The 71486-nt window shown below is 41.9% G+C and overlaps 3 protein-coding genes across 3 annotated transcripts in view; 2 read left to right on the top strand and 1 right to left on the bottom strand.

The window, feature by feature from the left end:
- The window catches only part of Rint1 (RAD50 interactor 1), a 38466-nt gene extending 15503 nt beyond the window's left edge, over positions 1-22963 (bottom strand). Inside the window, exons 1-10 of the mRNA XM_075955941.1 lie at positions 22762-22963; positions 22305-22350; positions 18236-18420; positions 10870-11111; positions 7058-7231; positions 6820-6969; positions 5323-5479; positions 2722-2832; positions 2405-2630; positions 1503-1640 (exon numbers count right to left, since the gene is read on the bottom strand). Coding sequence (XP_075812056.1) covers positions 1503-1640; positions 2405-2630; positions 2722-2832; positions 5323-5479; positions 6820-6969; positions 7058-7231; positions 10870-11111; positions 18236-18420; positions 22305-22350; positions 22762-22803 — 1471 coding nt within the window. The 5' untranslated portion in view covers positions 22804-22963. The remainder of the gene's footprint in view (positions 1-1502; positions 1641-2404; positions 2631-2721; positions 2833-5322; positions 5480-6819; positions 6970-7057; positions 7232-10869; positions 11112-18235; positions 18421-22304; positions 22351-22761) is intronic.
- Positions 22964-27650: 4687 nt separating this feature from the next.
- Positions 27651-69723, top strand: Pus7 (pseudouridine synthase 7). The gene is made up of 16 exons (XM_075955981.1): positions 27651-27841; positions 31681-32107; positions 34188-34272; positions 34385-34486; positions 38069-38213; positions 42609-42720; positions 44491-44568; positions 53609-53737; positions 54995-55120; positions 59326-59387; positions 60129-60289; positions 61238-61364; positions 62261-62362; positions 66841-66970; positions 68033-68124; positions 68528-69723. Exons 2-16 carry the CDS (start codon positions 31713-31715, stop codon positions 68662-68664), a joined length of 1983 nt encoding a protein of 660 aa, XP_075812096.1. The 5' UTR covers positions 27651-27841; positions 31681-31712; the 3' UTR covers positions 68665-69723.
- LOC142839726 (small ribosomal subunit protein eS28) lies at positions 49991-50332 on the top strand. The gene has a single exon (XM_075955999.1). It carries the CDS (start codon positions 50017-50019, stop codon positions 50224-50226), a length of 210 nt encoding a protein of 69 aa, XP_075812114.1. The 5' UTR covers positions 49991-50016; the 3' UTR covers positions 50227-50332.
- Positions 69724-71486: the final 1763 nt, after the last annotated feature.

Here is a 71486-nt window from a genome sequence, read left to right as displayed (position 1 = left end):
ATACATATGTGCAGGCACACATCTCAAACACATAAAGCTAAAGAATTTGAGTAAAATAAAAGGACTCAGAGAGCTGCTCACCAGTTAAGAGTACTTGCTTACAGAGGATACAAGTTTGGTTCTCAGCCCCTCCATGGCAGCTCTCAACCATCTCTAACTCCAATTTCAGGGGACCCAACATTTCCTTCTGGCCTCTATAGGCACTAAACACACACATGGTACATATACGTTCATGCAGGTATATACTCATACACATCAAGTCTTTAAAATAATAGTAATAAAATGAAATCTGAAGACTTGTAAAAAGAATGACAATGAATTTTTTAAATTTTTTTTGTTGGTTTCTTGTTTTTCGAGACAGGATTTCTCTGTGTTGCCCCTTACTGTCCTAGAACTCACTCTGTAGACCAGACTGACTTAGAACTCATAAATTATCTGCCTGCCTCTGCCTCGTGAGTCCTGGGATTAAAGGCAAGAACCATCACTGCCCAGCCTTATTCAAGACTTTTTCCCTTCATATGTATACCAGTGTTTACATCCTAAGTTATTGATGCTGTTGTTGTTATCATTATTTTGAGATAGCATCTCAAATGGCCTGATTATTGCTACTATTAATATTATTATTAACATTTACTGTTATTTCATTATTTTGAGACAGAATCTCAGTATACATCTGCGGTAACCTGGAATTCATAAACCAGAATGGTCTCAAAGTCACAAATCCTCTAGACTGTTCTTCCATAATGCTGGGATAAAAAGTGAATGCTACCACACCTGGCTCAGTCCTAAATTATTATAAAACCAAACATGAGACTACTATCGTAGATTTTTACTAGAATAGAAAAAACATGAAGTTACTATACCGTGATCCCTTATTTACCAAACCACAACAACGACAAAAAAAAAAAAAATTCCGCGTGAAACGTACTACTTGGTTTATTTGGTTTTGGTTTTTGGAGACAGGTTTCTCTGTGTAGCCCTGGCTATCCTGGAACTTATTCTATAGATCAGGCTGGCCTTGAACTCAGAGATCCCCCTGCCTCTGCCTCCCAAGTGCTAGGATTGAAGGCATGCACCACTACCTCCTGGTAAAATGTACTACTTTAAAGATTTAGCACTTTTATGTTTATGAATGTGTGCCTGCATGTATACATATGCACCACACACACCTGGTGTCTGAGGAGGTTACAGCAGGTTACAAACTGGGAGCTTACCAAGAGCAGCAAGATCCTTATCTGCTGAGCTACCTCTCAAGCCCCAAACCTACTACAGTTAGTTTTGTTGTTTGTTTGCTCCTTGGTTTGTTTTGTTTTTGTTTGATGGTCATATATATATCTCCCAGGCTGACCTCAAACTTGCTTTGTAGCTGGGACTGGCCTTGAACTCTTGGTCTTCTTGCCCTGACTCTACTTCCCAAGATGGGATTACAAGTGTGTGTCCCCACACACAGCTTAAAAATTTAATTTTAAACTAATATTATACATTAAAAGACCAGTAATTACCAGTTATAACCAAAAGTAAAGTCATAAAAACTTCTGCACAGTCTGGAACCTTCATTTCATCCACATCAGTGATGTCTTTATATTGAGATACCCAAGCAGCCTCTGATGAAAGCATCGAGTCCATTTTTTGAAGAGCAACTAACAGGAAGAAAGAAAGATCATGTCACGGAGTTATAGTCATCCTTAAATTATCAACTTATACTTTTTAGCAATTATTTTTTTCATACAAAATAAATTTGCAATCTCTAACTAATTGCACTATACTTAAAATGTTCTACTTTAGAGTTAAATAAAATACCTTATTCTCCCTCCTCTCAAATCCTCAAAATAGTTACGCTGTCTAGATGTGGTACATCCAAAAACAATCAACAAAAGGTAGAAATAGTATAGAAACAGTATATGCCAAAAATTTATAAAACAGCAATATCCTCTACTGACTCAGTATTTTAACAGGCAGACTGCAATTCCAAAGGAAAAAAAGAAAAAAGAAAAAAAAAACCCTGAGGATTCATGGAAAGAAAAGAAGATTGTCTTTGAAGGTAATTCAATAGATCCTGCCCAAGAAAACAGGCTCCTATAATTCCTGCTCAGAGCTGAAAGAGAAAGAAAAAAACAAAAAAACAAAAAAAAACAAAAAATTTACACACCAAAAACAGACAGATTGCCAGACAGTGGTGGTACATGGTGGTATATGCCTTTAATCCTAACACGTAGGAGGCAAAGGCATATAGATCTCAATGAGTTTGAGGCCAACTTGGTCTACATAGAGAGTCGTAGGCCAGCCAAAGTTGTATAGTGAGACCCTGCCTAAAAATAAAAAAAGGAAGCAAACAAACAAACAAACAAAAAAAAAAAAACAACTGAGACAGCTCTCCCAAAGCAATGGCCACATGAGCACTCACATTTTCTCTCCACAGTCAACCATCTCTGAAAACAGGTTTCCTCTGACAGAATATGCATACAACTGGCAAAAGTGCTAGGATAGCCATGAACACTGTGCAGCTCCCTCTCAAACAACAACACCTCATCCACCAAATGGCAGAAGAGATTGTCATCATAGAGCAGGCAAGGTATATCGGAAGCCAGCTTCTCAAGGACGAGCATCACAAGGCCCCGGGAAAACTCGAGCTGAAAGAAACAGACAGGTATGAGGGATCATGTCCGTCAGATACGTGAACAACTCTAATGAAGCTGAAATGCAAAGGCCTTAGCCTCTTACCCTGGCATTTACTACAGAGCCTGCTTTATCCAATATTGGCTGAATCTTCTCATCCAGAAAGTGAGCATGGTTTCCAATCCATATGAGTACCTGAGTCAAGTACCATTCAGGCTAAGGGAAAAGAAATGGTTTCTATTCTTTATTTACTCTTTAGTTATAAAAATTCTAATTAAGTGCATTTAATTGTAAACAGACAAAAATTAGTTTAAAAAAATCCTATACATAAGACAGTAATTCTTACCCTGCACTTCAAACTCACAAAAGACTTCATAATCAAATGTTTCCCAATATACTCTCAACAAATTCCAATAATGTGGCTTAAATAAGTAAACTCACAAATTTAAAATACCACACTGGAGCCACATATAGCTTGGTAGTATAACATACACTTAGATGTAAAAAGCCTTGGTTTCAACCCCCAATGCCACAAAAAAGAGGAGGAGGGCATAATGACAACAATAATGAAGAAAAGACAGTCAAACACACTTAGAAACCAGCATACGCCCAGCGCACACAAAGCCCTAGTTTCTACAACAAAACAAACAACAGCTCTGTGAGTGAAGGGGCCTGCGAGCAAACCTAGCAACCTGACATGGTAGAGGGCAAGAGCCAACTCGCATAGGCCGCTCCTCTGACCTACACAGGAGAAAGAAATAAAGTGCTGGTTTATTTTACATCCCTCCAAACCTAGCATGATGAGGTACTACAAACAACTAATATCTTTGAAACTGTTGAAATAGCATTTCAAAAAAAGTTTTTGGGAGCCGGGCAGTGGTGGCGCACGCCTTTAATCCCAGCACTTGGGAGGCTGGGGCAGGCGGATCTCTGTGAGTTCGAGACCAGCCTGGTCTACAAGAGCTAGTTCCAGGACAGGCTCCAAAGCCACAGAGAAACCCTGTATTGAAAAACCAAAAAAAAAAAAAAAAAAATTAAGAAAAAAAGTTTTTGGGGGATAGGATCTCATACAGCTTATGCTAAACTCAAACTCTGAGGATGATGAACTTCTGATCTTCTGCTCTACCTCCCTCATTTGAGGATTTCATGTGGTTTATGTGGTGCAGGGGAGCAAACCTAGGTCTTCATGTGAGCTAGGCAAGCATGCTAAATACTTAGAATGAGCTACATCCCCAGATAAGTTTTAAACATGATGTTCTTCAGCTTTCTCTTTTCAAAACATAAAGGGGGAAAGTCAGGTGGTCTACATTAAATATATCTAAGCCTTAAAATGTACCAAGAATTTAAAATTTATATTACATTTTTCCTCTGTGTAGACATGCACATTTGCACGTGTGTGTATGGGGGTACACAGAGACACAGTGTACAGTGGCACTCAGAAGACAACCTTAGTAGTCAGTTCTCTCTTGCCACAGTGTGGGTCCTGGGGATCAAACTCCTGCTGCCAGGCTTGGAGGTATGTATGGCTTCACCCACTAGGCCACCTCACCAGCCCCACATAAAGCACTTTAAATTGTCTTTAGAAAGGATTCTGCAAACATCTCAAGTTTTTCTAGACAAGAACTCAAAAACATACTAAGTTGGGGGTATAACTCAGGGATAGAACACTTGTCTAGCATGTGCAAGGCCCTGAGTTCAGTCCCCAGCACTGAGGAAAAAAAATGCTGTTAATGCCTATGGTGTTCTAAAAGTTGGGCATACAAATAAGGGCAGCATCTAATCTCGAGGATTGTCTCATTTTAGGTCTAGTGACAGTGCACTAACTTCATTAGGATCACACTTTTAAACTAAGCCAACACAACTCAAAATTTTCTTACACCAAATTATATTATTGCCTTTCTACATGTTCGGTTTATGTTATGCCTCATTTACTACTGAGTACTAAATTATTCTGCTATTCCAACAACACTCTATCCAAAAAGAAAACCCATAAAGTACAAACATTAAGTTCATTCATATGACATGTAAATACCTGGAACCCTGCCCCATGCGCTGTATTGGCTGCAGCAAACATCAAGAATAAACAAGACAGTGCCCTTATCCTTGTAAATTATAATTACAGAAAAGCATCAACAGGTGGTCCTGTTCAAAATCAAAAATCTGATGTGGTCCCTCAGTTCAAAAGCTGCTAACAATTTCCTTTAAATTATTCCATCCCTTACTGCCAGGATGCCTCTTCTGCAGCTATGAGTCACTTTGGCACTGGCCTGTCTATTCATCAGCCAATGCACTATCTTGTGGAACTCACAGTTATTTACTCTATGCATCTACAGGAGCGGTCTGTACAGTAAAGTGTGGCATAGATCTGGTTGTAAAGTCTGCTTGCCCAAATGTAAATGTGAGAAATTGGTCAATGTCCCAAAGAGAGCAGCAATTCTGACAACGTGTGAAGGCTACAAAGGGCAGTCATGAGGCAGGTATTTAGCCTTTTAGGGAAAACAGAAACATGTATAGAGACCAGTTTTTAACTTAAACACCCTGGCACAGGTAACATTTAATGAAAACACGGCAAAGGGATATCGTGACACATACATGTAATCCCAGTACTCAGGAGGCAGATGCAAAGGGAGCTCAGTTTGGGGCCAGTCTGGGGTTCTTCTTGGACCATCTCAAAAAGAAAAGAAAAAAGGAAATAGAGAAGCGCACCTTGCTGATGACGTTCGTCTGCCGGCTTCCTCTGAAGTGGTACCTGAATCTCTTCTGAAGGGGAGTCAGCATGATCTGGATGGGCAGGATCACAGAAGGGCATGGAGGAAGAGAATATTTTTCTGGGAGTTGTTTTGGCTCAGTTAATAATTCATCTCTGACACAGTCAAGTCAAGGAAAAAGAATCAAAATCACATTTATACACCTAAGTGTACACACATACATACACACAAAAAAAGTTTCCATCAAATATATTAATACTTAGCAAAAGGTTTAATACAAGTAATGAAAAATCTAACTTTATATTGAATTTAAACCTAAAAAGGTTTATGGGACTGGAGACATGACCCCATGGTTAAGAACACTTGCTGCAGCCAGGCAGTGATGGTGCATGCCTTTAATCCCAGCACTCGGGAAGAAGTGGCAGAAGGATCTCTGTGAGTTCAAGGACAGCCTGATCTACAGAGCTAGTTCCAGGACAGGCTCCAAAGCTACAGAGAAACCTTGTCTCGGAAAACCAAAGGGGGGGTGGGGGAAGGAGAACACTTGTTGCTCTTGCAGAGAATCCAGGCTGGATTCCCAGCACCCACATCATTACTCACAAACATCCTTAACCATAGCATCAGGGCATCTGATGTACTTTTCTGACTTCAACAGGCACAAGGCATGCACATGATACACAGATATTGGCAAAACATTTATACTCACAAAATAAAAAATAAATGAAAATATAAAAGGTTTTTAGAATCAATCAATGGTAAGAAAATCAACTTACACAATCATTTGATTAATACTTTCTAAGGTTTTTTTGTTTCCTATTGCTTATTTGTTTTATTGTTCTAAAAGACCTGTAATGCCAACATTGACCAGTTACTGTGGTGGTTTGAATAAGAATGGCCAACACAGGCTCAAATATTTAAATGTTTGGTCATTAGGAAGGGATACAATTTGACAGGGATTAGGTGTATGGCCTTATTGGAATAGCTGTAGCCTTGGAGGAAGTGTGTCACTAGAGGTGGGCTTTGGGGGTTTCAATCGCTCAGGATAGGCCCAGTGTCTCCCTCTTCCTGCTGTCTAAGCTCCTTCTCCAGCACCATGTTTCCCGCCATGACAACAATGGACTATACCTCTGAAACTAAGTCAGACCCAACTAAAGGGTCTTTATAAGAGTTCCTGTGGCCATGGTGTCTCTTCATGGCAAAAGAACACTGGCTAAGACAGTTGTTGATCTCAGAATTCTTTTTTTACAGCCCTCCCACTCCCAGAAAATTCATTTTTCAAAGAGAATATATATTCTCCAACAAGCACATCAAGTCTAACCCAGGACCCTCGATTTGGCTTATGGACACTTTGAAAACTTTCCCCTGGTACTGGAGATAATTCCACTGCCTCCTTCATACTCTACCACTCTGCCATTTGCCCAGAATGATTTAATCATTAGCCACAAATCTACTACAGGAAGAAGTTTTATCAAGTTTTCCACTCCAACAAAGATACGAGGCTTGAAGTTTCAACAGTTGACAAAACAGGGTCTCCAGGGTACCATACAGCTCAGGCGCACCAGCAGGCCGGCTTATGCCAACAGTCTGAGACTGGGTGTGTGTGATGAACGGCCAATGAAGCTGTGCTAAAATTTCCTCAAAATCACTGTAACAGAAAAGAAACATTATTTCATATGATGCCATTAAATTACCAAATATCCATCAGAAAACAATCACCACAAGATATTTCCTGCCTGGTAAGCTTGTCCTTGAGAATTTTATGCCAGAATTTGACTGTCGCTCTCACGAAACTAAGAAGATGAGTACAAGATGACTCCTGAAGCTTGATGTCAACTTCTGTCATGGTCACCAGGATAGAGGCTGCCTCTGGCACATTATTGGTCATCAGGTATTGCTGAATGTTATCACTGTAAGACAAAGCAGAACATGTGTTAATGAGAGCTTTTAGTGGAATGAGCTAGTTTGTGTGTGTACACCTGTGTGGATGTGTGTGTGTGTGTGTACCTGTCTTTGTGTGTGTGTACACACCTGTGTGAATGTGTGTGTGTGGACCTGTCTGTGTGTGTCTGTGTGTATGTATGTGTGTGGATGTCTGCATGTATATGTGTGCATGTGTGTGTACCTGTCTTTGTGTGTATGTGTTTACACCTGTGTGTGTGTGTGCAGACCTGTCTGTGTGTGTGTATGTGTGTACGTGTGTGTATGTGTGTGTGCAGACCTGTCTGTGTGTGTGTATGTGTGTATACACCTGTGTGGAGACCCCAAGGTGAATGGCAGGTGTCTTTCTCAACCATTCTCCACCTTATCTTTGAGACATGGTCTCTTCATTGAACCTGAATTTCACCAACTCATCTGGAGTCTAGAGTCTGCATTGTCTGTCTGGCCAGCTCCAGGAGTCCTTCTTTCTGTCCCCCACAGCTAGCTTTCTCATGCAGGAGCTGGAGACTGAACTCAGGATATTTATGCTTACACAGAAAGCACTTCACTGATTAAACATCACCCAAATCCCTTGGAACAATTTTAATCTCTAAAAAACTTTCTCAGTCAAGCAGTGGTGGCGCACACCTTTAATCCCAGCTCTTGGGAGGCAGAGGCAGGAAGATCTCTGTAAATTCAAGGCTAGCCTGGTCCACAGAGAGAGTTCCAGGACAACCAGGGCTACACAGAGAAACTCTGTCTCGGAGGGGAAAAAAAAGGAAAAAAGAAAAAAAAACTTTCTCTGTCATCTAAGGAAGAATGAAGCATGGCCGTGAGCTAGCTACTTACTTTATAAGACACTCGCATCTGAAGGAACCCGAGTTCCTTCCTTTACATCCTCTTTATAAGACACTCACATCTGAAGGAACCCGAGTTCCTTCCTTTACATCCTCTTAAAAGCAGCCTGTTCTTCAGATGTCATCTACCTGTCCCTCCCACTCCTCCTGAGAGGACAGATGGGTCACATTTCATGGATAATGTAATTAGCACTGGGACACTGAAGTAAAGTATCCTTCAGTTTTTATATACTTTGCACCATAGTTACCATTTCTACATCCAAAAAAGAAGGTATTCCAAGCTAAGAGCTCATTAAATTAAAATAAAGACCATCATGCTAAAGAAATGTACAAATGTAGCCAGGCACAGCGACACAGCATGTAATCCTTGCACCGTACACTGAGGAAATAGAGGCAGGAGGTTCAGGAATTTATAAGTCATAAGACCTGCCTAGACCTCCAATTAAAAAATGAGGCAGGCACAAGAGTGCACACCTTTAATCTTAGCACCCAGTATGTGGATATCGGTAGATTGTTATAGAATATTAGTTGAAAATGTGTTAATTTGCTTAATGATGCAAAGATGTGCTGCATTCTTTTATGTTGTATTTGTTTAACTCTGTAAAGCTGTGTTACTTTGCCTGTCTAAAACATCAGATTGGTCTAATAAAGAGCTGAACAGCCAATAGGTAGACAGGAAAAAGGATGGGGCATGGCTGGCAGGCAGAGAGAATAAATAAGAGGAGAAATCTGGGAAGAAAAGATCAAGGAATAAAAGAAGAGAGAAGACACCAGGGGCCAGCCACCCAGTTACTCAGCAAGCCACGGAGTAAGAAGTAAAGAAAGGTATATAGGATAGAGAAAGATAAAAGCCCAGAGGCAAGCCGGGCGGTGGTGGCGCACGCCTTTAATCCCAGCACTCGGGAGGCAGAGGCAGGCGGATCTCTGTGAGTTCGAGACCAGCCTGGTCTACAAGAGCTAGTTCCAGGACAGGCTCCAAAAAACCACATAGAAACCCTGCCTCGAAAAATCAAAAAAAAAAAAAAAAAAAAAAAAAAAAAAAAAAAAAAAAGCCCAGAGGCAGACAGGATAATTTTTTAAAAGTTGGATAGAAACAAAGCAACCTAAGGCCATAAGAAAGAATAAGCCTCCATGTGTATTTATTTGGGAGCTGGGTAGCAGGCCCCCAAAACAGAAAAGAAAAAAAAAAAAACCTCAATGACTAGAGCAAATCTCTGTGAGTTTGATGCCAGAAGCCTGGTCTACATAGTAAGTTCCAAGAAGTCAGGATTACATAGTAAGGCTCTGTCTTAAAAATAAAAAGCATCAGGTGGTGGTGGTGCACGCCTTTCAAGCCAGCACTCGAGAAGCAGAGGTAGATAGATCTCTATGAGTTGGAGGCCAACCTAGTCTACAGGCACAAAAGCTACACAGAGAAACCTGTCTCAAAAAAACAATAATAATAATAAAAATAAAATAAACGAAGACAACCAATGTACAATTTGGAAGGGGTGGAGACCATACCGTGAAGCAGAATAATCTCCCCATTTAGGCAGAAACGTTGCTCTGACCAGATAGAATCAACCTGTGGTGTTCACAAAACAGATGTGAACTTTATTTCTCTTTTTATCAAAATAACTTTCTTATTTTTCCCTATTCATAGGTATTTCACTCTATTATTCATCTAATAATAGTGCATTGTTTGGGGGTGGGTATCTGTCTGTTTGTTTTTAGGAAAGGTCTGGCCATGAAGCCCTAAGCTGCTATTGAAGTGAACTTGCTATCCTCTGTCTTGGCCTCCCCAAAACTAAAATGTCATGTTTGAACCATCACATTGGCCAAATTATGTAGTTATTTTTGCTTGCTGTTGTTTTGGAAATCAGGTCTCAGTAAGTATCCTGGGTTTTCTGGAAGTCACTATGTAAACAAAGCTGACCCAAAACACGCAGCAATCTCCCTGCTTCTCATGTTGGGGATTATATGTTAGGCTCACAGTTCTTTTTTAAGCATTTATTTATGTATTCATTCGCTCATTCATTTATTCATTCCTTTACTTATTATTTTGGTTTTTCAAGACAGGATTGATTGATTGATTGATTGACTGATTGATAGATAGTATTGGTTTTTCAAGACAGGATTTGTGTAGCCCTGGCTGTCCTGAAACTCACACTATGGATCAGGCTGGCCTCGAATTTACAGAGATCTGCCTGCCTCTGCCTCCTAGGTATTGGAATTAAAGGTATAAAATACCACCACACAGCCAATTATTTATTTATTCATATTTTATGTTTACAAGTGCTTTGCCTGCATGTATATTATGTGCACCATATGCATACAGTAATAAGAAAAGAAAGAAAAGAAATAGTAGTTTTGATCATGTGTTCAAAACACAATTGCTTGAGCCTTAAATTTTTTTTTTTAACTTTTTAATTTTTTTAGTTTTTCAAGGCAGGGTTTCTCTGTGTAGTCTTGGCTGTCCTAGAACTCTGTAGACCAGACAGGAACTCACAGAGATCCACCTGCCTCACCTCCCAAGCACAGGGATTAAAGGCATGCGTAGCCTTAAATTTTTTTAACTTATTTAGAGTACTTTCTTTCAAACACAATTTAAGCTCCCTGAAAAGTTTATGTTCATTCACAACAGAGCAGACTACTCATTACCATAATGCCATTTTCCTAACAACTAGTAAAAATTATAATCTTTAATTAACTCGATTATTTAACAGCATACACACACTCTCTGAGACAGAGGCTCAAAGGAAGCAATAATTATGATAATAATGCCCACCTACCTTAGCTCTTCGATCTGGGAAACCCACTTAAGGTACGTGAGATGCTGCTCGATCTCTTCTATCTGGCTGATCATGGCACTGAGGTCGTCCATCCAGGGCTGTGCAGTCAGCAAATGGCTGGTGATGGAGCTGAAGAGAGGAGTTTCCTGCTCCAGAAACTGACTAAGAACGTGTCTGGATACTTCTGCATCTTTTAAAGCACTTTGAATTCTTTTAGGGATTTCTGACGAAATTGCAAGTACCTAACAACACACAAAAATATTAGCAATGAGGTAAAATTTTGTTAGTTTAGTCTTTACCAAAATCATGTTCCAAAAGAACTGAAAGTATTAAAAATTTCAAGCTAGCTGGGTACAGTGGTATAAATCTTTAATCTCAACACTCAAAAGGTAGGTGCAGGAAAACCTTGTAAGTTTGAGGCTATGTGTGAGTTTCAGGCCAACCATGGTTATGTAATGAGAGTTTATCTTAAAAACAAAACATAAAAACCCTTTAAACAAAAGGTTTGGTTAGGTGTGCTGGCACACACCTTCCGTCCCAGCACTTGGGAGGTAGAAGTTGAACAATCAGGAATTCAAGGTCAGCCTGTGCTATTTATTGAGTTCTAGGCCACCCTAGATATAAGACTACATCAAAAGAGGACTGGAGAGATGGCTCAGTGGTTAAGAGCACTGGCTGCTCTTCCAGAGGTCCTGAGTTCAATGCCCAATTCTCACAACCATCTGTAATGAGATCTCATACCATCTTCTGGCCTGCAGGCATAAATGCAAGCAGAAATCTGTACACATAATAAATAAATCTTCAAAAGGAAAAAAAAAAGAAAAAGAAACCTCTGAAAAAAGGCCAGGGCCGGATGGTTTCAGTGCAGAAGTCTACCAGAACTTCAAAGAATAGCTAATACCTATACTCCTCAAAGTGTTCCACATAATAGAAACAGAACGAACATTACAAACTCTTTTTATGAGGCTAGTTACCCTGATACTAAAACCACAAGAAAGACAATTACAGACCAATCTCACTCATGAACATAGATGCAAAAATACTCAATAAAATACTGGCAAACTGAATCAAAAAACACATAAAAAAAATCATCCACCATGATCAAGTTGGCTTTATCCCACAGATGCAGGGATTGTTCAACATACGAAAATCTATCAATGTACTCTACCATATAAACAAACTGAAAGAAGAAAAACACATGGTCATCTCATTAGAAACGGAAAAGCATTTGACAAAATCCAACACCCCTTCATGATAAAGGTCTTGGAGAGATCAGGAATACAAGGAACATATCTAAACATAATAAAAGCAACATACAGCAAGCCGACACCAAATTAAATGGTGAGAAACTCAAAGCGATTCCACTAGAATTAGGAACAAGGCAAGGCTGTCCACTCTCTCCATATCCATTCAACATAGTTCTTGAAGTTCTGGCTAGTGCACTAAGACAACAAAAAGAGATCAAGAGGATTCAAATTGGAAAGGGAGAAGTCAAATTTTGGCTATTTTCAGATGATATGATAGTATACATAAGTGACCCCCAAAAACTTTACCAGGGAACTTCTACAGCTGATAAATACCTTCAGTAAAACCATCCTGGGTGAGGTAACCCTGACAGACCCAGAAAGATGAACATGGATACTAGCTGTAAAGCAAAGGATAACGAGCCTATAGTTCATAACCCTAGAGAAGCTAAGTAACAAGGTGAACCCTAAGAAAAACATATATAGATTTCCCCCTGGGAAGGCAAAATAGATAGACAAGATCTCCTGACAAAATTGGGAGAATGGGTGTGGGGGGAGAAGGGAGGGTGGAAGAGGAGAAGGGAAGAAAGGGAGGGGGAAGAGAACTTGAGGGAACGATATAGTAGAGGAGAGAAAAAAAAGGGATATTTTGAGTGAGGGAGCCATTATGGGAATAGCAAGAAACCTGGCTGTAGAGAAATTTCCAGGAATCCGCAAGGATGACCCCAGCAAAGACCCTAAGAAATAATGGAGAGGGTACCCAAACTGACCTGTAGTCAGATTGATGACTATCTTAATGTCACCATAGAACCTTCATTAATCAACTGATAGAAACAGAGGCAGAGACCTGCGGCAGAGCACTGGGCTGAGCTCCCAAAGTCCAGTTGAAGAGTGGGAGGAGTGAGAATATGAGCAAAGAGGTCAAGGCCATGATGGGGACACCCACTGAAACAGTCTACCTGAGCTAATGGGAGCTCACCAACTCCAGCCAGACAGGGAAGGAACCAGCATAGGAATAAACTAGATCCTCTGAATGTGGATGACAGTTGTATGGCTGGAGCAGACTGCAGGGTCACTGGCAATGGCACTAGGATTTATCCCTACTGCTTGTACTGTTTTTTTGGGAACCTATTCTCCTTGGATGGATACCTTGCTCAGCCTAGATATAGTAGGGAGGGCCTTGGACCTTCCTCAAAGCAATGTGCCTTACTCTCTCTGAGGATTGGATGGGGATGTGGGGGGACCAAGGTGAAGGGAATGGGAGGAGGGAGGGAGTGGGAACGGGGATTGGTATGTAAACTGAAAAAAGATAGTGTGTTAAAAACAAAAATAAAAGAAAGAAAAAGAAAAAGGGCTGGAAAGGTAAAAACCAGGCACAGCCCTGTGTCTGTAATCCTCACTCTAGGAGCACAGAGACAGGTAGAACTCTGCCCCAGACCATCTAGCTGAATCAGTAAAGGGACCCTACCTCAAAAAAATATGTGGACAGAGATAGAGATAGACACTGACCTGACATTTGCACACTCATGGAAACATATGCCACATACACACACACACACACAACCACACACACACACACAAAATAACAAGGCTCACTTTCTTTATCCTATAGCAATCAACCCAAAGTGTAAATGCTATATACAGAGACCTCCCAACACACGGCTCCCATGCAAGTATCTGGAACACTTTGAAAGCATACAGCCAGAGATTTCTTGCTTCACTAAGATATTTTCCTTCAAGATAAATGAAGTTGTGATCCAAGCTATATTCATAACACAGTTGGGGATATGTCTCATCAAGTAGAGCACCTACCTAGTATGCGTAAAACTGGGTTAAATTCTCAGTGCCACAGAGGGAAAAATCTTTTAAACTACACAAGGTAGCACATACCTCCAACCTCAACACTTGGGAGAATGAGGCAGGAGGATCAGGAGTTCTATGTCAGTCTCAGCTACATAGGAGTATGAGGCCAGCCTGAGTTACATAAAGCCCTGTCTCACAGCAAACAAACAAAAAACCCAAAATACAGCTGGGTCCCTGTATTTTGCTGAAGCCTTGGATGAGACTAACTGATTTGATAAAAAGATATTTAGGTAACGTCTTTAGAAATGAAATTTATTAAGGGATATTTTTATAGGGGTCAGAAGAGATGGCTCAGTAGTTAATTGTATATATTTCTCCTCCAGAGAACGCAAGTTCTTTGCCCAGAACCCACAATGGACTGAAGCCTCTAGCTATGGGGGCACCTGCACTTATGCATATAACCCAACCCCAATCACGTAATTAAAATAAACAGGTTTTATTTATTTATTTATTTATTTTTTGGCCGTGATGAAACATTTTTATTTTTGGTATGCCATTTAAACATTAACTGTTTTTTGGGGGGGGGGGATGGAGTGGGAGGAGGGGGAGAGGAATGGGGGGCGGGGAAGAGGAATGGGAGGAGGGGGAGAGGAGGGGGAGGGAAATGGGAGGCAGGGAGGAGGCGGAAATTTTTTCAAAAAAATAAAAATAAAAAAAGAAGCTACACCTATAAAGTTTAAAAAAAATAAACAGTTTTAAAATGTTTTTATCATATATGAGAAACATAAATCAATATTAGACATCAAAAAGCAAGGTTTGATGACTAATATTTTATTTTATTTTGAGATAGTCTCATATCTACTAGGCTGGTCTTGAATTTCTGGGCATTCTCCTTCCATCTTAGGTGTTCTGGGATTACAGGTCAAAACCATGTGACCACACCCAGTACTACACAGAATTTCATAGCATTTCAACTTAGTCAGCCCTGATTAGCACACTCAACCCAACTAGCAATAGAACAAAGATACAACATCTGCCCTTAAGTATGAAAGAGACACATAATCATACAAAAAAGTGAAGTTAGTGCAATAAAACAAAGTGGGCGTAGTTTCACCCTTAGTCCCAGCACTTGGGAGTTACAGGCAGATGGAATCTTGTGAGTTCCAGGTTAGCCAGTGCTAGAGCGATGCCTTGTTAACAACACACCAGGAGCTTGTAGAAACACTAATGTAGCACTCCTGAAACCTGAGCATGCACAAAAATCGCCTAGAGATCTTATTCTAAATGAAAGACTCTAACTCAAAGTAAGAAGAAAGAACAGCCTGGACAGGAGAGAAAGACCAGATCACAGGTAACGGGAGAACATACTGTACAACAGTTAGAGTCCACTAGATGTTTTAAATAAAGGAAATTCACAGTGTAGAAAGCAGGAATAGGAAAGTAACAAGGGAACTCAGATGACTGGAGGTGGTTCATCAACCGAGGGAGGGGAAGCATCAGACTCCTAGGCTACAGACCTGAGCTGGTTGGGTTTTTGTCAAACTGACACAAGATAGAGTCACTGAAAAGATGGAACTTCTGCTGAGAAAATGCTTCCAAAACATAGGCTTTTAGGGTGGTCTGTGGGCATGATCTTGATTAATGATTGATGTGGAAGATCACAGCACACTAAAGGTAGTGCCACCCCTGGTCAGGTGGTCCTTAGTTATACAAAAATCAAGCTGAGCAAGCCATGAAAAGCAAGCCAATAAGCATTGTTTTCCCATGGTCTCTGTACTAGTTCCTGTCTTGAGTTCTTGCTTTGACTTCCCTCAATGATAGACCATGACATGGAAGTGTAAGCCAAAAATATCTCTTTCCTCCACAAGTTGCTTTTTTTTTTTTTTGGTCACTGTGTTTTATCACAGAACTAAAAATCGAGACCTGAGTGATAAACAGAGGGCCGTGCTATCAGTCACAGATGAGAGACAGAGGAGAACAGTTTCAGGGTTAGCAATAGACTTCAGCAAAAATATCTGTGGTAATCAAGCTTGATCACAAGGTAAAAGAGTTAACGGCAAACTAGAAAATGGAGACTGATAATAAAGACTTTTTAAAAACCCTGAGCCAAATGAATGAATAAATGCCTACTAAAAAATGAAGGGAATAGTTTTGGTTTTGGTTTTTGGCTTTTTTGGGGGGGGGGTATAGGAAGACCTATATTTATCTACTGAAAAGACAGGACTGGTAGTGAAGCAAAGGATCGAATTCTAAGAGCAAGTTAAGACCACTGGTTGCCAAGGTGCTAGGAAAAAGCTAGGGTGTAAGGCTGCATTAGTATTAGCTCCTGCTGGAAGGCTTATGTAGGGCAGGCACAATATCATTGACAGAAGAAATGAGGTAAGGAGAGAACCAGGATCAGAGAATATATGCAAAGTACAATGATATATATGTATGAAAATGTCATAATGAAACCTATTTATACACTGTGGTGGTGTGAGTAGGTATGGTCCCCACAGAATCATGTTTGAATGTTTAGCCCATAGGGAGTGGCATTATTAGGAGGAAGTATGTCGTCGTCGGGGTGGGTTCTGAGGTCTTATACGCTCAAACTATACATGGTTGCTTCTACTACCTGCAGATCAAGATGGAGAACTCTCAGCTCCTTCTCCAGCACCATGTCTGCCAGCAAGCCACCATGTGCTGTCATGATGATAATGAACTACCTCTGAAACTGTAAGCCAGACACAATTAAATGCTTTCCTTTATAAGAGTTACCATGGTCATGGTGTCTCTCCATAGCAATAGAAACTCTAAAAAGGCATACACTAAGAACATTAATGATATATTTTTAAAGACCAGAGGTAGCAGCTAGTAGTAAGGTTGATCACCCAAGTGTGATTTCTGCAACCCATGAAAAGGTTCCATGGTTTCTGCATCAGTTCCTGCTTGGGAGAGTGCTTGCCTAGTATGGATGAAGCCCTGAGTTTGATCCCTGGGAACACAACGTGGTGGTGCACGTTGAAAATCCTAGTACTCCAGAAGTGGAAGGAGGAAGGTCAAAAGTTCAAGGCCATTCTCTGCTACACAACTTATTAAATGCTCACCTAGAATCCTTTAGTGGTAAACAAAAAATTAGTTTACCTCTGAAAGGTAAAAATGATAACAAATAAAGTGTTAAATTAATACATGGTGGGTGTTTCAATTTTCTATTAGAGAAAACGATATGGCAGAACAGCCACATAGGGTAGTCTCTTCGGGAAAATTCAGAAGGATGATGAGGTAGCAACAAAATCTGTAAGGTAAGGCTGAAGACAGTCATGGAAGCAGGCCACAAATTTGGCCATCTTTGAATGACTCAGCAGAACTCTGAAGGAATGGAAAAGCTGATCAGACCACACATAAAGATTAGTAGTAGCTGTGATAGGAAAGCAGGAAACTGTGGAAGCCTAACTCAGTTCACGGGACTGGAAGAAAATAAAGCCACGCCACACCCACATATTCAGAGTTTGCTTAATCTAATTTCTTTTTTCTTTTTTTTTAAAAATATTTATTTATTTATTTCTTATGTATACAATATTCTGTCTGTGTGTATGCCTGCAGTCCAGAAGAGGGCACCAGACCTCACAGATGGTTGTGAGCCACCATGTGGTTGCTGGGAATTGAACTCAGGACCTTTGGAAGAGCAGGCAACGCTCTTAACCGCTGAGCCATCTCTCCAGCCCCCCTAACTAATTTCTTATATTATAAAATCTTTCCTCTTTGATAGAGTACTACAACTATGAAGACTTACTTATCTAGCTTAAGATTATTTTCATTGGGTTTTTAAAAATAAAGTACTATGTCCATAGTAAAATGAAACCTCAATAATACATAAATGCATGAGGAAAATCACCTTTCAACCAACACTCACAAACAGACATTGTTAAAAATTCTCTTTCAGTTTTTTGTTTTGTTATTTTTCATGGAATCCAGAATGATCTATAATCATTACGTAGAGGAGGTTGGCCTTGAACTCCTGATACACTGGCCTCCGCTCTCTAAGTGCTGAGGTTATCATGTGCTGCCAACACACCCAGCAACCACCGTACATTACACATGCTTCCTTCTTCTGTGTGCATTTATAAAAACTTGGAATGATACTGCTTAACCATTTTTGTACATTCTGAATTATTAACCTGTTCTAGAAGGTATAAAATGAAAATGATAATTAAAGCCTATCAGTCAAATTGTTCTCCATCATGAACATCTTCAAACGCATGGCATGCAGCACGCATAACACTGTCACATTCTGTTTCAATGAATACAGTTACCAAAACTTCACTGGGATTAGTACTTACCTGTTCTTGTAACTTCATTTTATTTTCTGTCATCTGTTCTATGAGTTTGCCAAGTTTCTTTAAAGATTTCAGGTCACTTCCCACTTCCTTTTCTATGAATGCAGACACATTCAGGGGAAGCTCATCGTTATCTCTACCTTGCATGGGTTGTTCGCTTCCAACAAGAGCTGCAATGTTCATGCCACCTACAGAGAGGAAAAGCAACTACTCACATCACTGTGTTACAGGAATTACAAAAGCATAAGCTGCATCAGCTCTTTTTGTTTGTTTGTTTGTTTTTGTTTTTGTTTTTCGAGACAGGGTTTCTCTGTGGTTTTGGAGCCTGTCCTGGAACTAGCTCTTGTAGACCAGTCTGGTCTCGAACTCACAGAGATCCGCCTGCCTCTGCCTCCCGAGTGCTGGGATTAAAGGCGTGCGCCACCACCACCCGGCTGCTGCATCAGCTCTTTAAAAAAAAATTGTTATGGGTGTGTATGTGTGTATGCGTGCATATTTTGGTTTAGAGTTTTTGTTTTTGAGATAGGGTCTCTGTAGCCTGGCAGGCCTTGAACTCTCTATACAGCTAGAAATCAATGTCTGATCCTCCTGACTCCACATTCCAAGTCTTTGCTGAAATTATAGGTGCCCCACTACACAGTATTATGCAGTTTTGGGTACTGAACCTAGAGCACTGAGCGTGCTAAGCAAGCACTCTATCATATCTAAATGAAGATATGCCTAAGTGAAAAATGTGTACGAGATACTGTTCAAATATTTATGTATAGAGTAACAGAATATACCAGACCAAGGCTAGCACTCCAGGGGCTGAAGGAGAACAAATACAAATTCAAGGCCAGGTTGAACTATATAGTGAACTGTGTCTCAAACCCCCCCCCACAAAAAAAATAACTTGATGTCCTAAGTTTGATGCCCAGGACGTACACGGTAGAAGACAGCTAACTCTCACAAGCTGTCCTCTGATCACCACACAAACACCGTAGCACACACGTGCCTATGTACACACACACACTAAATAAAATGCAATAAAAATTTTATTTATACAAAAGGAGGATCAGATCATTTGCAGCAAATGAGAAGCAAGAAACCACTGATAGGAGAAATAAAACAAGGATAAGACTTAACTTCCAAACTATAAATAAGTAATAATGTATACCCCAGTCTATAAAGGTTGAAAATGAGACTAAAATCATATTTCCTGTCTTTTAATTCAAAACTATTTTTATTCTCTTATCCATATATGAACAGCTATTTTTTCTGTCTGTATCTCAACTTTAATATTTGACATATGTTAGCCACAATAATAACTAATACATTAAAATATAATTATCTGTGGCTAGGGATGAGATTCCATTGGTAAAATGATACCGAATGTGATGGCACATGCCTGTAATGGAGAAGTGGGGGGAGGAAGATGGGAAGTTCAGAGGCATCCACAGCGACATAGCAAGTTTAAAACCAGCCTGGGATACATAAGACACATCCAACTGCGATCATGTCCTGACTGCTTAATATCTTCTTGAGAACTTCTCATAAATATAACAAATGAGTTGTACAGAGTATATTTGACAGAAGTAGGTTTCTGTTTCCTGGGTGGTCAATTTAACCTTTACTTTATTTATTTATTTATTTATTTTGGTTTTTCGAGACAGGGTTTCTCTGTAGCTTTGGTGCCTGTCCTGGAACTAGCTCTTGTAGACCACCAGGCTGGCCTCGAACTCCCAGAGATCCGCCTGCCTCTGCCTCCCGAGTGCTGGGATTAAAGGCATGCGCCACCACTGCCCGGCTTAACCTTCACTTTAAACGACAAAAATTACAACCATATTTAAATATGGCATACTATATTCTTAAGCACATCTCCTTCAAAATTATAAATAAGGATTTTTTTATTATCTATTTATGTTTATTTGCTTTTGAGAAAGCTCTCGGATATCCTGAGCTGGTCTCAAATTTGCTTATCTAGTCAAGGATGACTTTGACTTTCAATTTCTAATCCTTGTGTCTCCATCTCTTGGGTGCTAGGATTACAGGCATGCAGCATACTTGGTTTTATTTTGGTTTCTTAAGGTAGGATCTATGGGCTGGAGAATAACTATTGTTGCTTTTGCAGAAGACCAGGGTTTGATTCCCAGCACCCACACAACAGCTTAGAACCATCTTAACTTCAGTTCCCAAGGATCTGAAGTCCTCTTCTGGCTTCTTCTGGCACCAGAGAAGCATATGGTGCACAGACATACATGCAAGCAAGACACCATAAAAATTAAAAAAAATAAATCAATTTAAATTTTAAAAAGGAGTCTAGGCTTAATTATATTTCACAAATCTAAAAAATAAAGATCTAAAAACAAAGAGATAGGCTCTAAATCTGTGACCTAGACTGGTCTCCAAATCATGGCAATCCTCCTGCCTCAATCTCCTAAGAAATGGGATTTCAGACATGAGCCAGCACACCTGACTCCTTTTATTTCTTATAAAGAGCATTCAGCATTGCACAGCAGATGGTTGAGTCACTGGCTACACAACAAAGTCCTTAATGCAATAATTTGTACCTGACATTCTAAAATGACAGATCAGTTATGTCAAGGGTCAAGGCATCTGAGTGGGATTTTTCAAGACAGGGTTTCTCTGTGTGGCAGTTCTGGCTGTCCTGGAAATCCCTTCTTAGATCAGGATGGCCTCGAACTCCACCTGCCTCTACTTCCTGAGTGCTGGAATTAAAGCAGTGTGCTACCACTGCCCGGCAACTTTCAGAGATTTTATTTTCATGTATACAGGTGTTTTGACTTCATGTATGACTGTGTAGCACATTCATCCAATGAACATAGAGGCCAGACACAGGCCAGAAGCAGGCATTGGATCCCCTAGAACTATAGTTATAAGTAGTTGTTAGCCACCCTGTGGGTGCTGGGAATGGAACCCAGCTGGAAGAGCAGTGAATTCTCTTAACAACTAAGCCCATTTTGTTTGTTTTTGTTTGTTTGTTTGTGTGGTGGTGCCTAAGTTCAAATCCACGGCTGCCAAAGTGCTAGGCAAGAACTCTGCCACTGTAATAAATACTTCCCAGACAATTTCTGCTTTTTAAAAAGGATTTGTTCATTTAACTGATGTACACATATGTTTGCTTCCCTGAGACCTACAAGGTGAGAACAGGGGATTTAAACTCCTGAAACTAAAGACTAAGCTGCCACCTGTGTTCTGGGAACTGAACAAGGTACTCTGTAAAAGCAGCAAGCACTCTGAAGCAACAAGCCATCTTTCCAGATCCAAGAAAAAGGGGGAGGGGGCTTAACAGTAGCCAATAGCAAGGTCAGAACTTCCTCCTAGGACACGGTGACATGGGCACCCTCAGTCTGCTTGTCAAGTCATTGAACTGAACTCTTACCACACTAAAAAAGCTATTGCATGCTCTTTTGCTTCCTCTTAAAAAAAAAAAAAAGGAAAAAAGGTCCTGAAGAGATTGGGAATATGACACCTGGGAAACAGAGACATGAGGGACAAAACCAGCCCCTGAAGAGTACTGGATTTCGAATAACCTGCTATGCTTATCTCATTAAAGTAAAAGGATAAATATCCACATCTCTGACATGTTTCCTTGCCCTAGGTAGGAAATGAGGTACCAGATCTTTTCCTTATCCCCTATCCCGACCACGATCCAGGACCTAAGTTGTGTTCTACCTGAAGTAAATTTCAATTACAAATTTACTGAAAGTAAAAGTATAATTAAGCAATTATCTAACCTCTTTCTTGAGCCCAGCAACAGTGACCCACATTACTCCCTCCAAATACCTGATATCAGGCTGCTGTGTCATTAAAATGACAGGCCCCAGTAAAGTCATACTTGACAGGACACTAGGTAGGAGTCTCAAGAGTGCTCTCTCTATATCTTACAATCTTAAAGAGACAAAAGTCCATGTGCAAAGATAACTAGTATTTATTACTATTAACACATTGTACAGAAGAAAATACTTCATTTAAAAGATAACAGGCTAAGAAACCTCTTTTGCAGAGCCTGAAAGAGTTTGCTGGGAAGGGCAGCCAGGCAAAAAGAACTAAGGGTTTGAAGCCTGCTTACTTTTCTCCTTTGTGTTCTTCATTTCGTCACCGCTTTCGGGGCAGCACTGGCAGAAAAATAGGTATGGCGAACAAGTTAGATTCAAGTGGAGTGCACACAGGGCTCCAAAAGGTCACCTACTGGAGGAGAGGTCCTAAGCGCGTATCCTAGGGGTACTTCTGACCACCTCCCTGATGCCACCACTGCCACCTTCCCAGAAATCTGGACCACCTCGCCAGGCTCCCAATTACCCTACCAGGACACTGTGTCCACCTTCCCGCCAACTCTCAAAACTGTCATCTTCCTGGAACACTCCACTGTGACTACTTCCCCGGGGGAGCCCCTAACTGCCTCGGACCGTGGGAACCACCTTCACAGGCTCCCAGGTTAACTTAGCGGGGATAATCCCCCTACGGAGGTCTGTGCCACCTCACAGGGTCACCAGTGTCCCTTCCCCGGGTTTCCAGGGACACCTCACCGGGGCTGCCGACACCCTGCCTATCTCGCCAGCTGGAAGCATCCTGCCTCCGCGCGAGTCCTCGATTCCATTCGCCGCCAGCCTGGCTTACAGAGTCCGGTAAGGGCACCCACGGACGGGCAAAACAACCACATCAGCCTCCAGGGAGGCCAGACTGAGCGCCACCTCGGCTTCCTTTCGCCGTCTCTCTGGTTCCGTTCTCTCGGCTAGAGAGACCTATCTGCGTCGCCGCAGTCTGTTCCGTGGCGCCACCTCCTGGTTGACCGTCACATCGACAGCTCATGGAACCCGGTGGCCCTACTACTTCCCAGCCCTGCAGAGGAAAGCATCCTCGCTGTGGCAGAGCTCCCTCCACTTCTATGGAATTAATAAAAACAGAATTCAGCCCTCACTTGGTGACCCACACTTGTAATCCCGCCATTTGGGAGGTAAGGAAGGCATGAGGATCAGAAGTTCAAAGTCAGCTCCAGCTACTGAGTTCAAAGATGCCCTTAAGTACATGAGATAATGGAACTTGAAAATAGTTCTCCTTCCATGCCATAGATTTTATGTGAATCTGTAAGTTTATTATAAATATCTAGACAATATCCTGATGTTCTGAAAATGAGAGTGAGCATGGTGGCCATAAGAAGCAAAGTAGGTTACTTGGTTTGGCATGAATTTACCAATGAATGCCAGTATCTCGATATTTATTTAATATTGGTCAAATTGCATAGAGATGACCCTCTTATTTTCCAACTAGGGAGTCATTCTGGGAGCCAGATAGAAGAAAAGCACTCAAAATCTAACATGCACTTTGCCTAGCAGAGGCCCCTAAGCCTCTACCATTTCCCACAGAGGAGAAACTGGAGTTATTTAGAAGCAACAGCAGAGAATCTGGAAATCTGACAACCTCATTAGCAAATCCTGAAAGGCAATGCCTTTGAGATCAAAACAAATGGGGATCCAACAGGAGAAAATCTTCAGAGAAAACAGAAACTACTCAATGAGAAGAAAACTCACTGTGGTGCAGACATATAAGCAGACAAACACCTTTACACATAAAATGTAAGTAAACATGGAGCCAGGAGAGGTGGCAGGGATGATGGTGCACATCTTTAGCCCAGCACTCTGAATGCAGAGGCAGGTGAATCTCTGTGTGTTCCACAGAGCCACATAATGAGACTATGTCTCAATAGAAAAAAAAATAAATATTAGGGTCTGAAGTGATGGTTTTAGCAATTCAGAGTACCAGCTGCTCTTCCAGAGAACCAAGATTCACTTCCTAGCACACCCAGCAGCTGACAACCGGCTGTAACTCCAATTCCAGGGGAATAATTTCTGGACTCCAGGTATGAGGAACACACTTGATATATTGGCAAAACAATCAGTTGTTTTAAAAAGTAAAAATAATAAAATAAATTTTAAAAAATTAAAAATTAAAATAAAGCTGGGCAGTGGTGGCAAATGTGTAGCTATGTAGGTTTGAAATCCCCCAAGCCCTTCACATCTTGCCTGGCCACTATAAAAACTGCCTCTCCACACTACTCAGGGCCTCCTCTGCTGCTGCTGCTGCTGCTGCTGCTGCTGCTGCTGCTGCTGCTGCTGCTGCTGCTGCTGGTAGTGGTGGTGCTGCTGCTGCTTTGGATGGAGAGAGAGGCCCCAGTTAACTCGTATTAAAAGACTCTGCTTTTGCATTGGATTCAGTCTCGTGATGGTATTTTGGGTATCTGGACTTTGGCATAACAGTATACTGAGCACCTATCTCAAAAAAAAGTGAATGAATAAATGAATTAAACAAGGACAAAGGAAAGAATTTAGATAGGTAACTGAGGTGAATAATAGAGGAAGGCAATACAGAACCCACATGTCTAAGCTAATTATATATGGCTGTGGTCATTGAATGAGAATGACCCCCATAGGCTCATATGTTCAAACACTTGGTCCCCAGTAGATAGAACTGTTTGGGAAGAAGCAGGAGGTGTGGCCTTGTTGGAGGAGGCATGTCAAAGGCAGCTAGCTTTGAGGTTTCAGAAGCCCACACCATTCCTGATGTTCTCCACCTCAAACTTGTAGATTCAGATGTAAGTGCTCAGCTACTGCTCATATCTGCCTGCCGCCATACTCCCCATGAAGGTCATCATCATGTACTCTTCCTCTGAAACTGTAAGCCCCAATAAACTCTTTTTTTCTACAGGTTGCCTTGGAGATGGTGTCTCGTTATAGCAGTAGGAAAACAATTAAGACAATGATTCAATTAGTTGAATTTTCACATTAAATCCATGGTTTAAGAAGAAGTCTTGAGTTGGAGAGATGCCGTGGGACAATCTGTGGAACAATCTTTGTACACTGTAAATAGGTATTGCTCTTATTGTTAATAAAAAGCTGACTGACCAATAGTTAGGCAGGATTTTCAGGGCAGAGAGAATGCTGGGAAGAAGGAAGGTAGAGCCAGAGGAGTCGCCAGCGAGATGGAAAGGGAACAGGATATGCAGGAGAGGTAAAAGCCAAGAGCCTCGGGGCAGCACCTTAATTAATTTAAGTTGTAAGAGCAAGGTAGTAATAAGCCAGAGCTATCAATCAAGCATTTATAATTAATAATAAGTCTTTGAATGGTTATTTGGGAAGCAGCTGGCTGAACAGCTGACCATGGTCCCGATGAAAAACTCCACCTCCAGGGTTTCATCAATACAATGTTCACTGTGCAAGCATGAGTTCAGATCTTAGTATTCGTGTAAAAAGTTAGACACAGCAGGTACCTGTAATACAAGCATTAGAAAGACAGGATCCTTAAGCTCTCTGGCCAATCAATCTAGTCAAATAGATGAGCTCCAGGGTCATCAAAAAGCTTTCTCAAAAAGTAAGGTAGAGGATGATCAAGATGGCTCAAAAGGAGAAGGCACTTGCCAAGCAAGCCTGACAACTTGACTTCTATTCCCAGAAACCACGTAAAGGTAGAAGGAGAGAACCAACCCCTACAGAATTGACCTCTGACCTCCACATGTAGGCATGCACACACATACACACATGTCATAAACACACAATGGTAAAAATAAATAAGTTGGAAAGCAATAAAGGAAAACACCCAATACGGGCCTTCTGTCTCCTTGAACTTAAAAGTGAACAAAGTCTTAGTGACTTTCTTGTGATAAAACCAGCTTAAGGGAGAAAGGGTTGAAGATGGCTGACAGTTCAAGGATAGAGTCCATTATGGAAGGGAAGCTAAGAACCTTGGTCACCTCACACCCACAACTGGAAACAGAGAGCAATGAAAGGGTCATCAGAACTCCCAAGAAGGGGGCGGTGGTGGTGCACACCTTTAATCCCAGCACTTGGGAGGCAGAGGCAGGCAGATCTCTGTGAGTTCGAGGCCAGCCTGCTCTACAAGAGCGAGTTTTAGGACAGGCTCCAAAGCTACAGAGAAACCCTGTCTCGAAAAACAAAACAAAAACAACAACAAAAAAAAACAAAACCAGAACTCCCAAGAAGGTCATGACCCACAGGTTGAGAGCCTCTGATTTACATGGTCCAGAATCCCAGCCAGAGAATGATGCTATTCATAGTATGTGGGTCTTTCCATTTCAATTAAATCAACATAGGCATGGCCAGGGGCCTGTCTCCCAGGTAATTCTAGATTATGTCAAGTTGACAAATAAGACAATCATCACATATGTGAACATAAACACAGAGATACAACAAACACAACACATGTCTAAGAGAAATACAAAGATTTGAAATACCATTTTTATTTGAGACAGGCTCTCACCTAACCCATGTTGATCTGGGATTCCTTACATAGCCCCAAAGGACCATTTCTAGTCCTTCTTCCCCCATCAACTTTGTGCTGGGATAACAAGCTTGTGACACTCCATGTTTTAGTTAGGGTTTCTGTGACTATGAAGAGACACCATGACCACAGCAACTCTTACAAAGTATAACATTTAATTGGGGTAGCTCACATACAGTTCAGATAGTCAGTCTATTATCATCATGGTGGGACATGATGGCATACAGACAGACACGTTGCTGGAGAAGTAACTGAGAATCCTACACCTGGCAGGCAACAGGAAGTAGTCTGAGACACTGGGTAGAATTTTGAACATATATGAGACCTCAAAGTCCACCCTCCACAGTTACACACTTCCTCCAACAAGGTCACAACCACTCAAAGCCACACCTCCTAATAGTGCCACTCCATTTGAGGACCATTTTCTTTCAAATCACCACACTCTTACAAATCTTGATTTATTTTATTTTTTCCCTGTGTTGAAGTCTGGGTGAAAAATTACATCTGAAATGTTATAGGGTGTTTTGATTTGATCAGTTTGCTACTTGAAGAGCATAAGAATAAAAATACATTTTATTTTTATTGACCCCAAAGCATAAACCAGCAATGATGGGGTTTCTCTGACAGTCCGACTAGGGAATTCTCAAATGTAAGAAGTGGCAAAACCAGACTGAAGCAGCAGATTGCCCTGAGTTCCAGGCCTACCTGAATTACAGAGTAAGAATCCTGTCTCAAAGAGGGATTGTGAGAGAATGGTATTCTTAGATATTGTTATGTTTGTAAGTATCAAGTTGTAGAAAAGAAAATAATTCTTTTTTCATGATTGTTCGCTGAGTGATGGGATGCAACAAGAAAGAGTCATAATGTCTGAACATGACCAAAACACAACACAAGCATCGAATTGATAGGAAACCCATTCGATTAATATGCGCTCTTACCTATAATAAAAGGCGAAAGAAGCTTTCACTCAAGCGCAATTAACAACTAAAAATGCAGTCTCTGGTTTTTTTAAGTCCTAAAGAAGCTCAGAGCCCCTTGCCCGTGGCGAGAGGCGTCCCAGGCACCGGTGGGCGGAGCGTCCTCCCGGGACCGCGGGTGGGTGAGGCGGGCTCCGCCCCAGGGCGTGGTCTGCGCAGCGCTGCGCCGCACGTGTGCGAGCCCGGCGGCTGGTGGGAGATCTGGTACGAGTGAGTTTCCCCGCGGTGTAGCCTCTGCGGACTGGCGCTGGCTGCGGTCTCCTCAGAGTGGCCGCCGCTCTCCTGCGTCCAGAGCGAGCGCCTTCTTTGCCGCTTGGCCCGCGCCTTCAGGCTCCGGGTAAGTGCTCGGCCAGGCGGCACGGCCCCAGGCCTTCGGAGAAGCACGCGGCCGGGAGGGTAGCTGGCCGCGGTCGCAGCCCGCGCCGTCCCCGGTTTTTCCGCCTCCGGCTCCACATTTCTCGCTCTCCGGTATCTGCTCCAGGCTCCCCGATCCCGGATTCCAGATCCCTAATTCCCGATCGGTGCTCCGGGACCCCGGCTCTTCGCCCTGATCCTGGCTGGTCGTTAGGCGGCGCTGCGTCCCTAGCCCCTCTTTGGCCGCTGCTCTGTGGACCGGAACCTTTTCCTCTCCTTCCTTGCTTGGAGGTGCCTTAGGCGCTCCCCAAGCTCATTTCCTTCTTAGAAATACAAACCAACCGTTTCCCCAGCCCTGCTCAACCCCCCAAATTGTCCGACCGGCGTGCACGGGTCTGGGCTTAGTGCTGGTGTTGGCCGCAAATGTTTTACGTTCTAGGCCGGCCTCGGGCTGCTGCTCTCCTCACCCCCAAGAAAGCAATCAGGCTTTCTGGGGTCTTTTCTCCAGTCTTTGCTGTGCAGGCTACTTACCCTTTGGTCCTTACCACAAGCCCTAAACTGAGGGGGCTTTAAAAAGCACATGGTTATTGCTGTTAATCAGCACCTGTCAAGAAAGTAGGGTTGGGAGAGAGTTACAGGCCATTTCTTAAAAAAAATAAAAATAAAAATAAAAAATGAAATTAAAAAAAAAACCTAAAATGTAGGTGTTGTTCTGATTTGTTCCCACTCTAAAATTACCAACAATAACAACAACAACAAATACAAAATCTGTGGCCATCTGTAAATTGGTATACCCCCGGTGGCAGGGCAATGTTTTTATTGAAGGAGCGGTCAAAATTCAGACTATTTGCTATAGTGAGAAAGAGGGAAATCATGTCCAATAATTGGCAAATAGCCAACAGACAGAAACTGTTAATTTAACAAGCTTATTTGGACACATAGTTTTGAGACAGGACTTACTGTGTACACCAGGGTGGCGCGAACTAGAGATCCTCTTGCCTCAGCCCCCCAAGTGCTGGTCTTACAGGAGAAGGACATCCACTGTATCCCCCTCTGAACTTGACTCTCTCTTTTTGTGGAGGAAGGGTTGAGACAGTCTCCCTACTGTATAGCCTTGCTGTCCTGGAACTCTCTGTGTAGACCAAGCTGGCCTGGAACTCACGGGCTTGGGCCACCACACTCTACTGTTCAACATTTTTGTTAGAGGATGGGACAATAGAAGGCACTAATGAAACTGAGATTTTGCACCCTGGAAAGAAATGACAGACCAGTTGGTCTGTTAGCCTAATTTCTACCTGTGATCTTTACAGGTTCTATTCTGCCCCCGTGGGACTCTCAGGGTCTACTGAGAGTTTTTCAGGTCTACTTTCTTCAAGTCTTTAAAACATCTTTATGGAGGCTTCACACAAAATGACCCTTTCTGCTCATCCATCCCTTTCTCTGCTTTTAACTGGCTTACATGTCCCTCACACAGCGTTTGTTTAATGAATGGTATTCTGCTTCTGAGAACATCCCCTGCAAATTTATTTTGTTTTTGAATATGTCCACAAGTAGAATGTCATCTGTTTCATTGCAAGAAGTCATCCATTTTCAACCAGTGCCTACACAGGATATATATACCCGATATATGTTAGAGTAAATTTTTCTTTCTGAATAGGATGTTGGGTGTGCTCTGCCCTGCTGCTGCAGGCCTTGGCAGGAGGATCATGAGTTCAAAAGCAGCCTGTAAGGGTATTCTAAGCAATTTAGGAAGACCCTGTCTCAAAGTAAAGACAAAGGTCAATGTGGTTCATCGTTAGCACACTTGCTAACATGCACAGCCCTTCATGAGACCCTCCCTGTCTCAGAAAGCAAAAGTATTTAAAGGAGCAAACCATGAGTAAGCATCAACAATAGCTCAGGAATCAAAAAGCAGAGCAAAACCAAGTGGGAAGTCCAGACATATAGAGAGAGAGTAGGCAGAGTCAAGGAGACACCATGTAGCTGCCAAAGGAGAAGGATGCAGCAAAGAAGGACATCTGCCAGAACCTTACCTTACCCATAGGCCACAACCTTGTAGTGATACACAGATAATCAGAAATGGGTTAATTCAATATGTAAGAGCTAGCTAGAAGTATGCCTGAGTTATTGGCCAAACAGTGTTGTAATTAATATAGTTTCAGTGTAATTATTCCGGTCTAAGCTGTCAGGAAAGACCAGTCTCTGACTACAAGAAGACACCTCACTGACTAAGCCACCATCCCTTGCTGTTTTGAGTCTGAATCTCTTATAGCCCAGGCTGACCTTGAACTAGTCCTTTAATTTCTGCCTCTCAAGTGCTGAGATTACAGGAGTGTGCCATCATACCCGGCTGATTTCTTAGGTACTACATAACAGTACCCCTCTCGTTAATGTGCTGCTGTATTTTATCAGTTTTGGAAAGATAATACACGTGCCTGCGACAAGGTTATAATAAAACAATGGTAGTATTCAGTGAAAGCACAGCTATAACCACCTGGGTCCTCAACTAGAAATAACCACCTGTTGCAGTTCCTAGTCACTTGTATCTACATATTATTCAGCTTATTTATATTTAATTTGTCTTACGTGCGTGCACGTGTACCTACACACCTGTGTGTAAGAACAGAGCACAGAATCCCCAAGGTCTTGCATTGCAGGCAGTTGTAAACCCACTACATGCGGGTGCTGGGAAAGAGCAACAAGAACTCTTGACTTCTGAGCCATCCCTTCATCCCCTGAATGTATATTCTCTTTAGTTTGGGTTTGTTTTGTTTTAATTTTTAAATTTTTTTATGTATGAGAGTTTGGCCTGTGTGTATATAGATACACCATGTACATGTCTGGTTTCTGCAGAAGCCAGAAGAAAGCATCAGATCCCATGAAACAAATTTGGGATAGTTGTGAGTCACCATGTATTAGGAGCCAAACCCAGGTCCTTTGCAAGAGCAGTAAATGCTGTTAACTATTGAACTATCTTGCCAGCCCCTCTCTAAATTATGTTCTTAAGATAAATCCCTTTTGGGCTGGAGAGATGGATCAGAGGTTAAGAACATTGCTTGCGCTTCCAAAGGTCCTGAGTTCAATTCCCAGCAACCACAAGGTGGCTCACAACCATCTATAATGGGGTCTGGCGTTCTCTTCTGGCCTGCAGGCATACACACAGACAGAATATTGTACACATAATAAATAAATAAATATTAAAAAAAAGATAAATACCTTAAAAAAAATTTCTAGCTTAAAACTACATTTAAAGTTTTTTGTTTGTTGGTTTATTGAGGTATAGCCCTGACTGGCCTGAAACTCACAGAAAACCCACCTGACCTGCCTCCCACATGCTGCAATTAAAGGCATGTACCACTGCACCTAGCTCTTTATGAGAATGTTGGTGCAAATTATTGTACTTGTTTTCTGTTTTTATACTTTTGAGTGTGTACGAATTTCAGAATTACTTACTTTCTCATTAAAAAGATACTTGCATGTTTTATTTATCTGAATGTGTGTCAGTGAATGCTTCATGCATGTGATTGCCTTAGAAGGCCAGAAGAGAATGTCTAATCTCCTAGAGTTGGACTGTCAGGTGGTTATGACCCACCTGATATTAGGTATTAGGAACTACCTGGTATTAGGAACCAAACTTGGGTTCTCTGAAAAATCAGCAAGCATTCTTAACCATTGAGCCATCTTTCCACACCCCTGAGAATTATTGTAATAAATGATTTTTTAAAGGACCCTCTGAACAAGGTTCATTGTGCTTCTGTTTGCCAAAAATCAGCTTCTTTATGGGAGATTGTTCACTTCTACTCTTTTCTCCTCTCTAAAAAGGTTCTCGTAAATGTTTTCCTGGAACCTTAAAGATGGAAGTGACAAACGTGTCCCTGAAACGTGGGTGCCTTGTTGTGGAAGATAATGACGGTGTGGCCTCGCAGGAGGAAACAAAGAAACAGAAGGTCTCAGAGTGCTGTCTGATCGACAGTCAGGATGGAGTAGAACATGAAGGTCTGCACAGCAGTGAGGATGAGCCTGGGCCTCCAGAAGCTGGAAGTACAAAGAAAGAAGAAAAGAATTCCAGTGCTCATGTGCAAGAGGAGGAAGAGGAGGAAGAAGAGGAAGAAGGCCTTCCAGAGACAGGGGAAGAGGAGGAGCCAGAGAGCTTTGCAGACATGATGAAGCATGGGCTCACAGAGCTTGACGTCGGCATCACCAAGTTTGTGAGCCCTCATGAGGGCTTCTCAGGGATCTTAAAAGAAAGGTGTGTTAGTGAGCATTGCGCATGCTAGCCAAGCTCCTCAGCTACTGAGCTACAGTTCCAGCCCCCAGTTTCCATCTTTCTTTGCTCCCTCTTCCCTTTTTTCAGTCTTACCCACCTTCTTCTCTTTAAAAAAGATCTTTTTGTTTGTTTTTGAGGCAGTGTCTCTCTAAATAGCCCAGGTAAACTCAGAAGTTGTCTTAAACTTTCAATCCTCAGCCTCTTGAGTGTTAGAAATTTAGGGTGTGCCTTTACATCCAACTTCCCATTTGGTTTTTTAACCCCAAGAGTTGTTTGCGTTTCTGGTCAGTTTTAGGGACAGTGTGGGAGAGCTGCCTGAGTAGATGGTCTTGAGTTTTGAACATGTTTGCTTTCACAGACACTCTTACTATACTGTACCCATTATATTTCTTTCTTTTTTTTTTTTAAGATTTATTTATTTTGTATACAACATTCCTTCCATGTGTGCCTGCAGGCCAAAAGAGGGCACCAGATCTCATTACAGATGGTTGTGAGCCACCACGTGGTTGCTGGGACTTGAACTCAGGACCTCTGGAAGAGCAGCTGTTGCTCTTAACCGCTGAGCCATCTCTTCAGCCCCCCACCTTGTATTTCTTGCTTTCTTTCTGTATGTTTTGCCTTTTCTCTCATTCTTTCTTGACAGAATCTTGCTGCTTAACCAGTTTGGTCTTTAATTCTCAATCTTGTCTCATGATTAACTCTTAGTTCTTATCAAGGACAGACCTATCCCAGAACTGTTTAAATAAATACTGCTTCCCAGTGGTGCAGATTGTTCATGTATGGGGGTGATATTTGTTTTGTTAAATTCTTTTAGACATTTTCAAGGTATTTATTTTTCTGAATTCATCTTATAATCTTAAGCTGTCTCAGATGACTAGACCACATTTTCAGTAGGAAGTTGTTTGGAGCCAGAAAGATTTAGGTATGACTCTGTTTAGCTACTTAATAACTGAGTCCTCTGAGCCTCAGTATCCACATCCACAAAATGGGTACCAGTGTCACAGAAAATGTAATGATAGAAACAAATTTTGTGGTAGCTTGTGACAAACTTACTGGGTTCTGATTTAAGTAACTATTTTTTAATTAACTTATTATTATTTAGCTTCAGTTAACTGACTGTATTTACGACTTGATTTAATATGGATTGTATAAGCGTAGGAGTGTATATATGCATGTGTATTTCGAAGCCAGAGGTTAACCTCAGGTGCCCTCCTCCGTAACTCCCCACGTGATTACTTTTAAAGACTGATTTTTATGTGTGTGGTGTGAGTGCCTGCATGTAGTTATCTGCACACATATGTGCAGTGCCCACGGAGGCTACAAAGGGGCACCAGACCCACTGGAACCGAAGTTACAAGCAGTTGTGGGCGGCCATGTGGTTACCTGTGCGCTTAACCATTGACCTCTCTCTTCAGTTCTTCTGCATTGTTTTTCTGAGGCAGTCTCGACACCCGGGCCTCACCTTTTTGTATGGGCTGAGAGCTCCATAATCCTCTTGTCTCTGCCTCCCCAGCAGATTGCAGGCGTGTGATACCATACTTGGCTTTGTCTTATGGGTGCTGAGGTTCAAATTCAAGTCTTCATCCATGCTTGCTCCTCAAGTGCTATACTGATCGAGCCCTAAACATTGGTGAACTTTTACTTTGCATTTGTTAGTATTCTTTTTTTTTTAATTAAAGATTTATTTATTTATTATGTATACAACATTCTGCTTCCATGTATGCCCGCACGCCAGAGGAGGGCGTCAGGTCTTATTACAGATGGTTGTGAGCCACCATGTGGCTTCTGGGAATTGAGCTCAGGATTTCTGGAAGAGCAGCCAGTGCTCTTAACCATGGAGCCATCTCTCCAGCCCCTTGTTAGTATTTTCTATACTAATATTTTAGTCTAGTATAAAACTGTACGTGTTTCAGTATTCATTAAAATAAGAGAAAATTTCTTGGTAATACTTTACAATAGAGATTCTCTTTAAATCTCTTGTTTTGAATGAGTAAACTCTGTCCTAAAATTAGTAAACAGTAAAATATACACTTATTGAAAACTTTGGTTTTCTTTTTACTAGATACTCTGACTTTGTTGTTCACGAAATTGGAAAAGATGGACGGATCAGCCATTTGGATGACTTATCTGTTCCAGTGGATGAGGAGGTAGAAATCTCTCTAGAAAAATCCATATTTTGTAAACAATAGCTCTTCCTAAAGATCCTAGAAAGGTACTTGTACTATCTCTGTGTAACTCACGTGCTTTCTGTGGTAAAAGGACCCTCCTGAAGATGCACTCACTGTTCTGACAGCTGAAGACAGACAGCAGCTGGAGGAGCTACAGCTTTTCAAAAATAAAGAAACCAACGTTGCCATTGAGGTAAGAGGTGCAAGAGTGAGGTCTAGGGTTTGTGTGATTCCCTCCTGGCGGGTTCATGAGTAACCACAGAACAGCTACCTGGGCTTAAAAGGATGGCTTGTCCTGTTGTTCTCAAGGGACAGTCTACTAGTTTTTGGTTTAGTTTTGTATAAATCAGGGCAAAAAATCAATTTCAAGATAAATATATCAGGGAAAATTTGGTTTGTTTTATTCTTGTTGAATAAACAAGAATAAAAGCATCTCATGGTCCAGCCTGGACTTGGATTTTTCCTCCTCCTGTCTTGCAAATGCTGAGATTACCGTGTATTCCAGCACACCCAGCTTTTGTGTTTTTTTGGAGAGTTGGTATCTCTCTATAACTCCCCTCTCTCCTCAACCCCCCATCCCCATCCCCTGATGGGCCTTACATTCTGTCTCAGCATCCACCGTGCCTGACTGGCAAAGCTGTGTTTTTCTAAATTCTGTGGCCAAAATGTATCAAAGAGATGTGTTGTTTAGAACCACAGGATGATAGTTCCATGGGTGCAAAGGACCATGGTGGTCAGGTGCCTGGTCCTGGCAGGAAGCTCTGGCTTTCTGGCTTTTTAGTCTGATGAGATTAAGAGGGAGAGTCTCAGGGGAAAGAAAGGAGGAAGCCGTTACTCAGCCTGGATCTACTGCTTGCTGAGAAATAGAGAACTTAGATGATAGGTGGAATAGCAAAGGCATTGCTCAACTTTCCTATGGCAGTTTATTTTTCCAGGTTAGTCCATCTAATGAAATTGTGATGTTAACCAAACATGGTACTGGGGACAAAGCCAGGTCTTTATATATGCTAATGGTGCATTGTACTATTTCACTTTGTTTTGTTTTGAGACAAGATCTCGTGGCCCAGGCTGGCTTGGAACTGAACCTCACTGGATAGTCAGGGATAGCTTTGAGCTTCAGACCCTTCTGCCTCTCTCTAACTCCTAGATTCTGGAATTATGGACACCGTATCCGATTTATAAGGTACTAGAGATCAAACTCTGGACTCTGCATAAGCCTAGCATTTTACCACTGAGCTACACTCCCAACCCCTTTATCACATTGTAATGAACTAATAAATTTTAGATTGCCTAAAATTTCTTCTTTTATCACTCAGTGCCTTAGAGTTTCTATTGTTGTGAGGAGACACTATGGCCACGGCATCTCTTACAAAAGAAAGCATTAAATTGGGGACTAGTTTACAGTTCAGAGGTTTTGTCCATTGTCATCATGGTGGGAATTTGGTGGCATGCAGGCAGACATGGTGCTGGAGAAGTAGCTGAGAGTTCTACATCTGGATCAGTAGGCAGCAGGAAGAGAGAGTAACACTGGTCTGGCTTGAGCATCTGAAACCTCAGAGCCAGCCCCCAGTGGCACACTTCCTCCATCAAGGCCACTCCCTGTGAGCCTGTGGGGGCCGTTTTCATTCACACCTCCGCATTCAGTCACTTTGTCCTCCAGCATCACCACCTGTGTTCCCCACCCTCTCTTCCTGAAGAATACTGAATTCACCTGTCGACAAAATCCTTGACTAGGTTGTGGTTTCTCTGTCACTCATCCTTTGTGCAGCTTGTTTGGTTTGACTTGGTGTGTTTTGAAGTAGACTGTCACTGTATGGCCTAAGATAGCCTGGGACTCTCGTCCTCAACCTCCCGATTCCTGGGATTATGGGCACTCATCACATGTCCAGCTTTTAAATGTTTAACTGATGTAAGCTGGACTTTATCCCAACTCCTAAAAGTAGGGTTTGTTTATTTATTTATTTATTGGTTTTATTTTGCTCAAAGTAATTTATTTATTTATTTGGTTTGGTTTAATTTTGGTTTTGGTAATTATTTATTTATGTATGTATGTATGTATACAATATTCTGTCTGTATGCCTGAAGGCCAGAAGAGGGCGCCAGACCTCTTTACAGATGGTTGTGAGCCACCATGTGGTTGCTGGGAATTGAACTCAGGACCTTTGGAAGAGCAGGCAATGCTCTTAACCACTGAGCCATCTCTCCAGCCCCCGGTAATTTTTTTTTTATATTCTCATATAATGGATCCAGTCTCAAACTCTTGATCCTCCTGTCTCTATCTTCCAAGGCAGAGGTTACTCCTGAGTGCTAGGATTAAAGACATGCACCATCACATTTTAAAAAAACAAAACAACAAAAACTTTTAAATTAAAATTAGAATTTTTTTAAACTGTCATGAATAATAAGTAGTTTCAAAGCTCAGACCACCAGTTAGGTTCTTCAGCTTCTGGATCCTGCTCCTGTGCCCTCTTCCCTTTCCCCTTCCTCATACTGCCATGGCCAACAGTGACTACCAGAGTCAAGCCACAGATAGTAAGAAAGGGGTTACCTGTGTTTTTAAGTCTGAATTTAAGAATTGTGTAGAACAGCAGTTAAGGCTGGAGAGACAGCCAGCAGTTAAGACCCCTTGTTCTTGCAGAGGACCTGAGTTCAGTTCCCAGGACTGGCTCACAACTGTCTGAAATTCCAGTTCCAGGAGATCCAATGCCCTCTTCTGACCTTCTCGGGCAGCAGGCACACGTGTGTTACAAATACATACCTGCAGGAAAACACACACACATGAAATAAAAATAAATACAGTTTTAAAAAGCAAAAAGAAAGAATTGTCTGTAAGAGCAATTACAGACAATTTCGTGCATGTGTAATAGGGTTGTGTCTTAGGCCCGTGTACATATCCCACGGATGGCAAAACTAGCTCTTATTCTGAAAGCTCTGTTGTCGGCTCACAGTTTTAACTTTTATTTATTTCTTTATTTTTGCTTATGTTTATGGGTGTTTTACCTGCATGATATATGCCCATGTGCTACATACGTGCCTGGTGCACGAGGAGGCTAGAAGGGGTTACCATCTCCTGGAACTGAAGTTACAGGTAGTTGTGAGCCGCCGTGTTGTTGCTGGGAATAAGAACCAGGTCTGGGAAGACATCCAGATCGCCTACCTGCTGAGCTATCTCCATAGCCCCCAGTTTTAACTTTCAAAGGGCCTGAATTATGGGCAAGTTACCTTATCTAGTAAATGAAGAGGAAATACTTTGTAGTTTTAGTTTAGTGGTTTTGGTTTGGTTTTTAAATATTTATTTTGTATATATGCACTGTCCACAAGCCCTTGTCATCGTCATTATCAGGGAGCTCGTGGGGAGTGAAGGAGAAGGTGAGTCTGAGGTGCTTGTGAAGCATCTGGAGATGCACTGTCCACAAGCCCTTGGCGTTGTCATTATCAGGCAGCCTGAAATGTTTTCTGAAATAATAGCCAAGTGTTCTTGTTGACTTTTTTTTTTAATTAATTATTTATTTATTATGTATGCAGTGTTCTGCCAGCATGTATCCCTGCAGCCCAGAAGAGGGCACCAGATCTCCTTACGGATGGTTGTGAGCCACTATGTGGTTGCTGGGAATTGAACTCAGGACCTCTGGAAGAGCAGCCAGTGCTCTTAACCTCTGAGCCATCTCTCCAGCCCTCTTGTTGACTTTTGCATAGTTGATAGAATGAGCCATGTCTTCATGTTATCTTCCTATTGATGCTTGTTAGAGTGTTACCTGTCTTCTGTTTTCCATAGGTCATTGAGGACACCAAAGAAAAAAGAACCATCATCCATCAAGCTATTAAATCTCTCTTCCCAGGATTGGAGACAAAAACAGAGGATAGAGAAGGAAGGAAATACATCGTAGCTTACCATGCAGCTGGCAAAAAGGCTTTGGCAAGTAAGCATGACATTGGCCCGCTTTCTCCTGTCAGGCGAGCAGGAGGGGCAGGACCTCCCACCCCCACCTCCTTTGCTTTGCTTATTCACGTCTTGCCCTTGTACAGAGGGTTATGTCATGTCTTCAAAAGGTCAAAAGTCCTTTCAGATGGAGAGCAGCTCTGCACACTCTGTCTGGTGGACTTTCAGTCTTGTATATGAGTGCAGATTTACAAAAAACTACAGTGGTGCCTGAGAGAATCCTGAGAGCGGAGTGAGCTGATTGCCAATTTAATCAGAAAGTTGGGGGGCGGGGTTTGCTCACTGCATGCTCTTAAAGGAGGAAGAAGCCTTTCAGATGAACAGAAATGCTGGCCTCCCCTTCCGGGGGCATATGTCCTGTTCGACTTCCCAAACATGGGTATCTTCGTTCACGTACATAAAACATGGGGTTTTAAGAAGTTGACCCTTCATCTGAGTCCTTTTGTTCTCTGTTGTACAGTCAGTGTGGACATATTGTTGGTCACGTGGATGTTTAAGTTCTCATGTGTTCTATACAACCATGAGAATTCCTATTTGCCTAGACCCCTAAGAAAAATTAGATATTTCTCGTTTTCCTTATCAAATCAGTACATACGATTTTCATGAAAACTAAACAGAAGACATTTCTTGATTTTCTTCCCCTACCAGTATCTGGTGCTGTACGTCTCAAGTTCTCCCTATTAGCAGTCAGTTACTTCAAAGTACATGTGTCACCACAAACCCGCAGGGTGTTGTCGTAAGAGGCTTGAACCCATTTGGACCTGTCAATATCCTCTAAATGAATAGAGGTAGCGTAGTATATGAATGACGATTACATGTTTGTAATGATGCTTCCAGGAAAATGAAAGGGCTTTAGAAAAAAGCCAGGTTGACCACCTGGAAAAAAAATCAACCATCAGTGAGAAGTTTTGAGTAATCTGAGGAAAAGGTAGAGACCTGAGGATGCTCAGTTGATACCCAAAAAAACAAAGCTTGACATGGTGTCACGGGCCTGTAATGGGAGGCTGAGGCAGAAAGATCTACTGTTACTGTTTGCTTCTATGTAAAGTAGTATCTCAGAGTTGGATTAAATCTCCCTTCTGAGTTCTCTAGCTGAGATGGTCACTTGGGAGTCTGCATTCAACCTTTTCTCATGCAGTTTTCCTGCCCAAGCTGAAAGTGGCCTAAAGGAAAAGTCAACAAGAAATCAGGGAGAACAGGTGTCTGGAGACTGATTCATGGCCCTGAGAATGGAGCCCAGTGCCAATGACAGTTTGTTCTCCTGGGCCCTTTAAAGCTTAGCGATTTGTTTTGAAGGCCATCTACTGCCAAACCCTGGTATAAGGTGTTATTTGTGGATTATATATTATTAAACAAATTTGCAGCATTCCTTTTTTATTCATTTATTTTGGTGTGTCATGTAGCCCAGGCTGGTCTCAAACTCACTGTTTAGTAACCTTGAACTCTTGATCCGATCCTTCTGGCCCCACTTCTGCTGGGATTATAGTTGTCCACCACCATATCCAATTTTGTTTTGTTTTTCAAGCCAAGATCTCTCTTTGTGCCAGAGGCCAGCGTGGACTACAAGAGCTAGTTCCAGGATAGGCACCAAAGCTACACAGAGAAACCCTGTCTCGGGAAGGGAGGGAGGGGGTAGACAAGAAAAACCTCTCTTTGTAGCCCTGGCTATCTTAGAACTCGGTGTTTAGACCTGGCTATTGTGGAAACTCACTCCATAGACCAGGCTGGCCTGGAACTCACAGAGATCCACCTGGCTCTGCCTTCCAAGAGCTGGGATTAAAGGGGTGCGCCACCACCCAACCAAGACTTACGGGATTTTTATGCTTTCCCCAAATAGAACTGTCCACTGTGAAACATGATATGATAATCCAGTCTAAAAGTGACACATTGCTTTTTTTCAATTTGGTAAATTGTATATAATTATTATAACATTAAACAAGCAGGTAATATTGGTATTTTGAGATTATATGCATCCTAACTGCTTTCAAGAACTTGTTTTTAACCACAGACTTAAGAAAAGAAATCTGGGCAGCCATTGTAACATACTTGTACCATCTCAGCATTCAAGAGACGATGAAATCATGAATTTGTGGCTAACCTGAGCTACAGAGTCCAAAAGGGCTACTGCCTCCAGGGGGAAAAAAAACCTGTTTTTTTGATATATACAAGTTCTTTGTACTTTCTGAAGTAAATGGTTCTCAGGCAGGGTCTCTGCACCTAGAGCGCTACCTACCCAGGGTAGAGCGACACTGGTCTTTTTGGATCAGACCACACAAAAGGAGAAATTCCAGAGGCCACAGAGAAAGTGCTCCAGATTTGATGAAACAGGAACTTGAAAATATGCCCATCACTTAGCAACACAAAAAAATCACTAATGTCTATTAATTAAGCTTGGTATTGTACTAATTAGACAGAAATCCGTTTACACAGTAAGTTGAAACAGAAGGCAAGATATACAGTGTGGTTTTTAAATTAAGCAGTAAAGCAAAGAGAGAGGGGAAAATATAGTAAGGAGAAGACATGCTTGACTTTGAAGATTCTAGAGTCATGAGTGTATTTATATAGGAAATGAAAGGGCCAGAGAGAGGGGAAGGTGGAAATTTAAGGACAGCAGTAAAGACAATGGATGGAGCAAGATATTGAGAAAGCTGAAAGGTTGGTGTCCTAACATGTTTGCTGAAAACCATCTGTTGAAGCAGACACGCTCAATTTTAGTCTTGAAGGATGAATTGTCCTTTGTGAAGATGCAGAGTCAGGAAGGCTGTGCCTAGAGGGGAGATTCCTGTTCGTTTACTGTTTGCCTCTACAACATCCCATTGTTGTGTCTGAGTGGCTGTTGACCCCCCCACATAGTACCAAGTGCATTCCCTTACCATGCGATCATTTGCATGTTCACCTCTAAAGCACCTTAACGGGATTATAAATTAAACATTCCTCTCTTGTGCTCTTTATGCTGTGCATTTGGACAGAGGTCAGAACTGCAGCAGGTAAGAGCGATTGGTATTTCGTGTAGACAAGATGAAATACCAATGTTGTCCGAAGTACTGAGTACAGATAACTTTGCTTAAGTGGGAGTGAACTGGAAGGAAAAAACGAGAAAAAGATATTTCATTCATAACCCTAAGGAAATCGTGAGAATGTCACACTAAGAACTAAGGAGATACTTCTAATATTTTTCTATACATGACAGAAAAGACTCACATATTCATCAAAAAGAAATTGACTTTCTAGGCATGTTTATATTGTAATGGTTTTCCGAAATGGGTTACTGGTTCTCTACGTTGCTTGGTGGTTTTTACATTGTAGATGAAGTCATTAACCTGTTATCAAAAGGTGCCTTTGCTTGACAAAGCCAGATAGTCAGTTACCTTCAGTCCCAGGAAGAAGAAGCCTCTGAAGATTCCTAAGTTTGTATGAAAAGACTTTTTAAGGACAATTTTCAATGCAAGAGGATTCTTTCTAGTTGATTATGCAAAATACTTTCTCATAGGTTTTCTCTCATGGAGTGCTTATGTCAATGAAACTAGACGCGTTCCTTGAAAACCACCTGTTATATAGGACTCATGAACTTTCTGTATCTGCAAACTGTACTTGTAGCTTATTTTTTCCAGAGTCCTGATTTCTTTACTCTGAGAAGTTTACATCTAAATCTTGTATTGTTTAAAATGTGTTTCCAGATTGTATAATTGAAATATTCAATTAAAAGAACAGTTTTAACAATCAGGGTATCCAGGTTATAGATCCCCAAAGAGCTGGGCAGTCATGCTACACTGACTCAGAAGGTAGCATTTAACATGGCTTACGTTTTTACATACACTGACACAATAAGAGTCTGGCTTTAAATGCCAGCTACTCTCTCATGTAGATATCTTTGTAGATATTAACTAAACTTTTGTGCTAGAAATGGCCTTTGGAAAAGTTACAAAGTCACTAAAACAAGCCCTTATAAACCCTGTCTCCATCTGTGCTACCATGTGTGAATTTCTAGCGGTGAATCAGGAATAATAGGGTCTATCGTAAAGGTTTTTCCTCTTGAATGAAGAAGATACAGGGCCCCTTGGTTCTGATTGAGCTGACCCAGGAACCCGCAAAGCCCTGTGGGTTCTATGTATCAGCTGTGAGAAGACAACTGCTGACTCCCGCTCATTTTCCATGGCACTTACACTTCACTTCTCATTTTAAATGTAGGCAGATACTAAGTGACTAGTTACAGAAAGCTCAGTATGTATAGTTCATGCGGCTAGTTATGCTTTGTGTCAGGCTACATCTGATTGACTATTGAATGGTTCTGTATCATAAAGTGATCTCCATAGAGTTCATTTTTTAAAAAAAAATTATTATGATATATATGACATTTAAGTTTTTTGTTTTTAAGATCCAAGAAAACATTCTTGGCCAAAATCTCGGGGAAGCTACTGCCACTTTGTTCTATACAAGGAAAACAAAGACACCATGGATGCCATCAATGTATTGTCCAAATATTTACGGTTAGTGTCTCATTCTTGTTCTTACACAAAATCAGTAAAATAGGAATGTGTTCTCTCTTTCGGTGCCAGTGGGAAGAGATCAGTAAATGCCAAAAGTACTTCCTAATGGGAATGCTTGTGGGAAATAGATCGATAAACTTTTTATCCCTTTGCTAATAATTCAAGATAAAAGTTCTGGAAGTAAATAATTCACATACAATTAAGAGTTCCTAGTACAGTCAGGAAAAGGGATGAAAATACTGCAGAGATCACAGGTTTGGAGGCTAGGTGAAGTGCTATGATTCTTTGTTTGTGGTTTTAGAAGAAGTGAAGGGATGGCTCAGCTGTTAAAACCACTGGCTGCTTTTCGATAGCATCCGGGTTTAATTCCCGGCACCCACATCATGGCCTATAACCATCTATACCTCTAGTTCCAAGGAACAAGACACCTTTTTCTGGTCTCCAGGGGCACCAAACATGGTTGTGGTACACATTTAAATGTATGCAGGCAAAATGTCTGTAGATACCACAGCAAATTTGTATTCTATGAAAATTTAACTCAGGTTAAACATTTCTATATAGCAAATGTGTTTTCAGATGAGCCAAACAAAGTAACCACTAAGTGGCTTACGTAGCAGAAGTTAGTAATAATTCTCTCCCAGTTCTGTAACCGGGAAGTTCCAAGATCAGAATATGTAGTTTATTTTCTTTTGTTTTTGTTTTTGTTTTTGTTTGTTTTTGTTTTGTTTTTTTCTTTTTCTTTCTTTTTGTTTGTTTTTCAGACAGGGTCTCTACCCCTGTCTGTCCTGGAACTCCCTGTGAAGAGTTCATCTGAGAAGCCACATTCTATCCTGGTCATCTCTTTAAAGGCCTTGTTTCCAAATATTATCTTATGTGACGCTGGGAGTCAAGGCTTCTGCCTAGGAGTTTGAAGAGAACATGGGTCAGCCCTGAATACCACACCTAATTAAATAACATTTCACTTTTTTTATTAGCTTCCTAAAAAAAGTATGTGGTTTCTTGTTCCATCTTCAAGAGCGTAGACGGCCTCCTAAGGATGTAGACAGGAGGAAACGGTTCCTCTAGGGTGTACAGTTGGGATTTCCGGGAGTATGCAAATATTCCTCTGTAGAATTTTGTATATCTCCATATCAGAACTATCTAGCCACTCCTTTAATCCCAGCACTCAGGAGGCAGAGGCAGGTGGATCTGTATGAGTTTGAGACCAGCCTGGTCTGCAAAGGGAGTTCTGGAACATCCAGGACTACACAGAGAAACTCTGTCTTGAAACACACAGACAGACAAGGGGGGTTGGGGGGAAGAACTATCCAGATTCCTGTTTTAGCATTTGGCTTTTTTTTTTAAATACAGAGTTGTAGATTATATTTAAGGTAAAAAAAAAATCACATTACTATAACTTCTTGAAAACTGAAGATATAAAATGTTCAGAGTGCTACATAATATCTCTGGAATATTTTCCCCTTTATTGTTACAGTTTTATGCAACTTAACAAATTGTTCTGACTATGGACTTTTGTATTTGTTACTGTTTAGCCAAGTCTGAAAGCCAGGTGATTCCCTGACAGCCAGGAAGGCTGGGAATCAAGCCCTGCTAATAAGGCAGCTGTTGCTGCTTTAATTTGCATGTTTATTTAAATTTTTCTCAATAAAATCTTTACTAAAGATTCTCCTTATTCTCTTAGTATGTTAGTAAATGTATTTTGAAATAAGTTATTAGAAATGTGCTTTGGTTAACGTGTAACTTAGGAATGCTTTGATTCTGTCTCACCAGAGTGAAACCAAACATTTTCTCCTATATGGGAACCAAAGACAAAAGGGCCATCACAGTCCAGGAGATTGCTGTCCTCAAGTAAGTAGAGTTCCCCGAAATTGGCTCTGCAGAGGTCCTAGCACTTACTCTTTTCAGAGGCCTCGGGCTTGCTTTATGAAATTGACCACTTTCAACTTTATATGATATCTCTGCCTTTTACAAACGTTTTAGACATTTTTTATTGTATTTATTTATCTGTTTATTATATTGTGTGCATATGTATACACACACTGTAGCACATTTGTTGAGGTCAAGGATATCTGGAGACAATAAGTTCTCTGCTACGCTGTGGGTCCCTTGGACTGAACCCTGGTTGGTAGCAGATGCCTCTTATCTGCTAAGTCATCTTGCCAGCTCTGCTTTGCTTTTTTGTAAATAGTGTTTTTCTACTTCATTTTTTTTTTTACCCTGAATCTCTGCTTCCTAATCTTATCAAATATATATTTTCTGAGTAATTTTACAAAGCTGTTGGTGATACAGCCAAAAGAATAGGTGAACTGGGGTAGGAGAGATTGCTCAGTGGTTAAAAGCACTGGCTTCTCTTCCAGATGACCTAGTTACAATTCCCAGCACCCACAAGGCAGCTCACGGTTGTCTGTAGCTCTGGTTCTAGGGCACCTGGCATCCTCATACAGACATATGCAAACAAAACACCGGTGCACATTAAAAGAGAGAAAGAGAGATAATAAGTGTGCTGTTTCTTTTATCTGCTGCTTTGTCCCACTGAACTTCCCCTTGGGGAAGGGGACGAGTGGGGGTTGTCAGCAGCTCCGTCTCTGGGAGACTGGCTGGCTGTAGCAAGCACAGTTTATTTTAGAAAAGGGAAAACCTTCTATGCCCCCCACCCACCTGAGGGAAGGGAAGCAGCAGCGCTGGTATCAGGAGACTGGTTCGGGTCGTCTTGTCTCGTGGCACGGCAGCTGTTGCTGGGGCCTGTTGGCAGACCTAGGTTGGCTTAATTTAGGGAAGTTACATACTGCATGCTCAGATAGTCAGTTTAGTCTGGTTTAAGCCAGCAAGGCCCTTTGTGCCTGGGCAAATATCCCCCCCCCACACACACACACAGTGCACCTTTCTCTCTTGTTTATTAAATATTACAAAATAGTGACTAATATATTTTGTTTGTAACAGACATGCAGATGAAAAAGGTCTCTCCTTTTAAAAAAGTTATAGGACAGAAAATAAGTAGGACCCTCCTAGAGTGGGATGAGAGATGAACTAGGGTATGCCTTAGTCTTGATTGCAGACCTGAGACTATGAAGGACAGTCAGGGAAAGTTTGCACAGATGACGGGATGGGATGCTGTGGTTTTAATTTAAACAAAGGCATCTCATCTCTACGCTATGTGCTTTTTCAACTGGGAAAGTCTCTGTTGTGGTAACTGGTCCTATTCATTATAAGATATTTACCAGCCTCCCTGATCTCTGTCCTTTCTGTACAACAAGCACATAAGTCCCTGCTGCTCATACACTTGTGAAAATTAAAGCCATCTCCAGACTTGTCAAAGATGCCCTACAGGGGGCAGTGTTGCCTCTGGCAGAGAACTAATAGTGGTCTTGATTCTAGAAGGATGAGATGATTCTTGGGGCATGGAGGTTGTTATTTCCAAGCCAATAAAATAGCTTATGAAGATATTAGAAGGACTTACAAAACACAACACATTTACTACCTGGTAAGCAGTTTTGTGGACATGTAGCAAGAAATAAAGCTTTCTATGTACTCATTTCAATGGCATATATGCTAAAATTGGAGTCATACAGAAGAGCTAACATAGAATCCACACAAGAAAGACAAATGTTTTGGGGTGTTTGTTATTTTTTCAATAAATAGATACTACAGAAGAACATTAGTTATGCAAAATGCCCAAGACTCTGAAAGACAAATATCATACCCCCCCCATATGTGGACTCTTGGTTTTAAGTGTATTGGTGTGGGGGTGTCATGGGAGAGGAAGAAAAGACCTCAAGAGGGAAGAGAGAGAAAAGGGATTGAAAAGGAACATGTGTGGTAAGAAGTGGGGACTATTTCTGAGAATGTTTGGAATCAGCAAGAACTGTGCAGTAGAGAAGGTGGGAAGGATAAATGATAAAACAACATATATGTAAGAAAGTGAATAAGGAAACACATTCACTTTGTGTGCTAAACTTAAAAGGATAATAAGAGGAAAAACAAAATAAAAGTAGATTAAGACTGGAGGAAGGAAAGGAGAAAGGGCTAAGGAAGGCAAGGAAAGAGGATGGCTGAGGGAGGGCAGGATCCAGATCCTGAGGACTGCATAGTTTATGTTGAGGTCCGTGTTACAACTGCTTGTATTCCAGCCCTCTTCTGTGGCCTGAGGCAGTGGCCCCTCTCCATCATGTAATGTGTGTGAAGGGGTGTGTGTGTGTGTGTGTGTGTGAGGGGGGGGGGGGGGAGAGAAGGTGTTGCTTTGGTTGGAACTGAGTGAGGATGCTAATTTGAGGTTTAAAAACAAGCATTTCACCAGCCAGCAGGTGTCAGACTTGATCAGGGTACTGGTCTACCCTCATAGACTTTTTTTTTTTTTTTAATTTTCCTGTTGACTTTCAGTAATCTCAGCAGGCCTTCTAAATGCTGCCCTTTTGAAAGCACTTTGCACTTATCTCGCGGATACAGGCTACATCCAGCGTTTGCTCAATGGATCTGTGTGGTAGTCAGATTGGCCTTTCCCACGAGAACTGGTGAATAAGAAAAACCCATTCTGCCGCACAGAGATTTTAATTATTGCTGCGTTGATCAATCCTGGGATAAGCAGCATTTCTGTGTACTTTCTTGCAACTCTGAAATACTTGGTAATTTCAAACAGGATCTCCAACTGTCTTATTCAGACTGACTTGTTTCTTTTCCTGCCTGTTCGTGCCAGTCTCCTGTCTGAGCTGGGGCCAATATTTCTCCGGCTTTGTTTTTTTTTTTAAATATTTATTTATTTATTATGTGTACAATATTCTGTCTGTGTATATGCCTGCAGGCCAGAAGAGGGCACCAGACCTCATTACAGATGGTTGTAAGCCACTATGTGGTTGCTGGGAATTGAACTCAAGACCTTTGGAAGAGCAGGCAATGCTCTTAACCTCTGAGCCATCTCTCCAGCCCCTCCGGCTTTGTTTTTAAAGGCTTCTGTGTAGCAGGTGTTTGTTAACCCTTATTGCTTAAAAACAAGATTGTCACATGTGAATTTACAACCAAAAATACTTGATCTGCAGTCATTAAAATTGGTGAACAGTATTGTCAATACGCACCTTCACCTTCAAGAACTAAAAGTAGGTCTGTACTTTTGCCGGATGGATGCAGAAATGACTGTCCATTGTATACTGAGGGAAGAGAATATTATTCAATATAAAAAGAGTGAGATACCGGTATATCTTATAGCATAATAAGCTGTAAGAGTTTTGCATTGTTGGGCATGTTGGCAAAGTCCATTAATCCTAACACTCTACAGAGTGAAGCAGGAGAATAGCAAGTTTGGAGCCAGCCTGTATACAGGGGGACCCTGACATTTAAAAAATGAAGGGAAGGCTGGAGAGATGGCTCAGAGGTTAAGAGCATTGCCTGCTCTTCCAAAGGTCCTGAGTTCAATTCCCAGCAACCACATGGTGGTTCACAACCATCTGTAATGAGGTCTGGTGCCCTCTTCTGGCCTGCAGGCATAATGCAGAAAGAATATATTGTATACATAATAAATAAATATTTTTTTTAAAAGATGGAGAAAGGGAAGAAGAAAATTACACTAAGTAGTTGGCCATTAAAAAAAATCACTATTTGATTTCTGTTCACATGAAATGTTCAACATGGGAAAATCTGTAGACAAAAAGTACATTAACAACTACAGGGGCTGCAGGGAAGGCCAGAGGACATGGAGTCAGGGCTGAGTGGATGAGGGTGACCATGGTGATGAGATACACTGCACACATTGTGAGTATACACTAAAAACCCTGAAAACAAATAAAATGGTGATTTTTTTTCCTCTCTTTTTGAAAAAAAGTGATTTTTATGTATTCTTCTGTCATGTATGTTGGATTGCCTGACTGAGGGTGTTGGATCCCTTGAAACAGGAGTTATAGACAGTTGTAAACTGCCATGTGGGTGCTGGGGATTGAACCCAAGTCTTCTGGAAGAAGCAACCAGTGCTCTTAACCACTGATCCATCTCTCTAGCCCCCCCCCCCAATGGTGAGTTTTATGGGGTTTTTTTTGTTTTTTTTTGTTTTTTTTTTTTTTTGGTTTTTCGAGACAGGGTTTCTCTTTGGTTTTGGAGCCTGTCCTGGAACTAGCTCTTGTAGAGCAGACTGGTCTCGAACTCACAGAGATCTGCCTGCCTCTGCCTCCCGAGTGCTGGGATTAAAGGCATGCGCCACCACCGCCCGGCTATGTTTTTAAAGAACAAGGCTTGGCACTCACCTTTATTCCTTCCCCTCTCCCCCAACACACATACATGCACGCACACTTGAGAGGCAGAGACAAGCAGATGTCTGAGACCAACCTGATCTACATAGTAAGTACCAGACCAACAGGGCTACATAGTGAGACACTGTGATGAGAGACAGAGAGAGGGGGAGCAGGGGGAGACACTTTCCTGGCATTGGCTAGAAGCTGTCTCCAGGGGTTGCCAGGACAGCCAGGAGCTTGATTCTTTTTTGCTCCTGTCTTTTTTTTTTAATATTTATTTATTTATTATGTATACAATATTCTGTCTGTGCGTATGCCTGCAGGCCAGAAGAGGGCACCAGATCTCATTACAGATGGTTGTGAGCCACCATGTGGTTGCTGGAAATTGAACTCAGGACCTTTGGAAGAGCAGGCAATGCTCTTAACCACTGAGCCATCTCTCCAGCCCCTTACTCCTGTCTTTTGCTTTTGCTTATTTTTATTTTATCTATTTATTTTGCTCCTTTCTCTAGCATTGTCTCCTGACTAAAGAACTCCTTTGACTCATCCTCACTTCTTATGCTAACCCAGTGCTGTTTTGAATTATTTGTGGTTCAGTTTCTGGACTAACTCATGCCTTTGACTTTCAACATTTTCCCTCTACTTCTCAATTCAAGGGCCTGGTGCCCTTTTTTTCCTGCCACTGACTTAGCAACTGGAACACACCTCTCCCCTACTTGAGGTTACCCTGGTTTATGTGAGGTCCTCGGGATGCACAGGGAGTAAGGGACCTGGATGTACAGGTTCTCTCCATTTCCTGACTCTGGTGGCTATCTTCCTACCTTTTCTATTACTTTTTTTTTTTTTTTTTTTTTTTTTAGCTTAACAAGGCTGGAGGTGTGAGGCTCTGGGGTTAGTACCCAGCACTGACCAAAAGTGGAGAAGGAGGTTAAGCAATTGAAAGCTTGGGTAGTCTGCTTCCCTACATTTCAGATGAGGAAATAAACAGGCTGATCTCCATCAAGGGGTTGATTGTCTTCAGAGAGTATTGGGGTATTTTTGCTTAAGAATTCCCTAAGAGTCTCTCCGCCTGATCGCCGCCATCATGGACACGAGTCGCGTGCAGCCCATCAAGCTCGCTAGGGTAACCAAAGTGCTGGGCAGGACCGGTTCGCAGGGACAGTGCACGCAGGTCCGTGTGGAATTTATGGATGACACCAGCCGTTCCATCATCCGAAATGTCAAAGGTCCCGTTCGAGAGGGAGACGTGCTCACCCTATTGGAGTCAGAAAGAGAGGCTCGGAGGTTGCGCTGACTGACCTTCCTGCTGGGTCCTGAGTATACACCACTTGGCCCATGATGACCTGCGACTATTAAATAAAACATTTGTATTGTTTAAAAAAAAAAAAAAAAAAAAAGAATTCCCTAAGAGGGGGCTGGAGAGATGGCTCAGCAGTTAAGAGCATTGCCTGCTCTTCCAAAGGTCCTGAGTTCAATTTCCAGCAACCACATGGTGGCTCACAACCATCTGTAATGAGGTTTGGTGCCCTCTTCTGGCCTGCAGACATACACGCAGAAAGAATATTGTATGCGTAATAAATAAATAAATAAATATTTAAAAAAAATATTTAAAAAAAAAAAAAAGAATTCCCTAAGAGCTTAAGGGGGTATGCCTGCCTGGCATGTATGAAGCCATAAACTCAATTCCCAACACTGAAATAAAAAGAATTCCAGGAGCTCAGATATTATATAGGTGATTTTTTAAGCTGTGTTTTATTTTTATGTGTATGAATGTTTTTGCAGCTTCTGTGTGTGTGCACTGTATATAGTGAGTGCCCTTGGAAGTCAGAAGAGGTGGTCAGATCTTTTGCAATGGAAGTTATGGATGGTTGTGAGCCATGATGAGGGTGCTGAGGATCAAATTTGAGTCCTCTGGCCCTCAGCAATGGTTAAGAGTGCCAAACAGTTCTTAACCATTGAGCCATCTCTCTAGCATGAGGAGAAAGTTTTATTTTTAATCGTGTGTGCACTCTTTGTGGGGCACCTTCAGAGGCCAGAAGAGGCCATCAGATCCCCTAGAGCTAGAGGTGCAGCTACTTGTTAGCAGCACAGTGTGGGTACTGCTCTTAAATGCTGAGCCGTGTCTCTGCCCTATATACGTGAATTCTAACTTGTGTAGCTTCACTTTGTGTATATGCAGGGGTGTGTGTATGTGTGTGTGTGTGTGTGTCTGTAGAGCAAGAGTGCACCATTACTTTCCCCCGTGTGTTAGAACTTGAGAGGCCTATGGAACAGTTTGATGACTTGAGACTTTGGGGTAGAACTCAGTTGCTGAGGTCCACACCCAGACCTCCCCCAGTCCCATATTCATAGACATAAATATACAAATAGACACACACATACTGTATGTACACAAAACATGAATATACTGGAAGCCACTGGGAGACTCAGGCCAAACTCAGCCCCTTGCCTCTGTTACATGACAAAGTTACTGTCTTTTTAAAGGAAACAAGGACATAGGAAAAATTTAAACCATATTCTTAGGCACTGTGATGTGCTATATGGTACAGTGTTCTGTCTGTATGTATGCCTGCAGGCCAGAAGTAGGCACCAGGTCTTATAGATGGTTGTGAGCCACCATGTGGTTGCTGGAAATTGAACTTCATATTGTACTTTGAACTTTGAAAAGTTGTGGTTTTTTTGTTTTGTTTTGTTTTGTTTTTTGTTTGATTGATGTGTTGGTTGGTTGTCTTTAGGTAGGGTCTCACTATATTTTTATTTAATTTATATTTTATTTAAGAATGTTCTGCAAATATACCTGCAGGCCAGAAGAGGACACCAGATCTCATTATAGATGGTGCTGGGAATTGAACTCGGGATCTCTGGAAAAGCTGCAGGTGCTTTTAATCTGAACTGTCTTTCCAGCTCTGCAGGGTCTCACTATGTAACCTTGGCTAACCAGGACTGGCTGGCTATATAGCCAAAGATGGCCTCTTTATAGCCCTTAAAGGATTTGGGTATTTTGTGTGTCTGTGTGTGTGCTTTGTTTTGTTGTTTTTAGATTCATCTTATTTTATGTATGAATATTTTGTGTACATGTGCACCATATGCAGGCTTGGTGCCTGTGGCTGTCATAAGAGAGCAGATGGTTATAAAACCAGTGGGTACTAGGAATCAAACCCTAGTCCTCCGTAAGAACAGCAAGTATAGCATGAATAATAAAAAACCCAGAGTCAGATATTGAAGTTCAAGCTGAAGATCAGAAAAGCAAAGCGGCCAATAACTAGCTCTTACCTCTTCCTTTGATCAAAATAAGTGATCCTGCCTCCATGAATCCTCAGACTGAGACCGAGAGTAAGACCTGTCTCCTCCCATTTTATGTTCCTCTCTTGGGCTGGGATTAGAGACATGCAGCACCACCACCTGGCCTGTACGACTGACTAGCATAACTGCTGTGGTTAAAGGTGTGTGCCACCACTGCCTGGCATGGATGGCTGACCAATGTGGCTGCTTTTCATTCTGATCTTCAGGCAAGCTTTATTTATGAGCGTGTGCTGGATTGGAGAGGAAGTTCAGTGGTTAAGAGCACTGGCTGCTCTTCCGAAGGACCATGGTTCAATTCCCAGCACCCACATGGCAGTTTATAACTGTCTTAATCTTTTTTCAAAAGTTTTCCAGGACAGGAGGCAAGAGAGTTTGTTCAGCAGTAAAGAGTATGTGCTGTTCTTGCAGAAGACCTGAGCTTTGGGTGATTTATGACCTCCTGGAACTCTGACTCCAGGGGATCCGGTGACTCTTGCCTCCAGGAGTACCTGCACTTATTTACACAGACAAATGCACACATACACTTAATTAAAGTAAACTAAATAATCCAGGCGATAGTGACGCACGCCTTTAATCCCAGCACTTAGGGGGCAGAGAAAGGTGGATATCTGTGCGTTTGAGATCAGCCTGGTCTACAGAGCAAGTTACATGGTAGGCTCCAAAGCTACAGAGAAACCCTGTCTCTAAAAATAATAAATAAAAATAAATAAATACAAAATGAAAAATTAAAAATAAAAATATTTAAAAGAAAGAAAGTGTTGCAAGTCAGGAGAGTTGTAGAGATAAAGAAAGAACAAAGACTTTTCAGTGTGGTATTTGCTGTTCTGTGTAATTTTCTGTTGAGGAAGATAAAGACTTTCTAATGAAACAACTTAACAGCATGGGAACACTTCTGTAAAATGATAGGAGGATACAGGTTTGTATGATTGTAGGTATATACATCTTCAATATGTTCTGAGAGGATTAGGAAATGCAAAAATCTAATGCTTTTTCAAGGGATGAACCAATGGATTTTCCTTCTTCTCAGTGTTTTTGTGTTTTCCGAGGTTGTCTTTTGGTTATAGGTTTACAATATTTTTTCTTACTGGATCAATTATGACTAAACCTTTTTTAAATGTTAGAACCCACTCTTTACTGTTCTGTGGGATTGCTGTTTGCGACCGTTCCCTTTATTACCTCCTGCCCACAGAAAGTAGAATCCTCTACATCTCTTCCTTCTGTGTTCCCATTGGTGTTGAAGTCTCTTCATTATAGTACTGGTACCCATAAGACAAATCCAAGGGGGAAGGAAAAGTGCACCTAATGTCTTCTGCGTGTGCCCTTGCCTTCTGCAGGATCTCATGATCCTTTCTCTGCTCCTTTTTTCTATAAAGGATAAGTGCACAAAGACTCGCCCATCTGAATAAATGCTTGATGAACTTTAAGCTAGGGAATTTCAGCTATCAGAAAACCCCTCTGAAATTGGGAGAGCTTCAAGGAAATCACTTCACTGTTGTTCTCAGGTAAGGTACGCAGGTAGGAGTGCAGACCTGGCTGGCTGGGTCTCCGTGGTCTGTTCCTGTGTGTGTTGATAGGGTACAGGATCGCTGGTACAGAGAGAGGGCTGGCTGGGAGAAGTGAGGAACAAATACTGTATAGTGCTTCTCCTGATAAATGGTCTTTGTCCCTCCCTCCAGAGATTCTTACAGCCATCAGAAACACTGTTCTTCAGATCCAGTTTTGAAAGATAAGGAGCCTGTGAATTAATCCGTTTGAGGTGCCTAGAATGGGCATATTCATAGAAAGATTAGGTTACTTTAACAGAGAATTATTTGTTGGTATAAGTTTCAGTTTGGGAGCAGGCATAGTTGTAAATGCCTGTAATCTCAGTAGGCAAAGGCAGGGACTCCTTCAAGGTCAATCTGGTTTGGTCTCCGTGGTTTGCAGGCTGGCCAGGGCCTATATAGAAGGACTTGCAAAATAAATAAGTAAATTTCATTTGTGGGCAGTGAACAATTTTGGTAACTATGTATACAACATTCTGCCTCGATGTATGCCCGCACGCCAGAGGAGGGCACCAGATCTCAGTACAGATGGCTGTGAGCCACCATGTGGTTGCTGGGAATTGAACTCAGGACCTCAGGAAGAGCAGCCAGTGCTCTTAACCTCTGAGCCATCTCTCCAGCCCCCCCCCCTTTTTAAATATTTATTTATTATGTATACAATATTCTGTCTGTGTGTATGCCTGCAGGCCAGAAGAGGGCACCAGACCCCATTACAGATGGTTGTGAACCACCATGTGGTTGCTGGGAATTGAACTCAGGACCTTTGGAAGAGCAGGCACTGCTCTTAACCTCTGAGCCATCTCTCCAGCCCCTCCAATTTTGGTAACTACGTAGTTAAATCTGCACCACATTGCACGTGTGCTTCGTTCATCTTATAATAATTTGCACTTAAAACTGATTAAAATGAAAAAAAAACTGATTAAAATGAGATGGGCATTGGTGGTTCATGTCATTTATCCCAGCACTGAGGATTAAAGAACAGAGGCAGGGGAGTCTTAGTGAGTTCAAGGCCAGTCTGATCTACAACACAAGTTCTGGACAGAGAGATCCTGTCTTCTTAAAAAAAAAAAACTTGATTAAAATAATAAGCCAGCAAAGTCCTCAGAAGGTTAGAAAAGGTTGCAGAGGTGAGATAAAGAAGCCACTGTTATGGTATGCATCATAAAATGAGATTACTGACCATTTTTTTCCTCTGGTCAATTTGGGACCCTGCAGGAATATAACAGGAACTGAAGAGCAAGTACAGCAAGCCATGCAGTCTCTGAAGGAGACCGGCTTCATTAACTACTATGGCATGCAAAGGTTTGGGACCACAGCTGTCCCTACGTACCAAGTTGGAAGGTATGTAATTGATTTCTAACTTTTAGCTTTTTTTTTTTTTTTTTTGGAGTTTTGTTGTCTTGGTTTTTTGAGACATTGTCTCACTATGTAGCTCTGGCTGTTCTAGAACTCACTGTGTAGACTAGGCTGGACTTGAGCTTACAGAGAGTGAACTGCCTCTGACTTTTCGAGTTCTTTTTTTATCTAAAAGAAGACTCAAAAAGTTTTCGTTGGTCAAAAAGTTTGTATTTAATTTTGTAATTTCTATCTAAAGGATATTTTTATTTATTCTCACATAACAGAGAAGTAAAATTTTTGTTAATGGTGTATTGATTATTTCAGGATTCTGTCATGTTTAGGACAAATGAACTACTGATCCATAAGTTCTTTGTAAGATTTATTTTATTTCAGTTAATGCATACAACGGTATGTTTTCTTTTTCTTTTTTTGGTTTTTTTCGAGACAGGGTTTCTCTGTGGTTTTGGAGCCTGTCCTGGAACTAGCTCTTGTAGAGCAGGCTGGTCTCGAACTCCCAGAGATCCGCCTGCCTCTGCCTCCCAAGTGCTGGGACTAAAGGCATGCGCCACCACCGCCCGGCAACAGTATGTTTTCTAAAAAAGAAAAAGAGGTCTGGAGAGACAGCTCAGTAAATCACTTGCTACACAAGCATAAGATCCTAGGTTCAGATTCCACTGCTACTCAAAAGCTGAGCGTGGTAGGACACATCTATAATCCTAGTGTTGGGAAGGTGGAGACAAGCAGATCCCTTACTCTCTCTAGCCAACAAGACTAGCCTATCAGCTAGTGAGGAGGGTGTCTGGCTTCTAGAGGCACATATATAGCACATACATGTGCACAGTTGAAGATGTAACCTAAATAGTAAGTTTTTCCTACCACTCTTCACTGCCCTTTCAAGGGGTCTCTCTTACTTTAGTTTGTTTGTTTTTCTTTTTGGTGTTTTTTGTTTTGTTTTTTGAAACAGGGTTTCTCTGTGTAATCCTGTCTGTCCTAGAACTCACTCTGTGTAATGGTAAAAGTAAAATGGCACTGTTCCCCGAGGGGCAACAGATCCCAGGCAGGGAGTCACGCGGCAGGTGAGAGACCTCAGCTGGGCAGCCAGTCCCACGAGAGGATGAGAGACAGACGGATAGGCATGCCATGCAGAGTGAGGTTGGCTATTTATTTAGTGGATTATGAAGGGAAAATGGGGGAGGGGAGGGAGGGAGGGAGGGAGAGAGAGAGAGAGAGAGAGAGAGAGAGAGAGAGAGAGAGAGAGAGAGGGAGGAGCCACAGTAGCAGCTACGTCTTTGGGAGAGAGAACTCAGCCTGGATGCAGAAGATCTTGCTTCAGCAGACCCGGGTGTGGGTGGAGGGGTGAGTAGGCCCGGCTTTTCTCTTAAACAGACAGGACAGACCCTTACAACTCTGAATACCAGGCTGACCTCATACTCAGAGATCAGCCTGCCTCTGCCTCCTGAGTGCCAAGAATAAAGGTATGTGCCACCACACCTGGGTTCTCTTTTACTTTTCAGCAGGTAAGAGGCCAAGTGTAAAAAGCCGGGTAACACAGGCCTAAGGCATGCTCTCCAGAGTAAACTAGAGTAGAAATCTCATCAATAAATACTACTTGGTTTCACAAACATACTGTGAGAATCCTGCTGTCCAGCAGAGACTGCTACGTAAAGTAACTATTCATACAGGATTTAGAGTGATACGGGCTACAAACTGAAGGCTCTCTGAGAACATTTGTTCTTCATTCTGTTTCAGCATCTTGTCCAGTTTTTCAGTATCAAGTTGTATCTGCTTATATGATTTTACAAGGGCCAAGGGATTGGTCTGCTGTGCAGCAGCTCCTTTCCCTCTTGGGCAGTGTTGTAAAGTGAGGACTGGGTTCTGAGCCTCAGACTGCTCCCCTGTGAAGTAGAAATAATGCCAACTCCACGGAAGGCTGGGAATGCAGATGGTGTTTATACAGCACCTGTTTCTAGGCTTAAAATGTGCTAAGTCATTAATAAAAAGAAATCTCTCTAAATTAAGGCCAGACAGGCACAGTGGAGTCCAGGACAGCTACCTGGGCAGCCGATTAGGACTGTGAAAGGCCAGACCAGCCTGGGCAGCATAGAATGATCTATCTGCTAATTCAGAACAAGAGCAGCAAGAGGAAAGTTTAGGACTAGAATGTGGCTCAGAGTCATATGCCACCTTTTGGGTGACTTCTACGTTCCAGGTTAGGGGCGTGAGGATTAGAAATGTTAGATAGAAAGACCAGAGGTACAGAAGAAACAGACACAGGATAGTGACAATTCGGCAAATACCGAATGCTAAATTTTCCCCCACATTTATCTTCCATGCACTTTTATACCCCAATACAAAAGACTGCTCTAACAGAACACAGAGGACAACCAGTACAGTTACTTGCTTCAATACTTGAGACTTCAAGCCATTATTTCCTGAGAAAAGTATTTGATATTTGGGACAGTGAGCACACCCTAGACCAAGTATCCTGCAATCAGCCACTCCCTAAGTCAAACCTCCTATTTCAAAAGAAGTTGCAGAATATTCTGGACTTCTGATGTTTGGTCAGGGTGGACCAGCTCTATCTCTATGGACCATCTTAAGGTCCGAAACACCAAGTAACCACACCCTAGGTCAGGATAGCTTGTCTTGTAGCCTACCTGTTATCAACAACTTTGAGCCCGGCCAGTCTTTGATCCCAGCACTCGGGAGGCAGAGGCAAGTGAATCTCTGTGTGTTTGAGGACAGCCTGGTCTACTAAAGCTAGTTCCAGGACAGGCTTGGACAGGCTCCAAAGCTACAAAGAAACCCTGTTTCAAAAAACCACCAAAAGAAAAAAAAAAAAACTTTGAAAGAGCAAAAATAAGCTCAAACTCTCTGATCTTCACACAAGGTGGAATAGGCTCACATTTTTGGGTTCCCACAGCTCAGCTAATAGGGTGCTTGCCTACCACACACGAAGCCCTAGACCAGATAGATCACCAGCACTGAGGAAGGAAAATCTGAAAAGGAAAATACAGATAAGCATACTACAGATGCTGATTGTTGTAGCACAGATAATTTAAGGAAGGGTTGTATCAATCTTTGCATTTTTAGGTAAAGCAGAAGCCCAGCCATATGACCCTATAGTTTTGTATCCCAAAGAAAATTAGTACAAATAATTGATTAGTAAAATGCTGTTAGATTTACCCAGAAACAGAAGTTGTGTAATGTGCCCAACTTAGTTCCAAACAATTTATTTTCACAGCATCAGACTGTTTTCTGCCTTCATAGAACTTACAGTATCACCATAGGATTTCCTAAGGGGAAATGCCAAGTCTCAGCATACAGTCAAACAGAAGATGAATCCAGAATATATCAAGACAATAAATGAAAAACTCTTCCACCCCATAGCAAAAGGACAACTGGAGCTTTCTTAAATGTTTTTTCTTGGCATGTATTAATTACATACTCTAGTTGGTTTCATTATTTTCGTTTGTGTACCTATTCATTCATATTCTTCCCATACACGCCCTCTTCCCTCCCTCCCTCCCTCCTCTAATCACCTGCTCCTTCCCAGCTTTCTCCACATTTACTTACGTGTATCCCAGCTGTGTCCCATTGAGCTTCATTAGAGTTGTTTACAGAAGCATGGGCCACTCCTCACTGAATGTGCACAACCCCACTCCGTTCTGTGACCATGTGTGAGCAGTCACAGCTGCTGTGTGTTCAGGAGTGCGACGGTCATTTCATGCTCAGACGTCAGCTCTCTCCTCAGCCCTGCCTCCTACTTTTACATTCTTCCCACTCCTCTTTTGGTGCTCCCTGCTCTTTGGAGGAGCTGAAATAGTTGTCCTGTGTATGTCTGGGCATTCAGATACTGAATCCAGGTCTTCTGCAGAGTTTGTCCTGTGTGGGTTTGTGTGTGCTGAATATAGGGAGGGCAACAGACCCACTGGAGTCCAGGCAGCTGTGAGTTGCTGGATGTGGGTGCTGGGAACCAAACTCAAGCCCTCTGTAGAAGCAGTAAGCACTCTTGATAAGTGAGCCCTCCTTCCAGCCCCAGAGAAGCCTTTTATGGTAGACGATGGTCACTAAAGTCTGTGTCATCATTTTCCTACATGCTTTTAAATTGAATGAGCTAATAAGTGTTTCTTGTTACCATCTTAACAATTGAGCATTTAAAGCTTATCTTATGCAAAGATAAGCCAGTAAATCCTGTTTAATTCTAGAGCTATTCTACAGAATGCCTGGACAGAAGTCATGGATTTAATACTGAAACCCCGTTCTGGAGGTGAGAAAAAGATTTGTGTTGAAATAAAGTGCATAGAATGTATAGCTAGATACTCATGGAATTACTTTAAGTAAAAGTAACTGAAGGTTGTTATTTTAAAGTTCTTAGTGGGTTTTTTTCTAATTTTTAAATGCCATTTCATTTCACAATTTTACACATGATTTTGAAATTTTAAAAACTATCTCCTGGTTCTAGCTCTTTATTTATCTGATTTATTAATGCATGTTTAAATGTATGTTCATTTCTCTTCAGTTACTGCAAATTCTCTGAGTTTATAGATAATGCATATATATATATGGCTATTTTGTTAAAGCATAGTATAATGACTAAAATTTTTCCAGGAAATATCTCTAAAACTATACTGTAAAAAAAGGGATTTCACTGATACTTTATAAAATGTCAAAATATTAATACTCATTTTAGGTAACTATTTATTTTCAAACTTAAAAAATCTTTTTAATTTTAAAGCAAGCAGTACAGGGGCAAAGAGAAGGAAAAACCTCCTTAGCTGAGGTGATGATGAACTCTGGCTGTTCATGTATGGGGCCCATGGTCTTGCTTTTTTTTTTTTTTTTTTTTTTCTTTTTCCCTCTAAGAAGTTGGGGGATGGTCTTGCTTTTGGGCAGCTGTGAGCTTCAATGCACATGCATTTTCCCCAGTTCTGTGCTCCGTATGAGGCATGTGAAGTGATGCATGCTCTTCTGTTGGCCAAGTTTGATCGTAGCTTCTCTTCTCCCATAGCTGAAAAGGGGTACTTGGTGAAATGCAGAGAAGAATGGGCCAAGACCAAAGATCCAGCCTCTGCCCTCAAAAAGCTACCTGTCAAAAGGTGTGTGGAAGGGCAGCTGCTTCGAGGACTTTCAAAATATGGAATGAAGAATATAGTCTCTGCATTTGGCATAGTGAGTGCAATTTGTGAAGTCAGGCAATGACTCGAGGCGGTTAATGCTTTTTAAACATAATCTTTAAAAAACTTGAAAGGGCATCAAGAATCCTTCAGTGGTCTTCAAAGAAATTTATTTGAGTGTACCTCATTCTGACCCTGAAAGGTGATGAGCTGGTAGAGGTGGGGATGTTGGTCGTGTTTATTAGCATTGGCACAAAAAAGTGTCTATGGGAAGTATAATTGCTAATTGAATTTAATGTAATTGAATGGGATTTGAAAGTTTTAGAACTCAGTCGGGCGATGGTTGCAGACGCCTTTAATCCCAGAATTTGGGAGGCAGAGGCAGGTAGATCTCTGTGAATCTGAGGGCAGCCTGATCTACAGAGCAAGTTCCAAGACAAACAAACTTCCAAGCTACAAAGAAACCCTGTCGCTGTCGCGAAAAACTGAAAGGGGGGGGGGGTCCTACAGTCATGTCTTTTAGAACTTTAATTTGTGTCTGTGCCTATGCAGAGCATGGTCATGGACTTGAGCACACAGGCCAGGACAACCTTCAAGAGTTCATTCTCTCTTTATAGCACGTCTGTCCCCAGAGATCAAATTCAGGTGGTCAGTTCAAGGCAAGTGCCTTTACCTACTGAGTCATCGATATGACCCCATTATAACCATCTTCATTGGAGCTTTAGAGTGCCTCAGGAAGGGAGTTCAACAGGAAATAGCTAAGTGGTTTCCTGTTAGCATGTTTTCAATCGAGGTGCCATATTGGTAAGCACAGTTCATATCTGTGTGTATAACACAGGACAATGAAGTGCTTCCCCACTGAGCTGCATTTCCAGCCCCACAGTCAGACCCAGTCTGAGGTTCCTGTGTTAGGGTTACCATTAAATGAGTAAAATATTTGGAGAAACAACACTTTAAATGCTCAAGATTGTTCTGGTTTTGCCTATTTCTCCCTTCTCTGCAGATACCAAGAAACAATCGCTTAATGTATATCCATAGTTATCAGAGCTATGTGTGGAATAACATGGTGAGCAAACGGATAGAAGACTATGGGCTGAAACCTGTCCCAGGGGACCTTGTTCTCAAAGGAGGTATGGCATATATACTCTTGTTATTCAGACAGATTAGGACTCAGATACTTTATAGCAGTGTTTTTGAAATCCATCGTGGCTACTAGTTAAGAAAGAAATGTGTAGTAAGTGGGAGTTGGAAGGTCACATGAGGTCAGGCAGATAGTTTTTAATCACCAGTGAAAAAATACGTATGTGTTTTGAATAAGCAGCTAAGTCTGGGCAGTATAACAAAATAACCTTTGGGCTATGATTGGCCCAAAGCCCTTTACAAGCATGAATCTGGGTCTTCAAAATACGTATATTTATATATTTAATATATATTTATATATTTGTGGATGTGTCACAGCATCTCATCATGTCATCGGGCATTTTCTTTACTAAGTATGTAACAGAATGGTCTGAAACATTAACATAAATGTTAATATGGGTCTAGAGCCTTGAGTCGGCTGTAAAGAACACAGACTGTTCTTCCAGAGGAGCCAGGTTGATTCCCAGCACACATGGTAGCTCACTGCTGTCTATAACTGCATTTCAAGGATACAGTGCCCTCTCCTGGCCACCAGGGACACTTACCACACATGATGCACAAACATACATGCAGGCAAGACATCCTTACACACAAGATAATGCTAATATCCTGTCCGCTATCAAACATTAACTGTGTTTTGGTCTTAACACCAGTCGCTTTCCCTGCGTTGCTCTGTTGTAGTGCTACTGGGAAGTATTCTGATGTTTACAAGATTTAGCGCCTTGCTCAGGATTCCAGCTGATTAAAAAAGGAGGGATTCTAAGCTTCCTGGGCCTCTGCACCTGGACACCTTGTGCTTTCAGCTCACTGAGATATATATAATTTTAGGATCATGAGTTCATGAAAATGCTTTTTATTAACCTGCTATTTGCTTGTGGATTTGCAGCCACAGCCACCTATATTGAGGAAGATGATGTTAATAACTACTCCATCCATGATGTGGTGATGCCCCTGCCTGGTTTTGATGTTATCTACCCCAAACATAAAAGTAAGTTCCATGTTTGAGCCAAATAATTAAAACAAGTGTAATGTGATTAAGTTATCAGTAAGCAAGAGTAAAGCAAGGGAAAAATCAATATTTGAATTATAGTCTTAAAACTTTCTTTATAGCACATGTAATGGCTAATCCCAGCAGAGGCTGGTAGATCTCTGTGAGTTCAAGGCTAGCCTGGCCTACAAAGCTAGTTCCAGACCACCAAGGGCTCTTATATAGAAAGCTCTGTATAAAAGTGTGTGTGTATGTGTGTATAAATTTCTTAATTATATATATGTACTATGTATATACACATAATATACACATCACACACACATATATATGTATAATATATATAATTTTATGGTCCTGGAAAGGAATGTATTCAGGAGAATAAATTAAAAGCTACCCCTGTGATCCCAAGTGCTGAGGCTGGAGGACTGCTTCAGCCAATAAGTTGGATGCCAATCTGAGAAAAGGAAATGAAAGTTAGAATCCTCTGCCATTACTTCCTATTCTCCAGACTTTTTGTCATTATTTTTGTTACATTTGTGGATGTCATTGGTGGTAAAGGGGAGGACTTCATTGAAGAGAAGGGAGTGTGGACTGGTATAAGAGAGAATAAGGAAGGTGGGCAGGGAAGAGCATAGTCTGTTTCTCTTGGCAGCAACCAAGGAGAGGGCTCAAGATGCTAAAGCTGTTAGCGGACCATTATGGGGTTAAGGAGAAAACTCATGCCAGGAAAACTCGCAGAAATCCACAAGGATGCCCCCAGCTAAGACTTCTAGCAGTGGTGGGAAGGGTGCCTGAATTGGCCTTCATCAGTTTGGTGACTACCCTAATTGTTATCATAGAGCCTTCATCCAGTAACTGAGGGAAGCAGATGCACAGATCCACAGCCAAGCCCTGGACCAAGCTCTAGGAGTCCAGTTGACAAGAGGGAGGAGGGATTATATGAGCAAGGGGTCCAGATGTGATGGGGGAAACCCACAGAGACAGCTGATCTGAGCTTTTGGGAGCTCACAGTCTCTGGATGAACAGCTAAGGGAGCCAGCATGGGACCAGCCTAGGCCCTCTGCGTGTGGGTGACAGTTGTGTAGCTTGGTCTTCTGTGGGGTCACTAGCAGTGGGACCAGTACCTGTCTCTGCTGCATGAACTGGCTCTTTGGAATCTATTCCCTATGGTGGGATGCCTTGTTCAGCCATGATGCAAGGGGAAGGAGATTGGTCCTGCCTCAGATCCCCTGAGAGGTCTTACCCCTTCTGAATGGAGACGGAGCAGGAATAGGTAGGGAAGGAAAAGGGATGGAACAGGAGAGGAAAGAAGGGAAACTGTGGTGGGTATGTAAATTGAATTAATTAAAAATAATGGAAAAATTCCTATAATGGTAGATATTAACATTCTCACCAATAAAAATGATCCGTGTCAAAGGTGAAGAAGAAGAAAGAAAGATGCTAAAGCTGTCGGTTGCCACACAGCTGCCATGAGGGTCTGTTGGTCCTGCCTCTTTCTGAGGTGTAGCTCCCCCCCCCCCGCCTTTTTTTTTAAATGCAGGCCAGACCACAAGTGTACTTTTTCTGGTAGTTTGGATTTCTTTGCGCTTTCTCTGAGCACCCCACCTCACTTGTTTTTGCCGTGTGGCTGACCTCCATGCCTGACTCATGGCATGCTTACTGTATTCTTCTCCATTTCCCTCCTGGACAGCTACTGAGATCTACAGCTTGCCTTCTTTAGAATTTTTCTTTTAAACTCTGAAAAAATTGTCCTTGTGCTTTTAAGAAAAAGAAACATGCGAACCCTTGTTTTAGTCAGGATCTTTCTGGAACAGATAGCATAGAGCTGAGAAAGGGATTTATGAGGCCCTGGCTCACTTGATGATAGCTTCTGGAAAGTCCCATGCATCTGCCTGCTAGAGAGACAGAGAAGGCATTGTTCTGACTGTCAGTCTGGGCTAGTAGTACAAGAACCTAGAGAGCCAGAGAAGGCATTGTCCTGACTGTCAGTCTGGGCTAGTAGTACAAGAACCTAGAGAGCCAGAGAAGGCATTGTCCTGACTGTCAGTCTGGGCTAGTAGTACAAGAACCTAGGGTCATGAAGTCCAGGAGCAGGAGAAAGGTAGTGTTCCAGGTCTTTGCCTTTTGGTCAGTTCAGGGCATGTCCACATTAAGAGTGAATCTTCCACACTGGCTCACTCACCAGTCTCTTCCAGAACCACCGTCACTGACACAGCTGCGGTGCACCCCTTAGTTGGTCTGATCAAGAGCAGATCCCCTGGGTTTCCCCATCAGGAGCAGTGGGACAGGCTCAGCAGAAACGTGAGAATAACTAATGTTTACCGGTTTGCTGCCCGAGTGTCCTAGTTTCTGTTCCTGTGATAAAGCACCCTGATCAGAAGCAACCTAGGGAGGAAAAGATATCTTTGGCTCACACAGCCCGATCACACTCCATCCCTGAGAAAAGTCAGGGCAGGAACCGAAGCAGAAGGAGATAAAGGAACTGGAGGAGAGCTGCTTACTGGCTTGCTGCCTCCTTAGGACAACCCAGGACACCCTGTACAAGGAAAGCACCGCCCACGCTGGGCTAGACCCTCCTACAGCAACCAGAAATCGGGAATATGTGCCACAGAGACGCCACAGGCCAGTCTGAAGAAGCAGTTCCTTAGTTAGTTGAGGTTCCCTTCTCCCAGGTGACCCTAGTTTGTATCAAGTTAAGAAGAACTGATTGGTACACCATGTCAAGCTGATAGCCATCACAAAAAAAGGCCAAGAATGTTCCCCCCTCTCTCTTATTCCTCTCAGAATCTGGAACTTGGCTGGTTCCAGTAAAAATAAATTTAGCAGAACATTTGACAGTGCCGTGGACGAGATAGAAGGGACACTAGGAAGACCTTTGATAACATGGGCACGACCTAGTACTGTAAGTTCTCGGGAGTGTGGTGAGACTGTCTTCTTTCCTTGTCCCTGTATTTCAAGCATTTGTAATGGCTACTTTGAATTAAGAAATGAGTTGACTGTGTTCTTAAGTCGTTTTATATTTGTAATAATGTAAGATGAAGTTAATGTTAGTAATCAGGAAAAGGCTCCTGAGCTACATAGCAACATTCTAGAGAGATGGCCCTGTGGTCAAGAAAGGTTGTTACTCTTCCAGACAACCTGAGTTCAGTTCCCAGCACCCAGGTGGCACACATGAGCCTGAAACTTAAGCCCCAAGGGTTTCCAGGGCCACCTTTTGACCTCCCTAGATACCCACATGCACATATACATATATTTACACACAAACATACATACATTTCCATAAATAAAACTGAATTTGTTTAATCATGAAAAGAAAAATTAGCTTGATGGTAGCTTATAAAAAAATTAAAGGCCATGAATCCTGTGCGTGGTGACTCAGGAGGTAGAGGCAGGGTAATCACTGTGACTTTGAGGCCAACCATGGGTACATAGTGAGGCCTTGTCTCCAAGAAAGAAAAATGTTAAGGGCCAGCAAGATGGGTAAAGGCACTTGCCGTGTGACACCTAAGTTTGTGTCAAGGAAAAGACCAACACAAGTGTTGTCCTCTAACCTCCATATGTGTGCCCTGTCTTCCACACACGCTCCCACACACAGTGTGCTTGTGCTCACTCTCATACACACACACACTCACACACAATTAATAAAATGAAAAAAAATGAATTAAAAAGTATCTGAGCTGGGTGTGGTGGCCCATGGCTTTAGTCCCAACACTCAGGAGGCAACGGCAGGTGATTTTCTAAGTTTGAGGCCAGGCTGGCCTACAGAGCTCATTCCAGGACAGCTACAACTGCACAGGGAAACACTCTCAAGTAAATAAATAGAAAAGCAACAACAACAACAACAAAAATAAAGTATCTGGAGTTACTGTTGAGTCCTGTAACCTGGAGCAGATAACCAAAAATGTTAGAGGAGAGACAGTTGAAAGGACCAAAGTCAGATGAAACAACCTATGGCTCCAGTGCTTATGGATGAATGTAGAGGCCGGCTAACCTACCATGTTCCGAGAAGTCGATAGAGCCCATAAGAAAACAACCTGTTTGCAATAGGAGGAACTTTCTCATGTTGTGGCTTGTGTAATAGTCCCCACACAAGTCTCCTACGATGTCACGTAGGAGAACATTAGAGAGTCATGGCCTAGGGTAGACCAGATGGCTTCTAGGGTCTTATGTTTTTGAACATTTAGAGTCACTGTATAAATTGTGTTTAGAAACTCCATGTAGAGTGACCTTTGGGGGTTAGTTTGGGAACTTTATGCCACAAGCCCTATAGCTGATTACAGAAATAAAGTCATGGATGACTACACTAAAGCTGGAGGCATCTTCTAGACTAAGTTTTATTCCCTATGGGTTACAAACTAGAGTTAACTAACTTCATTAGGACAGGCTGACTGGACTTACCACATATTATACCAGTTCTATAGTTCAAGCTAACCTGCTGACAGACTGCATTCCAGTTAACTGTTTGTGTTTTGTACCAGTTAGCGAAGCCTACAGGGAAATGCTCACTGCAGACAATCTTGATATTGACAACATGAGACACACAATTCGAGATTACTCCTTATCAGGTGCCTATCGAAAGATCATTATTCGGCCTCAGAATGTCAGCTGGTGAGTACAGAACTGGGGCATTTTATAGAACCACGGGTTTTTGCTTTGTGTGTATGTGATTCTGTGAGTGTAAGTGCTCCGTAGCTGTTGACTGTCCTGATTACTGCTGTTACTACTGCCACCAGTTGGTATTTTTCAAGTGACCAAGAAATTAGTGTTGACCGAAGTCATATAGTAAAAGTTTCTTCTTTTACATTTTGTTGGTATCCCTGACTTACTGATATACAGGAAATGATCTTTCTTACCTTTCTTTGTAAAACGTCCATTTGTTCCTGGAGTTAGAAAGATGGTTAAACAGTTAAGAACACTGACTGTTCCTCTGGAGGACCGACGTTCAATTCCCAGCACCAACATGGCAGCTCTGTCTGTAACTCCAGTTCCAGGGGATCCACACCCTCTTCTGGCATTCACACATAGTGCACAGATACATATTCAGGCAAAATACTCATACATACAAAATAAAATTAGAATTATATATATATGATACTTTTGATATTTTTACTATTTGCTGAAGCTTTTCTAACTTTAAAATGAAATCCTGAACTAGTTGCCCATTGCCAGGAAATTCTTTTTCCTTTCTCTCTTTCTGTCTGTCTCTCTCTCTCCCTCCCTCCCTCCCACTCTCTCTCCCCCTCTCTCTTTTCTTTCCTGACAATGGGCACGGAGTTGGCAAAGTTGGATTTTACGTTCCACACTCACTCTGAAGAGCAGTTTCTCTCATAAGAAGGTGGGGGTGGGGTGGAGAATTAAAAAATAAAAATAAAGGGGATGTCAGTGGTGCTCACTGTGGAGGATATGTTAATGTCATGGTTACTTCCAGTTCACCTGTACGAAGTAAAGCCACCATGCTAGGGAAACCTTCCAAGTCATTCCATCACCCGATAGCATTTGTCATCTGTTATGAAGTGATAGAAAGGCAGTCATGCATGGAATCTGGCCTGTTCTGGTCCGGGGGACACCTACTAGTCAACCTGTATGTTTTTCTGGCTCTACAAAGGGGGATAGAGAGCTTGGTGGCGTTTGTGAGTGCTCACATTCATGCTCATCTTTATTATTTTGAAGGGAAGTCATTGCATATGATGATCCTAAAATTCCACTTTTCAACACGGATGTGGACAACCTAGAAGGAAAACCACCACCAGTTTTTGCTACTGGTAAATCAGCAAGATGTGTGTCTGTCTGTCTGTCTTCCCTGTCTGTCTATGTCTGTGTACACATGGCACACGCGTATAGATTGGAGGACAACTTGCGGGAGCCAGTCCTCTTCACTATGTGGGTCCTAGGGATCAAATTCAAGTCATCAGGCTTAGTGACGGGTACTTTGACTTGATGAGCCGTCTTGCCAGCCCGTCTGCCCTGTTATCCTGAGTAAAGTTACCGCATCCACCCAGCTCGTTCGTTCGTACCCTCTCCTGTGCTCTCATTTCCGTTATTCTCTGAGGACCGTTGGGGAGAAGAACCCTAAGGAAAGGGTGTAGCTTTGGGGGGAGTCTTGGGACCTCTGGTCAGCCTGCAACCACAACAGTTTTGACCATGCACTTCTTTCTTGCCTGGCAGAGGGCAAATACCGGGCTCTGAAGATGGATTTCTCTCTCCCTCCTTCTACTTACGCCACCATGGCCATCCGAGAAGTGCTGAAAATGGATACCAGCATCAAGAAGCAGACCCAGCTGAATACAAACTGGCTCCGATGAGTAGTTGTTCAGAGAGACACAGACAAGTGCCTGCTCGGTGACCTGTTCTTTTCTCTTTTAATTGTTGACCCATATTTGATTTTTAAAACTTTTATAGTAAAGGATTATTTGTATTTTTTTAAAAACTTTTGTCAGCTTAAAGAAATAATTTGCAATATTTGTACACACACAAACCCTGAGGGTCCTAATTATAGCTCAGAAGATATAAATTGGTCAGAATATACTTTAGGTACTTAAATCCTAGTACACTATCAGCATTATGATTTTATAACAATAAAAGGGGGACTTTGGTTTAAAGTAGCGGCTTTAGGTTTTGCTGTGCACCTGAAGTACAAACACCAGGAATTTTTATAAGTCCTTAATTGGAGTACACAGTGGTTCATCTCAAGAGCAATTGTAGCAAACAGATCTCAACTAGAAATTGGAGTCCATACTTAACCCACTGTACTCATGTTGGTCCAATGGTAACACAACACCCACAGGTCTATAATTATGACATGGTCTTCACTGTGTGGCTGTGTGTCAGATTCAGGTAAGCGTTTGGCTCTCATGTTGATAGTATCAGTGCATTTCCGGGGAGGTTTTTTCTTGATGGAGAGATGTAGTTTTTTTTAACCAGGCAGTGATGGCACAAGCCTTTAATTCCTGCACTTGGGAGGCAGAAGCAGACGGATCTCTGTGAGTTCGAGGCCAGCCTGGTCTACAAGTGCTAGTTCCAGGACAGGCTCCAAAACCACAGAGAAACCCTGTCTCAAAAGAGAAAAAAAAATATTATTGGTTAAGGTATAATTTTCCTCTAGGTGCCTTTTACTTTCAGGACTCTTTCCACTGGACTCTAAAGTAACTAGTGATCAAAAAGAAAACATGGAAAACTTACAAGTGCTCCCGTCAGCAATGCTAACCTGTCACCAGCTGCTTCAGCATTTCCATCTTGGGCGCCACCAAAAAAACCTTTCTCTGAAGGAATGGATATGCCTTTGCAAAATTGTATGACATGACTCTACTTATTTCATTTTCTATTATTTCGAGAAACAAATGTAATAAATATTTTTTTGAGAATTCCTTTCTTCTAATTATGTAAATAAATCAAATAAATATTCTAAAACTGAGTGCATGTAAACATCTTGTCCCAGACTAAAGGAAAGTAAGGTACTCCGTGAGTAAAGGATCCTTGGCCGAGGTGATATGCAGTGTCTTGATGAGGTGTGGAATGTGAGAATCAGGTACAGTAGCATCCACTGGGGTGACTGACGGCATGGCCTGGGCTCACGGCATCCCTCCCAGTGTGCTTTCTGGGGTGTAGAGAAATGACTGGGGAAGAGTGACTGGCGTGTGGCCTAGAGCTGACCCTGAAACACCCCTGAGAACCTTTCTTCATATTGGCCTGTGCCGCTGCTAAGACGGCAGAGGAGTGAGAAATAGAACCAATAACTTATGAGAAGACTTGGTCTCCTGTTGGAAGTGTTTGCAGTGCTACATGTAAATTAACATTTAAACAAAGAAGCTCACCTTACAGTCCTCATCTGGGAAATACTTTGAGGCCTGTGTGCAGAGTTAATTTTCCTGGTCATGTCAGCCAATTTCACCAATTTGTTCATGTCTCTTTGTCTTTTTAAAATTACACTTTATTGTATGTGCACACATAATCTTTTTAAAATTACATCTTATTTATTGTGTCTGTGTGCATGCCTGTTTGTGTGTTCATGTACACGTCTCACAGCATACATGTGGATGTCGGAGAACAATTGCAGGAGTCAGTTATCTCCTTCCATCATGGAGTCTCAGAACCAAACCCAGTCATCAGTCTTGGCACCAAGCACCTCTGTCCACTGAACCATCTCATTGGCTCCCTGTATAGGCATCATTTTAAATATTAACGAAAAAAATAATGATATGAGTCAGATTCTTCAAGCTATTTTGAGACTTGAGAATATATGTTTAGCTATAGAAATTTGATGTTGGATAAGCCATCGCCTTGGCGTGGAAGTCAGAACACCTCCCTTGACGTTAACAGTAGGAAAAGGACAAACTGGAACGTTTCCTAACGCAAAAGTATGGTGAAGCTTAGTGTGGTGACCTGTGGTCAGCAGTAGGGAGGCTGAGGCCGGATTGCCGTGAGTGTGAGGCCGGGTGTACACTTGAGAGATGCATAAGTGAGTTTTAAAGAGGCAGGGCTTGGTGGCTCATGCTTTAATTCCAGCATGCTAGGCAGAGGCAAGCGGAACTCAGTGAGCTAGAGACCAGCCAGGGCTACACAGTGAGACTTGCTCACAAAGAAATTTCTTTTGACAGTTTTTATTTGGTCAGCCTTAGAGATTTGGTTTGATTTTCAAACGAACAAATTCTAGCCAAGGCTACCCTGGAACTCACTATGTAGCCAAATCTAGCCTTAAACTCCATAGTCCTAGCTGGATTTCCCAAGCCCAAGAGTACAGGCATGAGCTACGTACCTGAGCTACATGCCTGGCTCCTATGAAATGTTTTATTTTTAGTTTTCATATTACAGACAATTATAGTACTAGGTAGCCGTTATTTACTGTAGGGTGATCCTTCCATAAGCTCTGACTGTGTGTTGCTCTCATTGGTTAAATAGTAAAGCTGCTGTCTGATGGTGGTGGCTCAGGCCTTTAATCCCAGAGGTAAAGGCTTAAAGGTAGGATTTCTAAATTCAAGGTTAGCCTGGTCTACAGAGTGAGTTCCAGAACAGCCAAGGCTACACAGAGAAACCCTGTCTTGAAAAAACAAATACATAAATAAATAAGTGATAAAAGCTGCTTTGGCCTATAGCCAGGCAGAGCACAGGTAAAGCCACGAGACACATG

This window comes from Microtus pennsylvanicus, chromosome 22 (assembly GCF_037038515.1).
Source record: "Microtus pennsylvanicus isolate mMicPen1 chromosome 22, mMicPen1.hap1, whole genome shotgun sequence".
In the NCBI taxonomy this organism is placed as follows: Eukaryota; Metazoa; Chordata; class Mammalia; order Rodentia; family Cricetidae; genus Microtus; species Microtus pennsylvanicus.
This window is presented reverse-complemented; position numbering and strand designations above follow the sequence as displayed.

Coding starts and splice junctions, on each gene's coding strand:
- LOC142839726 (XM_075955999.1), top strand. CDS start 50,017: ATGGACACGAGTCGCGTGCAGCCCATCAAGCTCGCTAGGGTAACCAAA.
- Pus7 (XM_075955981.1), top strand. CDS start 31,713: ATGGAAGTGACAAACGTGTCCCTGAAACGTGGGTGCCTTGTTGTGGAA. Junction 59,388..60,128: donor ACTGAAACCCCGTTCTGGAG/GTGAGAAAAAGA, acceptor CTTCTCCCATAG/CTGAAAAGGGGTACTTGGTG. Junction 62,363..66,840: donor TATCTACCCCAAACATAAAA/GTAAGTTCCATG, acceptor GTTTTGTACCAG/TTAGCGAAGCCTACAGGGAA.